General features: G+C 34.1%; 1 protein-coding gene and 2 long non-coding RNA genes across 6 annotated transcripts; 2 read left to right on the plus strand and 1 right to left on the minus strand.

The window, feature by feature from the left end:
• Window positions 1–15,562: 15,562 nt before the first annotated feature.
• Window positions 15,563–17,877, plus strand: LOC136209285 (probable LRR receptor-like serine/threonine-protein kinase At1g56130). Of its 3 annotated transcripts, none has more exons than XM_066000711.1 (6): window positions 15,563–15,910; window positions 16,639–16,767; window positions 16,873–17,068; window positions 17,158–17,319; window positions 17,422–17,534; window positions 17,624–17,877. In XM_066000711.1, exons 3-6 carry the CDS (start codon window positions 16,879–16,881, stop codon window positions 17,642–17,644), a joined length of 486 nt encoding a protein of 161 aa, XP_065856783.1. In that variant the 5' UTR covers window positions 15,563–15,910; window positions 16,639–16,767; window positions 16,873–16,878; the 3' UTR covers window positions 17,645–17,877. The 3 variants fall into 3 exon arrangements, with proteins under 3 accessions (XP_065856783.1, XP_065856782.1, XP_065856784.1); XM_066000710.1 differs by having other exon boundaries at window positions 15,563–15,871; XM_066000712.1 differs by having other exon boundaries at window positions 15,563–15,871; window positions 16,639–16,758.
• Window positions 17,878–29,322: 11,445 nt separating this feature from the next.
• LOC136209377 (uncharacterized) lies at window positions 29,323–36,981 on the minus strand. 2 transcript variants are annotated; one of them, XR_010677515.1, is made up of 4 exons: window positions 36,598–36,981; window positions 36,326–36,517; window positions 33,795–33,874; window positions 29,323–29,587 (listed from the first exon to the last, which is right to left on the minus strand). It is a non-coding gene; the product is annotated as an uncharacterized lncRNA (long non-coding RNA). The 2 variants fall into 2 exon arrangements; XR_010677516.1 differs by lacking the exons at window positions 29,323–29,587; window positions 33,795–33,874 and adding an exon at window positions 33,884–34,573.
• A 212-nt stretch (window positions 36,982–37,193) lies between these two features.
• Window positions 37,194–42,144, plus strand: LOC136208374 (uncharacterized). The gene is made up of 6 exons (XR_010677104.1): window positions 37,194–37,506; window positions 37,651–37,700; window positions 37,822–37,883; window positions 37,982–38,272; window positions 38,363–38,600; window positions 39,920–42,144. It is a non-coding gene; the product is annotated as an uncharacterized lncRNA (long non-coding RNA).
• Window positions 42,145–60,948: the final 18,804 nt, after the last annotated feature.

Here is a 60,948-nt window from a genome sequence, read left to right on the forward strand (position 1 = left end):
ACTTAGGTACAAAACCATTTGTACCCAAACCACCTTTTCCGCACAAAGTCCGAAATAAGGACTATGACAAACAACTCTTAACGTTTTTAGACAAACTTAAAAATTTGCACATTAATTTGACGTTCATGGATGCAATCACGCAAATTCCTAACTATGGTAAGTTTTTAAAGGATTTAATTTCAAAGAAAATCAGTTGGGAAGGAATTTCATCCATTTCGTTAATTGAAGACTGTAGTTCAGTTGTGTCAAGTAATTTGCCCACTAAACTCAAAGATCCTGGATGTTTTACTATTCCGTGTAAGTTGGGAGATATTGAATTCCCAAGTTGTCTTTGTGATTTAGGAGCAAGTATAAACTTACTGCCGTTGTTTATTTTTAACAAGTTAGGTTTAGAAGAAGATATCAAACGTACCAATATGGTTTTGCAATTAGCGGATCAAACCACTAAGAGACCATATGGTATAATTGAAGATGTTTTAGTCAAAGTCGACAAATTTATTCCTACCGATTTTGTTATATTAGATTTTGCATATGACGTTAATTGTCCACTAATTTTTGGTAGACCGTTTATGAACACATAATGTGCTCTAGTTGATGTGTCGGAAGGGAAAGTAGTTTTGAGGATAGGAGAAGATAAGATCGAGTTTGATATGAACAAAGCGATGAAATATCCTATGAAGGAATTCGCTTGTATGAAACTTGATTTAGTTGAAGAATGTGTCAATGACGTTATTCAAAAAGAAGAAATAATAGAACCTATAATGAGTTAGGAATTAGAAGATAAGGACCTAGAGCCTTTGATTCGAGAAGATGGACCCAGTCATTTGAGGTACGCTTTCTTAGACGAAGGCGATTCTCTACCTATAATTATCTCTAACAAATTAACAAATGATCAAGAAGAAAAATGAAAGAAGTTGTTAGAAATAGGATAAGAAGTATGGGATGGCAAATTTCAGACTTAAAAGGAATTAATCCTAGCATCGATGCACACAATTCACTTAGAAGAAGATAAGCCACCTAAAGCGGATAGGCAAAGACGTTTAAATCCGAACATGAAAGAAGTAGTAAAAAATGAGATTACTAAACTTTTAGACAATGGAATCATTTATCCGATCTCGGATAGTGAATGGGTTAGTCCAATCCATTGTGTACCTAAAAAGGGAGGCATAACTATTGTAAGGAATGACGAAGGTGAATTAATACCTACGCGAACCACCACCGGTTGGAGGGTTTGTATAGACTATAGGAACCTAATCAAAGCAACTAGGAAAGATCATTTTCCCCTACCTTTCATTGATCAAATGATCGAAAGGATAGCAGGTCATGCATTTTATTGTTTCCTAGACGGTTATTCCGGATTCTTTCAAATTTACATTTACCCGGATGACCAAGACAAAACAAACTTCACATGTCCTTATGGAACATTTGCATATAGGAGAATGCCCTTTGGTCTATGTAATGCACCAGCAACGTTTCAACGTTGTATGACAACAATATTTAACGATTTCATTGAAGATATCATGGAAGTTTTTATGGATGACTTTTCAGTTTATGGAGATTCTTTCGATGCATGTTTACAAAACTTAGATAAAGTATTGTCTAGATGTGAAGAAACGAATTTAGTATTAAATTGGGAAAAATGTCACTTCATGGTAGACGAATGAATTGTTTTAGGTCATAAGATATCTGAAAAAGGTTTAGAAGTGGATCGAGCAAACACTTCAGTTATAGAAAAATTACCCCCACCAACTACTGTTAAGGGAGTAAGGTCATTTTTAGGTCATGCAGGTTTTTCCAGAAGGATTATAAAGAACTTTTCCGTAATTTCCAAACCGCTTTCTAATTTGCTTATAAAAGATTCAACTTTTGATTTTAATGAAGATTGTTTACAAGCTTTCAATACATTGAAAACAGCTTTAGTCAGTACACCTATAATATCGAAACCCGATTGGAATTTACCTTTCGAAATTATGTGCGATGCAAGTGATTTTAGCTGTAGGATGTGTATTAGGTCAAAGGAAGGATAAGAAACTTCATGTTATATATTATGCGAGTCACACATTGTCCGGTGCATAGTTAAATTACACCACAACTGAAAAAGAAATGCTAGCGGTAGTTTTTGCATGTGATAAGTTTAGATCGTACCTGCTAGGATCTAAAGTCATCATTTATACCGATCATGCAACTTTAAGATATTTATTTACTAAGAAAGATGCAAAACCGCGTCTTATTAGATGGGTCTTATTATTGCAAGAATTTGACATAGAGATTAAAGATAAAAAGGGAGTTGAAAACCTTGTCACCGATCATCTATCAAGACTTGAAGATGAAAACGGTTCCATCGGTGAAACATTAGGTATTCGAGATGATTTCCCCGATGAATATCTTATGCAAGTACAAAGTGTCATAGCACCATGGTATGCGGATATTGCCAATTACTTAGCTGCACCTATTGTGCCAGATGGATTAAATTCTCAGCAAAAGAAGAAATTCTTTTCGGAAGTTAAGAAATATTTTTGGGAAGATCCATTTTTGTTCAAAACATGCGGAGATGGAATGCTTAGGAGATGTGTTAGTGAGTTTGAATATGACTCAATAATGTTGGAATGTCATGCAAGCGCTTATGGAGGTCACAACAGCGTAAGAAAAACAGTAGCTAGAATATTAGAATGCGGATTCTTTTGGCCTACCCTGTTTAAAGACGTCCGTTCATTTATTATCCGTAGCGATAAATGTCAAAGAACCGGGAATTTAGGAAGGAAAGATGAGATGCCTCTCACAAACATGTTGGAAGTTGAAATCTTCGACGTGTGGGGAATCGATTTCATGGGTCCTTTTCCTACTTCTTTTGGCAAAAATTATATATTAGTAGCCGTAGATTATGTTTCAAAGTGGGTTGAAGCAATTGCAACCCCGACAAATGATTCTAAGGTAGTTGTTAAGTTTTTAAATGAAATATTCTATCGATTTGGAGTCCCTAGAGTTATGGTAAGCGATGGAGGTACTCATTTCATAAATAGAAGCTTTGAGTCGCTTATGAGAAAATACGGAGCACACCACCGTGTATCTACGCCATACCATCCTCAAACGAATGGTCAAGCGGAAATATCAAATAGAGAACTCAAATGGATACTTGAGAAAACAGTTTCGTCTTCTAGAAGAGACTAGGCACATAAACTTAACGATGCGTTATGGGCATACTATACTGCATTTAAAACACCTATAGGAATGACACCTTATAGATTAGTCTATGGTAAAGCTTGTCATTTGCCAGTAGAGTTAGAACATAAAACATATTGGGCTATAAAAACCCTTAATTATGATTTGCAAAGCGCAGGAAAGAAGCGTTTGTTCGACTTAAACGAGTTGGATGAATTACGCTACTTATCCTACGAAAATGCAAGGGTTTATAAGGAAAAAGTTAAAAAGTGGCATGATGCCAGAATCAAAATTAAAAGCTTTAATGTTGGGGATAAAGTTTTGCTTTATAATTCCAGATTAAAGTTATTTCCAGGTAAACTCAAGTCTAGATGGAATGGACCATTTGAGGTTGTTAAAACATTTGATTATGGAGCTTTAGAGCTAGAACATTATAACAGCGATCGATTTAAGGTTAATGGTAATCGATGCAAAATTTATTACGAAGGAGCTCCAATTCAAGCAATTGAATTTCTGGACGAATTCTATGAAAATTAATTTGTTTAGTTTTCATGATTTTAATTTTTGGTTTTTCTTGTCTTTTGTCTTGTCTTTAATTTATTAGTTATATAATTAATCTTTATTTTTAGTTTTGTGTACAAATAAGTTTTGTAAAATAAAAATCAAATTTAGTCATGTTTTGAAATTTATTTCATAAAGAATAAAGTGTTTTTGAAAAATATGTATTTAGAAATCTCAGTTGAGATTCTCCATGTTCCAGGATTTGAGAATTCTCAGTTGAGATTCCAGAAATCTCGTTTGAGATTTTTTGTATTTTAACATTTTAAAATCTCAGTAGAGATTCCAGAAATCTCAGTTGAGATTTTCAGTCGGTTTTATCCAAAAGGTATCAGTTTGACGCCTTTTCATTTTCAACAGACACAACCTTTCACTTATGTCACCTATATATTCTTGTAGATTCAGAATTCCTTCATAACATTTCATCTCTTTTAGATTTCTGAATTTCTTTCTTTAATTCTAAATCCTACAGACACCATCTTATTTCACAAACATGAACAAATCTCTGAAAAATGCTAGGAAGAACACTTCTGCTCAAAAGAAGCGTGTTGATATTTCTTCACGCTATGGAGCATGGTTTCCAATCTACAATCATGATGAGGGGAAATGATATTTGCAATTTAGATATGCACAATTTTGTGGCATGCTGTATCTAGACGAGTTCTTGAACGAAGAACTCGGGATAAGCGATGACATGAATCGCTATCTGACAAATTTGGGATGGACCAAGTTTGCTTCCATGAAGTTTCCTATTATTTGAAACTGTGTACTAGAGTTTCTGTCTACCATTCGTTTCATCAATAAAAGGCGTGTTCGTCTCAGTTTTCGATGTGAGGGTAAGATACTCACTTTTGGATATCCTGAACTTCATTCTTGGTTTGGTTTTCCACCACGGGACACCACTCCACATCATCTTGGTAGAGATATGACTTCTACAGATATCTGGAGAATGTTGACGGGATTTTGGAGATTCAATCCATGTCTTGCCTACAACAAATCAATAAATTCTAACTCCATACTGTTTCTTCACAAATTTCTCTGTTATAGCTTATTTGGTCGAGTCAGAAGCAGTGTCGTCCAGGATACCGATTTGTATGTGCTAGGTGATATTTTCCAAGGTAACACAGTTGATTCCTCAAAGATTTTGATGGAGGGATTAGTTGTCGCTTCCCGTTTGAAGAATCGAACAATAGGGTTTGGGAATATTATATGTGGAATAATCCTAGGAACCAAGGGATCAGTTTCTGTTCCTTGGACTAATAAGGAACCATTTCCTATTCTTAATTACGAGTTTCTGGAAAATGAGGGACTTGTCAAGAGAGAGTTTCGTTCTGGTCCACAATTTCTTTCTCTAGAAGAAAGACAAATCTTCATTCAAGCGAAGATTAACAGGGCCAATGCACGCCGTATTCCAATTCATAGGGATGCTGCTTAAATATATTTTGTTTAATTGTATATGTTTGGTGTTTATGTACATAGATGTTTCGTTTTTTTATATAAGGTATTTATTGTAATTATTGTTCATAATGAATAAAATGTTCCATTCTCTTTTTATCATTACTGTCTTTTAATTCAAGAAAAACCTTTGTTTTTCCTTCAATTTAATGTTTCAGTTTTGTTTTTTTAAGTTTCAGGAACTTACCTTCACATTAATGATGCATAATTACAAGAGGAATTGAATTAATCATGTTAAAATTGTCGAAAACAGTCCAATTTTTACCCAGAAATTCCAGAATCTCAGTTGAGATTCTGAAATCTCGGTTGAGACAGCAAGAAATAAAATTTTCAGCCGAATTTCTCCCCCAGGAGTACTTGCTGTCGCGACTGAGATTTTCAAAATCTCAATCGCGACACGCGGATGCTAAGACGGGATTTGGACAGATTTTTGCCCTAACTCCTATTTCTATTCTAATTCCATACCTATTAATCTCCCTATTCAATACCTACTACTTACACCTATTTAAATCACCTCTATTTACACAAATCAATCATCTTTTACTCTTCCCAACACAAAGATTCACTCATCTTCCCCATAAATCTTTACCCTATTCATCTTCTTGTTCCCTAAATCACCACCATTATCTTTTACTCTTCCTTTCATTCTTTCAAATTTCTTAATCTCATCCACCAAAATCACACAAAAATGCCTAGACAAAAGACTGTTGCTAACAAACCCAAAGAAACCAAAGCCAATAGATTACGGGTTCAATATGATGCACCATTCGATATTGCTACGGAAGCGGAGAGCAGAAAATATCGCCGTTTTTCTAATAGCAAGATAGAATTCATCAACATGCCTTTCCTTGATACCGAAACGGTAAACATATTTTCTTTTACCGAACGTATTGATGAATTTTTAACAGTTCTTGGTAGGAAAAAATTTGCTAGTATGCGTTTTCCTCATGATGAATCGCATATAATAGAGTTTTTAGTCACTCTTGCTTATGACCCGCGTCATAGTCTTATTTCTTTTCGAAATAATGGTATTCGTTTTGAGGTCGGGCGGTAATGAACCGATGGTTTGGTTTTCCTACTCGGAATTTTTATTCCAAACCAAAGACTTTTAATGCACACACGGTTTGGCACTCTTTAACCGGCTTAGATTTTTTTCATCCGAAGAACACTTCTAGTAAGTTCCTTAAGGATAATTGTATCTTTTTCTTTCACAAATTTTTATCATTTTCTTTATTTGGTCGGGTTGAAAGCTCAAAGGTGCAAGTCCGTGATTTGTTTGTGTTGGATAGTATTTTTAATCATTTGACCGTTGATGGTATTGAGATGCTATTTACTAATTTAGTTCGAGCTTCCAAATCCCGCAATAAGAAAGTACCAATGGGTAATTTAATTACCGACATTGTTTTGGGTGCTCAGGGTGAATTACCGGATTATCAAAATATGCCTCATGTTGGTTTACCTTCCTTGGATATCACGGCACTTCAAAGAGCCAATTTATTGAAGAAATTGGGACCACCCGCATTTATATCCTATGAAGATTGTACAAGACGTGTTTTTGCTACTTTGGGTGGTGAAGCTTCAAGTTCTCAAGGTTTAGGTGCCCAAGACGATGATGAGGAATTTGATGACGAAGAGGAGGAGGAGAATGTTGATGCCAATGTCCAAGAGCAAGCAAATGAGGAACCAAATGTTGAAGATCAAGTTGGATGGCAACGTGTTTTGACACAAATGAACGAGCATAACCGTCACATGAATTTGCGGTTAGATGAAGTCGTTGCCAACAATACCGAAATGAGTTCGAGGTTAAACACGGTGGATGCCAATATCACTACGTTGAGACGTGAGCACAAATCTACTAATCGTCGGATGCTCTCATTTTTCCGACGCCAAGGAGTTGAGACTACGCCTTCCCCACCGAGTTCACCTTGATAGGTTTTATCCTTTCTATTTTTAACTCATTTTCGTTATTATGTTTTGTTAAGTTTGGTACAATGTTTCTCATTTTGTTTCGTACCATTATCTTTATTATTATGTTTGAATGATATCGTACTATATTTTTAATTCAAATTCGTATGGTTAATTTCGTACTATTTTTCGTGTTTTATCGCTTTTTGCACTATGAGGACATGGTCCAAATTAAGTGTGGGAGGAGATATTTCATATTCATTTTAATCTTAAGTACGAATGAATGCAACGAATGAGATTGAATGCTATTTATTTAAGTATAAATGCATGTTATTAATGTTTAAGTAAAGTATATAAAGTAAAGTATATAATGCAACATTTTTATATATAGTGCAACATTTTTCAAAAATAATAACAATTTTTAATATTTTTGTTAAGTATATATTTCATATGTTTCAACAATTCAATTCTCAAAATAATGTTTAACATATTTTAAGGTTATCATTATCGTTGGAAATGATATTTCTATATGGGCAATATTTTTTTACAAATATTTTTACAAATCTCCGATACGATTTTATCAAAACGTCTCGAGTAAATGTATATAAGTAAAATTTCTTTAGTTTCAAATCTCTATTTTATATCATGATTACATGATAAATATAAATCTTATTTTCAATTTTTAATTAGGTTTATAGGAATAAATCGAACTAACAACTTTAGCTTTTTAGCTCGGTATGATTTTTCGTCTTACATTAAAAACCAATTGAAGTTTTTAAGGAAACTTTAGCCATAATACATGTTGAATTTCAAGTCAATATAGGATGAATGTGCTACATTTCTTTTCCCAATTTACAATTTTCATTTTTATAATTCGTGTTAATTAAATCAATAGTCGTATTCTTAACTTTTGGCCACGATTGAGACCAACCTTATCACAATCGAGGTATGAAAGGGAAGAACATTAAGTACCATTTACTTTTGGCCACGATTGCGACCACCCTTATCACGGTCGAGGTATGAAAGGAACGTTAGAAATTAAAGCAAAATTAAACGTGTTTAAAGTTTTAAGTAACGATTGCGTCCACCCATGGCATGGTCGGTACCTCTTAAACGAACACAAAAGCAAATTAATTCATATAAAGTCACGGACGAGACCACCCTTATCACGGGCGTGACTAAATAAATATATTAAACCTAAGTCCTTAATAAATCTATATTTGTAATAGTTTAGATTTGGGAAAGAAAATTTTGTGCTTTAAATGCCTTGAGACGAAAGATTCAAAAACGTGCGTGCTTACACCGTCCCGAATACTTCAATATAAAAATTGAAATACAAGGCGAATGATATATCTCTTTTACACTAGCTAGTTTGATACTTTGCGTATAAATTTACCATGAAAAGTTTATCTTTCGGTTTAACTAATTCAAAAAGGGATATATGGATATATGTTCTATTTATAAAGAGATTGAGTAAAGAATAAATTCAGTGAAATTTTGCTCGGGACTAGCAAAAGCTTAAGTGTGGGAGTTTGTTAAGCCCAAAATATACCTAAAATATCATATATAAATACATTAAATTTACATTGAAATCGTGCTAATTATATTCATTTAGAGTAATTTTACGTCTTTATTTACTTCTTTGATGCAAAGTACTTAATTATTTGGTTAAATCCAAATAGGAGCAAAAACGAGGGAAAAACCTAAGTTATGTGCCGAAAATACATGTAAATCAGAAGACCGACGCAAGGAGACGAGAAGCAGCCGAAGGACAATGAGAAACGCCCTTGTCGCGATTGAGATTCTCAAAATCTCAATCGCGACAGACGAACCTCAGTCGCTAAAATTTGACGTTCGTCAGCTCGCCCCTTCACCCCCTGTCACGGTTGAGATTCTCGGAATCTCATATGAGACAGCGAAGAATTCTGCACATATTTCACATGTTTAAATCCAAAGAAACGCGTCTGTTCGTTTGGATAAAAGCGACCCTTCACCAGCGGACACGACCCTTCAATTACAACCCTTCACCAACTATAAATAAGTGATACATTTCAGAAATCAATGTTGGTTAAGTTGGAAAAAGTTAGAGAAATTAGATAGTTGTTATTATATTGAAGAAACTCTGATTCAGAAAGAGTCAGAAAGTTAGATTTCATTTCTGTATAAACAAACTTGATGTACACAAGTTGTTATTAGATTAGTTATAAACACAGTAGTATTAGTTTAGTTTCAAAGGTTGATCAGAGACAAGTTTTCATTCTGGTAGAGGACCGACCGGTCTCTATTCCGAAGATTCAGCGAGAAGAACTAACGGCTGAAGCGCAAAAGGGTCTGACAAACCTACGGAGTTTGAGGGAAAGATTGACAACCCGGATCTCAAAGTTTTCATCAAAATGCTATCCATGTTTCTTCATCTCTGTTAACTTGTGAAGATTAACAATTAACTAATAATATATTTATTTTATTCAATACATTCTTCCTGTTGTTATTTTGATATTGTTTTGACAAAATGATTTTCAAAATGATAAATTGGTGTTTTTATTAAAACGTTTTATACAATCATATTTACAAAGAAACTTTGTTGAACACTTGAAAGAATTAGTTTTTACGGATGATATGATCGTGACCACGGCTTATCGGATATAAAATACTAATTTGATTAAGGTAGGAATCTGCTCCGACCCAGGGAGATTTCTACGGTTGAAAGCCATTTAATTGCATAAATTCTTATGTTATTTCATGTTCATAATCTTACGAAAGTTATAGTTGCTTTCTTTGCTTAATCGAAAACACATTTTATACCTTTGATTTATTCCAAATACGAAAGCGTCTGTCTTGTAATCAAAATCTCAAGACAGAATTGTTCTCTAAGTTCAATATAATATTCTCATCTAATCCTAATTAATCCAAACCAATACAATCAATTAAACGATATTCTTAAGTTAAACCTAAAGACGTGAATAAAACTGGATTAGAACAAGTTTTAGTTAAAAAGTGTTCCCTGTGGGTTCGATATGTTTTATTACTACAAGTGTATACCGTGCACTTGCGGAAATCGCTCAACAATTGCTCGGCATCACACAGTCAGGAATACACCGCAATAGAATGGTGTAGCTGAATGAATGAACCAGACATTACTGAAGAGGGTGAGGTGCATGCTCTCTAACATTGGGTTCGATAGAAGATTCTGGGCTGAAGCGATGAACACAGCATGTTATCTGATTAACCGCAGACCACACACCGACATACAGCTCAAGACGCCTACAGAAATATGGTCAGGAAAGGTTGATGATTACTCAAATTTGAAAGCTTTTGGGTGCACAGTTTACTATCATGTTAATGAGGGTAAGCTAGATCCAAGAGCCAAGAAGGGAGTGTTCATATGCTATGGAGATGGAGTTAAAGGCTTCAGGATCTGGTCTCCATTAGAGAAAAGGGTCATTTTGAGCAGAAACGTAGACTTTGACGAAAAATCTATGCTTAGACCCATTGTGAAGTCTACAACTGCAATAGAAACTGATAGCATTGATAAACAAGTGGAGTTTCATGTCATACAGAGTGAGAGTGGCTTGAAGGAACAAGAGTTAGAAGCAGAAATAGAGCTACCAGAGTCTACACCATCAGTTTCTCAACCATCTGAAGCTACACATCGTAGCTTAGCTCAAGATCGACCAAGGAGGGTTGGAGTTAGGCCACCTAAGAGATATGAGGATATGGTGGGCTATGCACTACAGGTTGCTAAAGAGGTGGACACTCGTGAACCATCAACTTACCAAGAAGCTGTTTCAGGCACCGATTCTGAGAAATGGCTTGCTGCTATGGGAGATAAGATGGAATCCCTTTATAAGAATCACACATGGGATTTAGTCATAACACCTCTAGGGAGAAAGATTATTACTTACAAGTGGGTTCTCAAGATGAAGGAAGGGATATCACCTGCAGAGAGAGTCAAGTATAAGGCTAGGGTTGTTGCAAGAGGTTTCAATCAAAGAGAAGGAGTGGATTATAATGAGATATTCTCACCAGTAGTCAGACACACCTATATTAGAGTGTTTCTAGCTATAGTTACACATCAGGATTTGGAGCTTGAGCAACTAGATGTAAAGACAGCCTTTCTGCATGGAGATTTGGAGGACGAGATCTACATGACCCAACCAGATGGGTTCCAGATTCCTGGGAAGGAGAATTATTTTTGCAAGTTGAAAAAGTCCTTGTATGTACTTAAGCAGTCTCCCAGGTAGTGGTACAAGAGGTTTGACAGCTACATGATGCAGCTAGGCTACACCAGGAGCCCATATGATTGTTGTGTCTATTACAATAAACTGGAAGATAAGTCTTTTATCTATCTGGTGTTGTACGTAGATGACATGTTGATAGCTCCAAGGAAGAAGAATGACATTCAGAAGTTGAAGGGTCTTTTAAGCGCAGAGTTTGAGATGAAGGATTTGGCTGCAGCTCGAAAAATTCTGGGAATAGAGATGTACAGGGACAGAAGCAAAAGGAAACTTTTTCGGTCACAGAAGGGCTATATTCAGAAGATCTTGTCAAGATTTGGCATGTCTACCGCAAAGCCCATAAATACTGCTAGTGCTGCAAGTGCACATCTGTCTATTGCTTTTGCACCTAAGTCTGCTGAAGAAAAGGAGTACATGTCTCGAGTTCCCTATGCTAGTGTAGTAGGAAGCTTGATGTATGCAATGGTCTGCACTAGACCTGATCTTGCACAGTCTGTTAGTGTTGTTAGCAGGTTTATGGGTGAACCTGGCAAGGAGCATTGGCAAGCTGTGAAGAGGATATTTCGGTACCTAAAAGGTACATCTGGCGTTGGTCTCATTTATGGAGGTGATACAGATTGTTTGGTGATAGGTTTTTCAGACTCTGATTATGCTGGAGATGTTGACAGCAGAAGATCTATGACTGGTTATGTTTTCACTCTTGGCGGTTCGGTTGTCAGTTGGAAAGCTACTTTGCAACCTACAATGAATTTGTCTACTACGGAAGCAAAGTATATGACACTGACTGAAGCTGCTAAGGAGGGGATTTGGCTTAAAGGACTGGTTAGTGATCTTGGTCTACATCATGATCAGGCTACAGTGTATTGTGATAGCTTGAGTGCAATTTGTTTAGCCAAGGATCAGGTTCATCATGAGAGGACCAAGCATATAGATGTGAGGTATCATTTTCTGAGAAGTGAGAAGAGGGTCAAGGTGAAGAAGATAAGCACTACTAACAATCCGGCTGACATGTTTACCAAGCCTGTTCCACAAAGCAAGTTCCAACACTGTTCGGACTTGCTAAATGTCAGAGATTATTAGTTGTCCTGTGGGGGAGACTCTGAGGCAGAGGGAGAAGTCTGTTCATCTGGCACTGTCATGGGTGCATCTGTTATGTTTTCAAGAGGATTCAAGTCAAGGTGGAGATTTGTCGTAATGCCTTGAATAAGTATATCTTGTTTCCTATTCGGAGTAGTATTGGGTTTCGGATTCCTAGTTGGATTGGGATCATGGGTTCCTAGTTGGATTGGGATCATGGGTTCCTAGTGGGATTATGTTAGATTGGGTATTATAAATACCCCATTATGTAAACCTAATCATTGTAATCTGATTTTTCGCCCCCTAATAATACTATTCTCCTTCTGCCCGTGGACTTGCCAACACAACGTTGATGAACCACGTAAATCTGTGTTTTTCGATTGCTTGTTTATTTATCTTTCATTAATTCCGCACAACAAAACATATAAATCCAATCAATAAGCAATTATTATACCAAGTCAAATACAACACCCAAACATACAAGCACACATACTATATATTTAATTAACCACTTACATCTATTATCCCAATTGCAAGTCTAACCAATCAGCTAACTCGTTTAGCCTATCTTCTTATTGATCATCGAATCTTAAATAATTTGTATACTCAAGCATTACTTTATATATTCATAAAAGAAGATATACAAACTAAATACCCCTAAAAAACAATTTACATTGGTTAAAGATTAAAGAGAATGTGTAAATAATTGTCCAAATTCCAAAAGAATGAAAGTTGTTATATATAACGAAAACATTAAAAATTTAACACCATAATTAAAATATATAAAACTTTTCCTTAAAATTCATTGTAATGGTTCACAATTTATTTGAAATTGAAATAATTAATCTACTTTATATTATAGTTTAAAGAGGAAAAGCAAAACAAATTAAATAGTGCATATCTTAAACCAATGAAATTAGTTCCTGGATATTTTTTTGTTTTATCAACCAATTGAAAATCTATAATTAAATAAAATTACTCACATAAAGAAGAAAATATTGATAATGGTGAACCTTGAGAAAGAGCAAGTTAAAGCCATGACACCTTAATTGAGAAATTATATAAAAACTAGTACCTGGATTAGAGAGACTTGGCGGCTTCTTTGATGGTAAAAGAAAAATAGGGTTAAAATAGGGTGTTATACTCAATATATATAAAAATTTCGATGGAGTTAGGGATAAATGGTGAAATTACATTTTAGCATAATAATAATAATTTCAATCTTACAAGGAAAAAAGAAATGTTACAATTTCTCGATTGGTTTAAAACTTTTTGCCTACATTAGGATTCAAACTCAAAATCTAAGTTAACCGATTTGAGGCTCTTAACCACTCAAACGAGCACTAGTTAGTTAACTATAAATACATTTTTAATTTATATGAAGTTACATTTTTTTAAATAAATAAAAATATACTTATCTTTAACCCTTGGGATTAAACAATCATTTATTTTATTATTATTCTAATATCAAAATTAACATAACATTGATGCATCATGTAATTACTACATGAATAATTTTTCTTATGGATGTTACATACTGGGAATGGAAATGATATTACTCCATGTGAGAAAACACCACAACAGAAGAAACCGAAGAGGAGAAAGCACAGACTAAAGGTATAACAAAAAGCAAACCTAAGATTAGAAAACCAGCAACACCAAAGCTTTTGGGTACATAATTTACTATCATGTTAATAAGGGTAAGCTAGAGCCAAGAGCCAAGAAGGGAGTGTTCGTAGGCTGTGGAGATGGAGTTAAAGGCTTTAGGATCTGGTCTCCATCAGAGAAAAGGGCCATTTTGAGCAGAAATGTAGTCTTTGACGAAAAATCTGTGCTTAGACCCATTGTGAAGTCTACAACTGCAATAGAAACTGATAGCATTGATAAACAGGTGGAGTTTCATGTCTTACAGAGTGAGAGTGGCTTGAAGGAACAAGAGTTAGAAGCAGAAATAGAGCTACCAGAGTCTACACCATCAGTTTCTCAACCATCTGAAGCTACACATCGTAGCTTAGCTCAAGATCGACCAATGAGGGTTGGAGTTAGGCCACCTAAGAGATATGAGGACATGGTGGGCTATGCACTATACACTACAAGAAAGATACTTTTTGTGGGGAAAAAATTGTGGGGAAATATTTTTCACCACTAAAAATAATAAATTTGTGGGGATTCATGAGTTCGCCACAAAATAAGACATGTTTGCGGGGAGTTCGTAATTTCGCCACAAATTTTAATATATTTGTGGGGAGTTTAGAATTTCGCCACAAATTTTAACATATTTGTGGGGAGTTTAAAAATTCGCCACAAAATTTTAAATATTTATGGGGAATTAAATATTCGCCACTAAACATATAATACTTTAGTGGCGATAATCAAAATTCTCCACAAAATATAAAATATTAGTGGGGAGTTTAAAAAATCCCCACCGAAGATAATTATCTTAATTAATAATTTTTATTTAAAGTACGGGTGATTACTTCATTTTTTTTATATATTTTCTTATTATTATAAACTTAAATAATTAGTAAATTTGACTTAAGTGGTTAAGGATCTCAAGTCTCTTAAACTAGAGATCTCGAGTTCGAATCCTAGTGTACGGAGAAAACTTTAACTAGGAGATTATTCACCTAAAAGGTGTCTAACGAGCCTCGAACCGAGCAATCTAATAAATAAATAAAAAAATTAGTAAATATTATCATATTAAAGAATTCATACGCATATAAAAATATGTGAAGCGACACGTTAAGAATTTAACTAATTAATTTATATTTTTCTTATTGACGAATTAGACGGATTATGTATACGTGAATTTACAAAATAAAATTATACTAAACTTGATAAAATATGCATTTCGTGAAAAGGATTAGATTGATGAAATAAATGATAATTGGACTAAATTATAAACTGGAGGATCTAATTAAAACGAATTAAAATGCTTTAGAGTTAGATTAAAATTTTGAAAATGGGTTAATTAAAAGAAATAAAAACATATCGGGATAACAATAAGAAATTAAACAAATTGGAGGAGGCAATATGTAATTCGGAGGGATTCAGTTGAAACAAACTATAACTAATGGGTTTTAATTGAAATGGACAAAATAAAAGGGTCAATACGGAAATAGGGGTATAAATTTTGGATTTTAGGGTTTTTGCTCATTTGTTTCAGCCGACCTTCTCCCTCTTCCTCATTTTCTTTCTCTTCACCAAGCCAAAGCTCAACCGCCTTTCATGGCTGTCCCATTTCCGGTCGACTCTTTCTCTATTCCTTCTCCTCTATTTCCTTCCTCCTTTCTCTGAGATTAGAAACTCTTATCCGATTCCGAAGAAGGAAAAGCGATCGAACAGCAGCAGGGGAAGAAGATGGCGTTTGAACAACAGCAGGGGAAGAAGAGGGCGTTTGAACAACAGCAACTCGAAAAAGGAGAAGAAGGGGGTGGATGGTATTAAATCCGGTGAACGGAGTCAATCAAGGGCAAAATCAGGTCATCTCTGGATTACTCCTCTTTCTATTTCACTTTCAGGTCATGTCTGGATTACTCCCTCTTATTTGGTCCTTTCTATACCGAAGCATCTGAGGTTTTGACGATTATATATGATATATTAGTTGAATCTACACATATCATATTTGGTTTCAGAAATTTGGGTGCAAGTTCAAATTCAAATTTCATTTTTTGTACAAGGATGTTTCACATAGATGCAAGGTCTTTCTCTTACTTATTATTTAGTGCTTTGGTTAAGTGATCTCACATCGAATTTGAGTCTGTGTATATTTGTTAGTGGCTAGGTGTTGAAAAAAGGCCCCATTGTCCTACAGACAGTAACTAGATATTCAGAATAAGGTTCCTTGATTTGAATTGGGAGCCTATTAAATGAAGACCCAAACTCTTTTCTACAGCATTAGCTTGGTTTTGATCTCACCTTGTCTAGGACGTTCTTGATGATGCACTGAATTGAATATAGTTGTTCCTTTGCATTTATATTTCCACTTTAGAAATGGTGATCATTGTTCTATATATATGGTCATAGTAAAGCCAAGTGATTTTATCTATCTATATATCTGTTATTTTTCAGTTATTATGAAAGAAACTTTTCAATCATTTGAATATCATGTCAAATTAGCAATTCCATTTAACACAAGATTATTGTTCTTCTGGACTTCTTCTCTCTATGACCTTTATTCTTCTTGACTATTATAGCAGAACTTCAGTTTCCTATTGTATTGATGGACTGACAAACTTGTGTGATACAGGAACTTGGAATCACTGATCTTCATATCAAGCTCCATGCTATGGGTGGAAACAAAAAAAAAACTCCTGGTCTAGGAGTCAGTCTTCCCTCCGTGCCCTTGCTCGTTCCCGAATGAAAATTGGTCGTATCGGTAACTGTGTTTGAGTTTCAACTTAAAATTCGAATTGTCTAGTAACCTTTTTTTGTACAAGTGTTAAGTTTTAGCTATTAATGCAATGGCTTGCTTGTATCATAGGGAAAGATGCAGTTGAGAGACTTTGACATGGCAAGGGAGACGGGTGATGTTGAAAGAGCAGTAACAAAGACTTTTAATGCTACTGTTACTGAAAACCATCTTGAAATTCACTTATTATGGGCTGGTAAAGGTACCTATTGCACACCTGTACAAGGCTATTATGGACCAATTATCTCAGCTTTGAGTGTTGTTCCAGGTAATGAATATTGTTACTTGAGATGTTTAAAATGATAAAATCTTCTCCTCGTTAGTTATTTTTTAATGGTAGTTTAATTCTCCGAGCAGAGTTTAGACTATCTGTAAGCGGAATACCACCAGCTCTTCCACGCAAGAAGGACACACAAGGATTGATTGCCGGTATTACTGTGTCTGCTGGAGTTCTAAGCTTTATATTGATTGTTGCAATCTTTTATATAAGAAGAAAAGCTGCCCTTGATGATGAATTAGGTAAAACTAATAATGACAAAAAAGTTTATAATCATTGCAGTTTTTCTGATGCTTAAAGTTATTTATTGTAAGCAAATTGAATATCTTTCTCCGATTTTGCAGTTGAAATAGGCTCTAGACCAATAACTTTTAGTTACTCTGAGTTAAAAACAGCCACGAAAGACTTTAGCCCCTCGAATCAACTCGGAGAGGGAGGATATGGACCTGTATACAAGGTAATTTGTTACCTAGATTAGCATATTTTTCGAGTCTCGAGTTCAAGGGAACGATCAATTTATAACTGAGATTGCCACGATATCTGCAGTTCAACATCGGAACCTCGTGAAACTGTATGGCTGTTGATGAAGATCTTATTGTTTCAAGTATGAACCATAATGCTCTTCATATCAATGTTTTATCTCCAACTCTCTCTAGTTTATCCTTCAGTTTATTATCATCTCTTAATGAAATCTATGTTAAGGAGTTGTTGTGTACCAAATTAGATATGCATTGGTTTACAGATGCATGTTGTTGTACTTAGAGGATAATAATAACATTGATTGATACCCTTTTATATTCTTTGGCTTTATCATTTTCTATTTAAGTTTGTTTATTCTGAATTTGAATTTATGGGCAGAATTTCACACTTCCGTGTTTGAGGGTTGTTTGCTATTAGCTAGCTTTTGATAGCTCTAGGAAAGATTGTGAAATTTTGAGATGCAGTTCCCCTAAGATCTTTTATTGGATTCTTCGTGAATTTTTTTTTAAGTATTATGATATGTAATAATATGTATATAGTTTAATTTTATGCAATGGTCTCTCTCTATGTTTTTGTTTTTAAATGTGCAAGTAGGCTTACAGTTCTAAAATAGTATGTTTTTACTCATACCATTTTCATAATGGTCATTGCTCTTTTATTTAATATATATATATACATAAGAGTTCTCTTCAATCCAAAATTAATTAAAAAAGTATTACCTATTATTTGGGGATATAAACATTTTTCCCATACAAAAGTGTATATTTGTGGGGAAAATTTCCCCACAAAAAGCTACATATTATTTGTGGGGATATTAAAATCTCCCCACATTTTTTTGTGAATTTGTGGGGATATAGATATTTCCCCATAGAATAGTAGTAAGATTAGTGGGGATAAATAATCGCCACAGAAAAGAAAACATTTTGTTGCGAGTTTTGAGTTCGCCACAGAAAAGGATACATTTTATGGCGAATTGGGATTTCCCCACAGATGTGTATCTATTGTGGCGAACCAAAATTTCGCCAAACTTACCTTTAACGTCGCTCTAACAGTGGCGATCATGTGGTGAAATATTTTTCGCCACAAAAGGGTTTTAGTGGCGAAATTTTGATATTTTGTGGGGAAAATTTTCCCCACAATAAATCTGTATTCTTGTAGTGATAGGTTGCTGAAGAGGTGGACACTCGTGAACCATCAACTTACCAAGAAGCTGTTTCAGGCACCTATTCTGAGAAATGGCTTGCTGCTATAGGAGATAAGATGGAATCCCTTTATAAGAATCACACATGGGATTTAGTCATAATACCTCCACGGAGAAAGATTATTACTTATAAGTGGGTTCTCAAGATGAAGGAAGGGATATCACCTGCAGAGAGAGTCAAGTATAAGGCTAGGGTTGTTGCTAGAGGTTTCAATCAAAGAGAGGGAGTGGATTATAATGAGATATTCTCACCAGTAGTCAGACACACCTCTATTAGAGTGTTGCTAGATATAGTTACACATCAGGATTTGGAGCTTGAGCAACAAGATGTAAAGACAGCCTTTCTGCATGGAGATTTGGAGGACGAGATCTACATGATCCAACCAGATGGTTTCCAGATTCCTGGGAAGGATAATTATTTTTGCAAGTTGAAGAAGTCCTTGTATGGACTTAAGCAGTCTCCCATGTAGTGGTACAAGAGGTTTGACAGCTACCTGATGCAGCTAGGCTACACCAAGCGCCCATATGATTGTTGTGTCTATTACAATAAACTGGAAGGTGAGTCTTTTATCTATCTGGTGTTGTATGTAGATGACATGTTGATAGCTGCAAGGAAGAAGCAAGACATTTAGAAGTTGAAGGGTCTTTTAAGCGCAGAGTTTGAGATGAAGGATTTGGGTGCAGCTTGGAAAATTCTGGGAATAGAGATTTACAGGGACAAAAGCAAAAGGAAACTTTTTCTATCACAGAAGGGCTATATTCAGAAGATCTTGTCAAGATTTGGCATGTCTACCGCAAAGCCCATAAATACTCCTAGTGCTGCAAGTGCACATCTGTCTATTGCTATTGCACCTAAGTTTGCTGAAGAAAAGGAGTACATGTCTCGAGTTCCCTATGCTAGTGTAGTAGGAAGCTTGATGTATGCAATGGTCTGCACAAGACCTGATCTTGCACAGTCTGTTAATGTTGTTAGCAGGTTTATGGGTGAACCTGGCAAGGAGCATTGGCAAGCTGTGAAGAGGATTTTTCGGTACCTAAAAGGTACATCTGGCGTTGGTCTCATTTATAAAGGTGATACATAGTGTTTGGTGACAGGTTTTTCAGACTCTGATTATGCTGGAGATGTTGACAGCAGAAAATCTATGACTGGTTATGTTTTCAGTATTGGCGGTTCGGTTGTCAGTTGGAAAGCTACTTTGCAACCTACAATGACTTTGTCTACTACGGAAGTAGAGTATATGACACTATCTGAAGCTGCTAAGGAGGGGATTTGGCTTAAAGGACTGGTTAGTGATCTTGGTCAACATCATGATCAGGCTATAGTGTGAGGTATCATTTTCTGAGAAGTGAGAAGAGGGTCAAGGTGAAGAAGGTAGGCACTACTGACAATCCGGCTGACATGTTTACCAAGCCTGTTCCACAAAGCAAGTTCCAACACTGTTTGGACTTGCTAAATGTCAGAGATTATTAGTTGCCCTGTGGGGGCGACTCTGAGGCAGAAGGAGAAGTCTGTTCATTTGGCGTTATCATGGGTGCATCTGTTATGTTTTCAAGAGGATTCAAGTCAAGGTGGAGATTTATCGTAATGCCTTGAATAAGTATATCTTGTTTCCTATTCGGAGTAGTATTGGTTTTCAGATTCCTAGTTGGATTGGGATCATGGGTTCCTAGTTGGATTGAGATCATGGGTTCCTAGTTGGATTAGGTTAGATTGGGTATTATAAATACCCCATTATGTAAACCTAATCATTGTAATCTGATTTTTCGCCTCCTAATAATACTATTCTCCATCTGCCCGTGGACTTGCCAACACAACGTTGGTGAACCACGTAAATTTGTGTTTTTCGATTGCTTGTTTATTTATCTTTCATTAATTCCGCACAACAAAACATATAAATCAAATCAATAAGCAATTATTATACCAAGTCAAATACAACACCCAAACATACAAGCACACATACTATATATTTAATTAACCACTTACATCTATTATCCCAATTGCAAGTCTAACCAATCAGCTAACTCGTTTTAGCCTATCTTCTTATTGATCATCGAATCTTAAATAATTTGTATACTCAAGCATTACTTTATATACTCATACAAGAAGATATACAAACTAAATACCCCTAAAAAACAATTTACATTGGTTAAAGATTAAAGAGAATGTGAATAATTGTCCAAATACCAAAAGAATTAAAAATTTAACACCATAATTAAAATATATAAAAAATTTCCTTAAAATTCATTGTAATGGTTCACAATTTATTTAAAATTGAAATAATTAATCTACTTTATATTATAGTTTAAAGAGAAAAAGCAAAACAAATTGAATAGTGCATATCTTAAACCAATGAAATTAGTTCCTGGATATTTTTTTGTTTTATCAACCAATTGAAAATCTATAATTAAATAAAATTACTCACATAAAGAAGAAAATATTAATAATGGTGAACCTTGAATCGAAAGAGCAAGTTAAAGCCATGACACCTTAATTGAGAAATTATATAAAAACTAGTACCTAGATTAGAGAGACTTGGCGGCTTCTTTGATGGTAAAAGAAAAATAGGGTTAAAATAGGGTGTTATACTCAATATATATAAAAATTTCGATGGAGTTAGGGATAAATGGTGAAATTACATTTTAGCATAATAATAATAATAATAATAATAATAATTTCAATCTTACAAGGAAAAAAGAAATGTTACAATTTCTCGATTGGTTTAAAACTTTTTGCCTACATTAGGATTCAAACTCAAAATCTAAGTTAACCGATTTGAGGCTCTTAACCACTCAAACTAGCACTAGTTAATTAACTATAAATACATTTTTAATTTATATGAAGTTACATTTTTTTTAAATAAATAAAAATATACTTATCTTTAACCACTACAAGAAAGTTGCCTTTTTGTGGGGAAAAAATAGTGGGAAAATATATTTCCCCACTAAAAATAATAAATTTATGGGGATTTATAAATTCGCCACGAAATAATACATATTTGTGGAGGGTAAAATATTTCGCCACAAAATTTTATATATTTGTGGGGACTAACATATTTCGCCACAAAATTTTATATATTTGTGGGGAGTTCCTAATTTCGCCACAAATTTTAAAATATTTATGGGGAAACTCAACTTTCGCCACTGAAAATATAATACATTAGTGGGGAGAATTGACATTCCCCAAAAAAATATAAAATATTAGTGGGGAGTTTATAAATTTCCCATTAAAATACTTATTTTAATTATCTGTTATTATTATAAGTTTAAGATAATTAGTAAATGTTATTATTATATTAAAAATATTATGTAGATAAAAAATAAATATTTCATTATAATTTTTTCTAAAACTTATAATAATTAATTTTATTATATATATATATCATATTAAATTACAAAATTATTTACAATTTTAATATTGTTAATAAATTCAAATTTGAAGAAATATTTAATTTAATTTACTTTCTTTATTAATTAACAATATAAATATAATTTTAATAACATAATCTATTTATTTATTTTGTGTGAATATCCGCTTATTATTGTAATTTCGAAAAATATACATATATATTTTCTTCCCATAATAAATATTTTTTATGGCTACAATTTGAATGTAAATAAGTTTATTTGACTATAATGTAGAGAATTTTTTTTTATTTGACTTGATAATTAACTAAAAAAATTATAACATGCAATGCAATTAATAAAAAAAATAGAAAAAAATATACTTAATTTATACTAAAAAACAATATTAATGAAAAAATAGTTAAACCAACCATATTTAACAATTACACAATAAAATGTAATTTAATATTTAGTACATAGGTAAATTCTATGGTTACTATGTTGAAAAAAAAAGTAATTATACTTTGTTTTAGTAACCAATAGTAATTGGACATGTGTTAATAGAAATAATGTTAATTAAAATTAATAAAAAAGGTAACCTGCTATAGCAGGTAATATTGAATTATGGAAATTTTAAAGATTAATTACAAGGTAAATAATATATCAATTCCTATATTTTAATCTAATCACTATTTAGTCATTATATGTTAATAATATGCTATTCAGTCCTTAATTTTAGCTCAATTCAACAGTTTAGTCCATTTTAGAGGGTTAATCTGTTCAATAATTTAAAAATTTAACTGACAAAACTGTTGATCAATTATAAAAAATAAGAAGTAAACAATATATTATTAAAATACGAGAACTAAACAATATGTTAGATATTTAACATAGGGACTGATAAAATAAAAAATTTATGTAAAACTCTGTTTTCACAAAGTTCGTGAATTTGTTTCTCCTAAAATAAAAAGGTTACCTAAATTTAGTAAAATTATACGTAAATTATATCTAAAAATAAAATATTTACGTAAAGTTCAAAGGTTTTACGTAAAACTCTAATTTTCCCAAGGTTTGTGGATTTTTTCTCCTAAAATAACAAGGTTAAGTAAATTTAGTCAAACATTATGTAAATTATGTCTAAAAATAAAAGATTTATGTAAAATTCATAGGTTTTACGTAAAACTCTATTTTCACAAGGTTTGTAAATTTTTTTATCCTAAAATAAAAAGGTTACGTAAATTTGGTCAAAATATACGTAAATTATATCTAAAAAGAAAATCTTTACGTAAAGTTCAAAGGTTTTACGTAAAACTCTAATTTTCATAATGTTTGTGGATTTTTTCTCCTTAAATAACAAGGTTACGTAAATTTAGTCAAAATATACGTAAATTATGTCTAAAACTAAAATATTTACGTAAAATTCATAGGTTTTACGTAAAACTCTATTTTCACATGGTTTGTGAATTTTTTTATCCTAAAATAAAAAGGTTACGTAAATTTGGTCAAACTATACGTAAATTATATCTAAAAATAAAAGATTTACGTAAAATATATAGGTTTTACGTAAAACTCTACTTTCACAAGGGTTGTGGTTTTTTTTATCCTAAAATAAAAAGGTTACGTAAATTTAGCAAACTATACGTAAATTATATCTAAAAATAAAATATTTACGTAAAGTTCAAAGGTTTTACGTAAAAGTCTAATTTTCACAATGTTTGTGGATTTTTTCTCCTAAAATAACAAGGTTACGTAAATTTAGTCAAACATTACGAAAATTATATGTAAAAATAAGAGATTTATGTAAAATTCATAGGTTTTACGTAAAACTCTATTTTCACAAGGTTTGTGAATTTTTTTTTCTCCTAAAATAAAAAGATTATGTAAATTTAGTCAATCTATACGTAAACTATATCTAAAAATAAAATATTTACGTAAATTTCAAAGGTTTTACGTAAACGTCTAATTTTCACAATGTTTGTGGATTTTTCTCCTAAAGTAAAAGGGTTACGTAAATTTAGTCAAACATTACATAAATTATGTGTAAAAATAAAAGATTTACATAGGTTTTACGTAAAACTCTATTTTCACAAGGTTTGTGAATTTTTTTCTGCTAAAATTAAAAGGTTACGTAAATTTCGTCAAGCTATACGTAAATTATATCTAAAAATAAAATATTTACGTAAAGTTCAAAGGTTTTACGTAAAACTCTAATTTTCACAATGTTTGTCGATTTTTTTCCTAAAGTAAAAGGGTTACGTAAATTTAGTCAAATCTTACGTAAATTATGTCTAAAAATAAGAGATTTACGTAAAATTCATAGGTTTTACGTAAAACTCTATTTTCACAAGCTTTGTGAATTTTTTCATCTAAAATAAAAAGGTTACGTAAATTTAGTCAAACTAGATGTAAATTATATCTAAAAATAAAAGATTTACGTAAATTTCAAAGGTTTTACGTAAAACCCTAATTTTCACAATGTTTGCGGATTTTTTCTCCTAACATGACAATGTTACGTAAATTTAGTCAAACCTTACGTAAATTATGTCTAATAATAAAACATTTACGTAAAATATATAGGTTTTACGTAAAACTCTACTCTCACAAGGTTTGTGAATTTTTTTCTCCTAAAGTAAAAAAGTTACGTAAATTTAGTCAAACTATATGTAAATTATATCTGAAAATAAAATATTTACGTAAAGTTCAAAAGTTTTACGTAAAAGTCTATAACAAGATTTCGTAAATTTAGTCAAATATTACGAAAATTATGTGTAAAAATAAAAGATTTACGTAAAATTCATAGGTTTTACGTAATACTCTATTTTCACAAGGTTTATGGATTTTTCTCATAAAGTAAAAGAGTTACGTAAATTTAGTCAAACATTACGTAAATTAAGTGTCAAAATAAAATATTTACATAAATTTCAAAGGTTTTACGTAAAACTTTAATTTTGACAATGTTTGTGGATTTTTCTCCTAAAGTAAAAGAGTTACGTAAATTTAGTCAAATCTTACGTAAATTATGTCTAAAAATAAAAGATTTACGTAAAATTCATAGGTTTTACGTAAAAATCTATTTTCACTAGGTTTGTGAATTTTTTTCTCCTAGACTAAAAAGGATACGTAAGTTTAGTCAAACTATACGTAAATTGTATCTAAAAATAAACTATTTACGTAAAGTTCAAAGGTTTTACGTAAAACTCTATTTTCATAAGGTTTGTGGATTTTTTCTTCTAAAGTAAAAGGGTTACGTAAATTTAGTCAAATCTTACCTAAATTATATGTAAAAATAAAAGATTTTGGTAAAATTCATAGGTTTTACGTAAAACTCTATTTTCACAAGGTATGTGAGTTTTCTTCTCCTAAAATAAAAAGGTTACGTAAATTTAGTCAAAATATATGTAAATTATATCTAAAAAATAAAATATTTACGTAAATTAATAGGTTTTACGTAAAATTATATTTTCACAAGGTTTGTGAATTTTTTTATCCTAAAATAAAAAGGTTATGCAAATTTGGTCAAACTATACGTAAATTATATCTAAAAATAAAAGATTTACGTAAAATATATAGGTTTTATGTAAAACTCTACTTTCACAAGGTTTGTGATTTTTTTCTCCTAAAATAAAAAGGTTACGTAAATTTAGTGAAACTATATGTAAATTATACCTAAAAATAAAATATTTACGTAAAGTTCAAAGGTTTTACGTAAAAGTCTAATTTTCACTATGTTTGTGGATTTTTTCTCCTAGAATAACAAGGTTACGTAAATTTAGTCAAACATTACGAAACTTATGTGTAAAAATAAGAGATTTACGTAAAATTCATAGGTTTTACGTAAAACTCTATTTTCATAAGGTTTGTGAATTTTTTTTCTTCTAAAATAAAAAGGTTGCCTAAATTTAGTTAACCTATACGTAAATTATATCTAAAAATAAAATATTCACGTAAATTTCAAAGGTTTTATGTAAAAGTCTAATTTTCACAATGTTTGTGGATTTTTATCATAAAGTAAAAGGGTTACATAAATTTAGTCAAACATTACGTAAATTAAGTGTAAAAATAAAAGATTTACGTAAAATTCATAGGTTTTACGTAAAACTCTATTTTCACAAGATTTGTGAATTTTTTTCTCCTACAATAAAAAGGTTACGTAAATTTACTCAAACTATACGTAAATTATATCTAAAAATAAAATATTTACGTAAAGTTCAAAGGTTTTACGTAAAACTCTAATTTTCACAATGTTTGTGGATTTTTCTCCTAAAGTAAAAGGGTTACGTACATTTAGTCAAACCTTACATAAATTATGTTTCAAAACAAGAGATTTACGTAAAATTCATAGGTTTTACGTAAAACTCTATATTTTCACAAAATTTGTGAATTTTTTTCTCCTAAAATAAAAAGGTTGCCTAAATTTAGTCAAACTATACATAAATTATGTCTAAAAAGCAAATATTTACGTAAAGTTCAAAGGTTTTACATAAAACTCTAATTTTCACAAGGTTTGTGGATTTTTTCTCCTAAAATAACAAGGATACGTAAATTTAGTCAAACCTTACGTAAATTATGTCTAAAAATAAAATATTTGCGTAAAATTCATAGGTTTTATGTAAAACTCCATTTTCACAAGGTTTGTGAATTTTATTTCTCCTAAAATAAAAATGTTACGTAAATTTAGTCAAACTATACGTAAATTATATTTAAAAATAAAATATTTACGTAAAGTTCAAAGGTTTTACGTAAAACTCTAATTTTCACAATGTTTGTGGATTTTCTCCTCAAGTATAAGGGTTACGTAAATTTAGTCAAATCTTACGTAAATTATGTCCAAAAATAAGAGATTTACGTAAAATTCATAGGTTTTACGTAAAACTCTATTTTCAAAGCTTTGTGAATTTTTTTCTCCTAAAATAAGAAGGTTACCTAAATTTAGTCAAACTATACGTAAATTATGTCTAAAAATAAAATATTAACGTAAAGTTCAAAGGTTTTACGTAAAACTCTAATTTTCACAAGGTTTGTGGATTTTTTCTCCTAAAATAACAAGGTTACGTAAATTTAGTCAAACCTTAGGAAAATTATATCTAAAAATAAAAGAATTACGTAAAATTCATAGGTTTTACGTAAAACTCTATTTTCACAAGGATTGTGAATTTTTTTTCTCCTAAAATAAAAAAGTTACGTAAGTTTAGTCAAACTATACGTAAATTATATCTAAAAATAAAATATTTACATAAAGTTCAAAGGTTTTACGTAAAAGTCTAATTTTCACAATGTTTGTGGATTTTTTCTCCTAAAATAACAAGGTTACGTAAATTTAGTCAAACATTACGTAAATTATGTCAAACATTACTCTATTTTCACAAGGTTTGTGAATTTTTTTTTCTCCTAAAATAAAAAGATTATGTAAATTTAGTCAATCTATACGTAAACTATATCTAAAAATAAAATATTTACGTAAATTTCAAAGGTTTTACGTAAACGTCTAATTTTCACAATGTTTGTGGATTTTTCTCCTAAAGTAAAAGGGTTACGTAAATTTAGTCAAACATTACATAAATTATGTGTAAAAATAAAAGATTTACGTAAAATTCTTAGGTTTTACGTAAAACTCTATTTTTAACAAGGTTTCTAAATTTTTTCTTAGAAATAACAAGATTACGCAAATTTAGTCCAACTTTACGTAAATTATGTCTAAAAATAAAAGATTTATGTAAAATTCAAAACTGTTGCGTAAAACTCCATTTTTCACAAGGTTTATGATTTTTTTGTCCAAAAATAACAAGTTTACGTGAATTTAGTCCAACTCTACGTAAATTATATTTAAAAATAAAAGATTTACGTAAAGTTCAAAGGTTTTACATAAAACTCTATTTTCAACAAGGTTTATGGATTTTGTCTCCTAAAATAACAAGGTTGTAAATTTAGTCCAACTGTACGTAAATTATGTCTAAAAATAAAAGATTTACGTAAAGTTCAAAGATTTTACGTAAAACTCCATTTTTCACAAGGTTTATAAATTTTTTTCTCCAAAAATAACAAAGTTACGTAAATTTAATCCAACTTTACGTAAGTTAAGTCTAAAAATAAAAGATTTACGTAAAGTTTAAAGGTTTTACTAAAACTCTATTTTTCACAAGGTTCGTGAATTTTTTTCTCCAAAAATAACAACGTTGCGTAAATTTAATCCAACTTTACGTAAATTATGTCTAAAAATAAAAGATTTACGTAAATTTCAAATGTTTTACATAAAACTCTATTTTTCACAATGTTTGTGGACTTTTTTATAATAAAATAACAAGGTTGCGTAAATTTAGTCTAATTTTACGTAAGTTATATCTAAAAATAAAAGTTTTACATAAAATTCAAAGGTTTTACGTTGATCTCTAATTTTCACAAAATTTGTGAATTTTTGTTATAAAATAACAAGGTTACGTAAATTTAATCAAACTTTACGTAAATTATGTCTAAAAATAAAGGATTTACGTAAAATTCACTTGAAAAATTATATCTAAAATTTTCAATTCACTTGAAAAATTTATCTAACATGTCGTGCATGTGTCTATTTTAATGATTGTTATTACCTTAATTCACTTACATACAAACAATTAACATTCCATACCAAAGCCTTCCATTAATTCTGACTCTTAATTTGACATTTTTGTTAGACGGAAGGACAAAACAATAAATCAAATAGGCAATTCACTACAAAAAAAAAGATTTTTACCGACGATTTTATTTCAATTTAGGACGTTTAACTGTCTCTATATTTTTACCTGGTTTTCATAACCGTCGAAAAAGTGTTGTAATTACCACTGTTGCTATATTACCGTTGGTTTTTCTCAGACATCGGGATAAGGTTTTTCTAGAGACATTTTCCTAAATGCAGTTTAAACCGCCTCTACAATGATTTTCAAACGCTTCAAGAAAAGATTTACAAACACAAATGTCGTCCGTAATCCGTTTGTAATTCGTGTAACCATCGGTAATCAACTTTATACTTTTCGGACGAAAATTTTCTGTCGCTAACGTTTTTTAAGGTCATGTCATCTGTTACGACGAAACTGGATTGCTGGTCAATAATGATAAAAATTGTTTTTTTTTAGATTATAAGATGTTGTCATTGGTAGCAAATAAGCTTATGTCATTCAAAAACTCTCAGTACAATCAACAATTTATTTAAAAACTACAAAGACCTTTTTGTCTTGAAAGATACACTCGACCTTTTCTCTTCGTAAAAGGAACACAACCTACCTATCATCATCTATTTGTACTGTACTGTACTAGTTTCATTTCTTTGATCAACTACGTTTTACATGTGCACCACATCTCTCCATCTCGGTCTGGGTTAGAATTCCTTCAATTTTTACCATAGAAGAATTTAAAATATCTGGAAGAATAAAGTGGTTGATCCATCACCAAATGATCTCAGATCTGCAGGTTTCACCAACGCCCTGCACAACTGGCACATTCTCTCTCTTTCAAACCTGAAATCAGAATGTCACTAAGCAAAATCATACTGTTTGGCTCTTTTGTGGGAAATTGCGGGCGTGCCAAAGAATTATAGTATTCTCGTACTATGGAGTGAAATTGGGTGCGCTTTTCTAACTTCTAAATATCAAACAATTGTAAGAATTAAAGAGACCGAAAATTCCTAAAGGGTTCAATTATCAAAACGATACCGACCTTACAGAAAATGATTGAAACAACAAATAAAATAAAATTGAAAGGAAATGATGTGTTGAACTTTAGATCTGGAAATTGAAACTAAGAGAACAAACTGAGAAATAAAAAGATGCTGAAGTCTAAGGTGAATTTGCTAGAGTTTTGGGTACTTGTTGTTGAGTTGATTGATCGGGCTTATTTCATCGTGATTCCTTCCATTTATAAATGTTGGAGGTAACTTCCTGCTTGCTTCCACTAATCCACGTTCTCCACCACATTGAGTAACCTCCACTTTAACTTCCATGATGGATTGATACGTACACTTTCTGATTGTTCCTGCTTTTTAATTGGCTCATGAAAATACGTTAAAATATTAGCTGGCACTTGGTTCCCCTATGTTTACTTTAAGTTCCCCTGATGTCCACTATAGGAAGTTGATTTCCCATGAGGTACACTATGATTTCCCATGAGGTACACTACATGATTTCCCATATGTTTACTTTAAGTCCCCCTGATGTCCGCTATAGGAAGTTGGTTTCCCACGAGGTACACTATGATTTCCCATGAGGTACACTACATGGTTTCCCCTAAGGTACACCGTCTAGGAAGTTGGTACAGTATTTTAGATGTTTCTTTTGAGGAAAACTGAGGTTCACTCTAGGAAATCCTAAGTGAACGATGTACTAGGAAAATATGAAAAGTTTCCTAAACAGGCCTTTTAAGAAAAAGTTTCCTAAAATGTTCTTTTAAGAAAAAGTTTCCTAAAAAGAAAAGTTTATCCCATGAAAAAGAGTAAACCAGAGTATGCAATAAAAAAAACTTTATTTTTGGTGCAAACAATTGCCCCCCTCAATCATAAATTTGAGGAACGTAAATTTCATGCTTGATTCTTCAAAAGCCGTGGTGTCAGCTTTTAAAAGTGTTGCATGATAACTCTTTAGGTGACACAAAATATATAGGCCGTGGAGTCAGCCTTTGTATCACCTTCATACTAATATCTCATTTCCTCAATCAGAGGAATTCTCACCAGCCTCAACTTCAACTCGCCGACTTGACATCTCATTGCTGCTTCATTTTTTTCTTGGCTTATGAAACTCAAAGTGGCCAACTTGACGGGGTGCATAAGCATATAGTTTCAATACAACTTCTCGGATGACCTCCATAGTACCTGAGGGAATCTGTTGAGGGATGTCAATCTTCTGGTGAGCATAAGGCATATGAGGAAATCCAGTCCTTCTTCCATTTCCTCTATAGTTGCCCCCCATCTCTCCAATGATATGGTGGCCTCCTGCCTCCTCGTGATATGAAGCTGTATAGGAGGTAGGATTAGTGTTCTCAAAACATTGAGGAGCATGTGACTTACTAGAATTTTCTTGGCCTGCAAAAGTAGCGGCCTTCTTTGAGACAACATCCTCCCTCAAAGGTGGAATCTGATACTTCTCAACGATGGACACACCACATCCTTCATTGGACTCCAAGGAGCCTTGAGGAATATGGTTTCCTCCACTCTTGATTCCCCCTGGTTGCGATAGCTTCAGGAGTATCTTATCCATCTTCTGATTCATATCGCTCCTTAGAGCTTCCAGATTCTTTTCAATGGAATTGAATTTTTATCTTCAATTCGTTTCATCATATGTGGATCATTGCATGTTGCCATAATCTCTTATTCTTCAGAGTTGGCTGCTACAGGATCTTTGTTGCTCTTATCACTTTTCTTCTGCGGCATTGTGATTGGGTCCCACCGAGCGTGCCAATTTTTGTTTGGCTCTTTTGTGGGAAATTGCGGGCGTGCCAAAGAATTATAGTATTCTCGTACTATGGAGTGAAATTGGTTGCGCTTTTCTAACTTCTAAATATCAAACAATTGTAAGAATTAAAGAGACCGAAAATTCCTAAAGGGTTCAATTATCAAAACGACACCGACCTTACAGAAAATGATTGAAACAACAAATAAAATAAAATTGAAAGGAAATGATGTGTTGAACTTTAGATCTGGAAATTGAAACTAAGAGAACAAACTGAGAAATAAAAAGATGCTGAAGTCTAAGGTGAATTTGCTAGAGTTTTGGATACTTGTTGTTGAGTTGATTGATCAGGCTTATTTCATCGTGATTCCTTCCATTTATAAATGTTGGAGGTAACTTCCTGCTTGCTTCCACTAATCCACATTCTCCACCACATTGAGTAACCTCCACTTTAACTTCCATGATGGATTGATACGTACACTTTCTGATTGTTCCTGCTTTTTAATTGGCTCACGAAAATACGTTAAAATATTAGCTGGCACTTGGTTCCCCTATCTTTACTTTAAGTTCCCCTGATGTCCACTATAGGAAGTTGATTTCCCATGAGGTACACTATGATTTCCCATGAGGTACACTATGATTTCCCATGAGGTACACTACATGATTTCCCCTATGTTTACTTTAAGTCCCCCCTGATGTCCACTATAGGAAGTTGATTTCCCATGAGGTACACTATGATTTCCCATGAGGTACACTACATGATTTCCCATATGTTTACTTTAAGTCCCCCTGATGTCCGCTATAGGAAGTTGGTTTCCCACGAGGTACACTATGATTTCCCATGAGGTACACTACATGGTTTCCCCTAAGGTACACCGTCTAGGAAGTTGGTACAGTATTTTAGATGTTTCTTTTGAGGAAAACTGAGGTTCACTCTAGGAAATCCTAAGTGAACGATGTACTAGGAAAATATGAAAAGTTTCCTAAACAGGCCTTTTAAGAAAAAGTTTCCTAAAATGTTCTTTTAAGAAAAAGTTTCCTAAAAAGAAAAGTTTATCCCATGAAAAAGAGTAAACCAGAGTATGCAATAAAAAAAACTTTATTTTTGGTGCAAACAGATACTAACAATGAAACATAAAAGAATATTATTAACTAACCATTCCGATACACAATCTTCACAAAATATGTGTTTACAGCAAAGTAGAATAGGAGCATGCATCTTTTCTTGGAATATATGAAACAACATGGTACTCAAGCTTTTCAGAGACTCATTAACAAGGTGCGCGTTAGACATCTTTTTAATCCGATTAATTAGTTCGAGGTTGTTCAAGCAGTTTTTAAATGGTTTCTCTTCAATTTAAGTTTGTTGTCTTTACTAACTTTAGATATCTAGCTTATACGGCTTGGAACTTTATCACTCAAATGAACCTTTAATTTGTAAACATGTGTTTTTCTATATTAATAATTCAATGATTCTTAAGGAATTAAATAACCATAAAAAAAGTACTGTTTCTTTTAACATAACTTAGCTTAACACATTGATATGAAGCTGTAAAACAAAGACATATGTCAAAGAACTTTGCTTATTTAAAAAAGGGTTAAGGTGCAAAAATACTCCTAACGTTTTGGGCCAGGAGCAATTTTACCCTTAACGTCTAAAATGGTGCAATTTTGCCCCTAACGTTTGTAGCCAAGAGCAATTTTACCCCTAACGTGAGTAATTTGGGTCAATTTAAGACACTATTATAAAACACAGATATTTTCATTCATTATTTTGCACCAATTGCATATCAATTCATTCTAAAAAAAGGATTTCATGTTTTTTATAATTTAATAATAGAATTGGAGATTAATATTTATAAATTCGGTTAATTGTTTGAATTTTTTTTTTGTCTAATTCATACAAAGACAGTATATTTTTTTATTTTTTTTATTTTTTTTCATATCCCAGCATATGTTTATGATTTGTTACTGATAAAATGACGTACATGTGAAGTGTAAATGATAAGATTCATGTCCGAGAAGATAGTTTGATGAATTATTTCTGAACTTGATCCAATTTATCAACATTAGGGGTAAAATTGCTCTTGCCTACAAACGTTAGGGGTAAAATTGCTCCTGACTCAAAACGTTAGGGGTATTTTTGCACCTTAACCCTTTAAAAAATAAAGAACATTAAATGATTTGTAAAGGGACAAAGTATCACAGCAACAACAATACAAGCTAAATTTCCAACAGACTTGTGAATTATAGAAACAAGAGGAAAATTTGGGAGTTAATTTACCTCCTTGATAATTCTGAGTCCCCTTTCGTTAGCAGTATTTTCAATTATTGGGACCACAAGCTCATCATAATAACCATGACCTAGAATTGATAATCTCCATGTTATTAATATGGAAAATAAAAGAGAACCCATAAGAGAAAAAAGTGTACATTATCATGTTTATGCTTGCATATGTGCTTAGCCATGTTATAGCAGTATGCATGAGAGAATAAAAGAAATTAAAAAGAGGACATGATAAATCTAAATTCCTCTGTTAACATAATTTTCAGATTCATATGCTGCATCTGAATTTCAACAGATAGTGGAAATATTTTTTCACATTTGCATGTCGGCAATATTTCACATATCAAACTATTGTAGTGTTGAATGCAGTAATATCTACTCATAAAAAAAGAACAAATTCATGACAGAGAGATCTACAAGGACTCTTAGGAAGTCTTTCAGCTTAAAATATATAGTTAGATATTCTTGCATTAAAAGGGCGATACTTTAGTCTAGTGTTAATGTAAGCAGAGCATAGCACCATTAAGCATATTCTTCATGCACAATGAACATTTTCGAATCATTAATTCATTTCAACATCAAAATTAATTCACTTCAACATCAGAAACTACCCATTTCATCACATTATGCACCAAGGAAACACCATAAATTGTAATCTGAGGGTCTTTTCACAGGAAAAAGCCTTGCACATATATGTATATAGTATGAAATTATTTTAAAATTGAAGCTACTTAGCTGCACATTTGATCAGGCATGAAAAAATCAACCATTACAACCTGCAGAGACAGTATATATGCTGTTTAGTTAAGCTTGTGAAACTAGGTAATTCCTTATCAAAATCGGATTTCCTTATCATCAATATGATCGGAAGAAAAAATAGGTATTTGCTTGTGCGACTTTACAAAATATAATATTAATGTAGAACCTTATCTAACTTCAACTACATTAGACCGTTGTTGCTACTATTTACCTTTTGTTGAATCAGCTAGAAGTGCTTTTGATCCTGTTTCAGTAAGAAATGTCTAAGCCAAACCCATCAGAAAACTTCGACCACGACAGGCAAACAGAGAACGGTGAAAGGGAAATGGAGAAAAGCGAAAGGTAAGTTTAACGAACGGTGATCGGAAGTCTAACGAACGGGATCAGGAGTTTGGCGAGCTAACAATTTAAGACTGGGATACAGGAGATATGAAGTTAAGAATGTGTTATGGATTAGGGATTACAACGCCTATATAACATGTGGATTTATATTAGTCAGGGCCAATTAATATTCTGGGCTTTTTTAGTTGATCCCATAAGACAGTTTATAAAACCGTTGTTACAAAAGTGTTGTTAAAAGCCTGTTTTTTTGTCGTGATTCATTATTCCAGTAGCAGAAAATTATTATAATCATGCATGCCCATGCGCTATTCCTCGTATATTATCATCATCATGCTTAAATAATTCTCAAACACTGATATTAAAGTAATTTATTTTTGGGTATAAACTACCATCATGTTAATCCTATGCTTCATGCCCTTTATAATTATAGTAAAGCATTGTAAAAAGTAGAAAAAAAAACAACTAAGAAACTACCTTAATTAGTTACTATTCATATTTAGTCTATAACTACAACTAAGCTAACCACATGAATATAACTAGAACTAAGCAAACCACAAACATAGTTTCATCAGGCCCTATGGAGAACCTTATAATACCCTCAGAGTTTCAGAAATTTGCTTAAGTTCTAGCATTTGGTCTTCTAAAGCTAGGGGTGAATATCTGGCCTACTGCTTCAAGTGCCGACACGTTCCAGTTCTCCACATGTCTAACAACCTGTCAAATTGAACGCTTGCTACACATTATTAATTTGCAAAAATAACTTGTAATTTGTTTATTTTTTTTGTCAAATTAGCATAGCTATGTTTTTTCTATGAACCATTACATATGATTCTGTCAATAGTTTGAATTTTCTTGTTTGTTAGGGGTATTATTTATTTTGCTAGGAGTTAATAACAACTCAGTCAAAGAGAGTTCTAACCTCATAACACAGAAATTAAGAGGTCCAGCTTCTTCTTTTAGTTTATAATTGCCCCCTTCAAATAGAAGTAAGGTTACAAGTGAAAGCTTTGTGCTCAAGATGAAGTTCAATCTGAGGCACACCAGTATGAATTTGATAACAAAAGTACATAAATGTGGTGTGAATTTGGTACGTTCAACTGACAGTATAAATGAGAAGCACCATCATACAACAAAAAATTAGGATGTGTGCTGGCAACAACTAATGCATTTATAATTAAGCTTAAACATATTGCAAACTGATTTAGCATAGGTAGTCAAGTAGGATTCAAAGACAGTTTCATAACAATTGAGTTTTAAAAATTAACAGAGGACTTTTGATTCCACAATCCTATTTTTCACAACACAATATTAGATCAATACATAAAAATCATTCAACTGCTCATTACTACAGCAAACTCAAAATTGCAGTAAAATAACCAAGGCTTATTGTTTTGTATCTTAATTAGATGAAGGGGTTAAAAGCTTACCAGAATTATGAAAGGGCCAAACAATTCCATCGATACAATCTGGCTTCACAGAGGCGAGTTCAAGTAAGAAATCATAGATACTTGTTTGATGAAGCCCATGAACAGGCATCCTTCAATCTCTAAATACCTCTCCAATTCAAAGATTTCGAGCATCAATTTCAATTGGCAAAAGATTCTTTAGGAAAGCTAATCCTAACGAGGTTCAAACAAAAGAAGAAGAATTTCAATCATAAGTTATCGAATTCAGATTTAAAATTGGAAATGAAACTTACCAGAATTATGGAAGCCCAAAAGATGCGATTGAATTACGAGTTGGAGGATCAATTTCAAAATAGAAGCTAAACCCAACAAGATTCATATAAAATAAAAGAATTTCAAGATGGATGAGTTTGGCGGTAGAGTTAAATTTAGAAGATGGAGGTCAGTTGGGTTGAGGAGAGAGTTGAGAAGAGCAATTGATGAAGATCGAAGAATTAGGGAAGGAGTTGAGGAGGAGTACAGAACGATGTCTACTTTTGTGTGAATAAAGTTGGAGAAAAGAAGGTAACCGGAACAGTAAGTCAACAAGTTAAATTCCTCTAAAACGTTTACAAAATATTGAATGGTTCAGATCTATTCCAGTTACAATGAAGGGTAAATCCAACAAAGTACTCCTTACTTTGTTTATTAAGAAAGTAAGGATAGCCTGCACCTAGTACATAATATAAAAAAAAAAATTCATAAAAATATATAAAAAATAACATAACATTTGCATCCCAATTGTTGAAATAGGCCCCAAATGTTGAAATTGAATACCTATTTCCCTTTTTTCCCCCGCATTCTTTATCCCGCTTGTTTTCTAATTTTGCCATTTTCATTTCCCGCATCACTTTCTACCTTCCCCCTTTCTACTCGCCCTCTTCTCTGTGTTTCAATTAGTGCAACAAAATCCCAAATTCACCATTCACATTCTCTTCTCAGATGACCTACCTGCCTCGACTGCACCACCGTTACCACCACTTCGGTTCATCGGCTCCCTCCTCTTTGTTGGCTAGCCCCCGGTCCCTTTCCTTTTTTTTTTTTGAGGTTTCCGGCAACGCAATCACAACTGCAGTCCCTCGTCGACCTTTATGGAAGCCATTAGCCATTTGAAGCTCGATCCCTCCTCTCTCTGTTAAGATAGCCGAGTCAATTTCATTCATGTAAGTACACGAACCCTAATTTTATGGAATTGAAACTTCAAATGGGATTTTGAGATGAAATATGGAATGATGGGTGATTCGAGTAAACATGTGCCTAAGAAATAATTGATGTTACCTTGATTTGTGTCTTCATCTACTCTACAGTCGGTCTCCAACCATAGAATTGATGGAATGGCTTCTCTGTGTTTCTTGAGGTAAGCTTAAATTCACAATTAGATAGATATAATTTGTGCAAGTCCTTTGAAAAAACATAGAATTTTCCTTCTTAATATAGTTAATTCAGCTACTTGGTTGCTTATGATTGTATTTTTTTAGCTTTATTTCAAGTCCTTTTCATTAATCTTCCAGCTCTACGTAAATTGGATAATACGCATCTGGTAAGATTTACAATTTGATTGTTTATCTATGGACATTTTTGGAATCGAGTGATCATTCATTCTGACAGGGTTGCGCTTGTTTGATTTTCAATTGACAGGATGTGTTGGAGAGTTTCACAGATACAAAATTTTGGTATGTTGATCAAGGGATTGCAGGCCCAGAAGCAGATGGTTCAACCTCATTCCGCAAAGCACTCCAGAGGCAAGAGGAAGAATTTTGGCTGCCTGTGCCCTGTATTCCTTCCGATGGCCTTACTGAGAATTCAAGAAAGTAGTTGAACCATACTGATGAATGCACGAATCAAATACTGAAAGCTGCAATGGCAATCAACAGCATTGCCTTATCCAAAATGGATGTTCCTGACTCATACTTGGAGTCACTTCCAAAGGTCTGCTTCTTCGAATGTTCGAATGTTCGAACACAATTACATATTCATGTTTCTATTATATGATATTGAGTTCTATTTCTTTGTTTTTAGAATGGGAGAGCTTGCCTAGGGGAGCTCATATACCGCTATATCACTTCTGATCAGTTCTCAGGAGAATGCCTGCTTGATTGCCTAGACTTATCTACTGAACATGTTGCTTTACAGATTGTACATAGATACGACAGATGTTTGTGTTCTTGAGCTGCTTAAAAACAAAGAGATGGTGAAATTTTCAATATTTCGTACATCTGAAGATGGCAGGCACGAGAATTGAATCTAAAGTTAAAAGGTACTCTACATTACCCCCATTTGATTGGTTAGTTCTGTTTATTAGGTAGAAAACTCATTTAGTGCTGTTTGGTTTGCTGCTATAGTTAACGGATGTCCAACCTGGATCCATTTGGTGAGAACTTTATGCTGTGTTTTGTAGTATGTCAAACCGGATCTTCAGATCCATTTGGTGAGAAATTTTCACCATGGTTATCAATAACATTTCAGTATCATTTTTGGTGAGTAGATTTGCAAGAAATAGTGAAATGGAGTTTTTAGATTTAAGATTTTCATTTGGAATAGGGATCTTTAAAAATGGTTATAGATTTGTCTATGTGTTTGAGAAACTTTACTTTATGCAAAATAAATTGATAGGTTGGTCTCTTGAACTTACTTAATTGACCGATTCACTCCTAAGTTTTAGGATGTCTTATTAGCTCGCTACTTACTGAAAGTGATCGAATGACCCCTTTAACTTGTTTAAAATGACTTATTGACCCTTGAACTTATAGGCGCTTCAATATGTCCAAATCTCCCCTTCTTTAATATATACCTGAGGAAGAAAGGCAGCTCAATTCCGACACCGACTATTCTATACTTAATGGCTCTCTCGAGCTATTACTTACTATTTTATTAGTAAAGCCTCAGCCCGCTGGTTCAAATACCATTCTTTTTCACTTTATCCTACCCGGCTCACTGTTTTAAAAATGCCTTTTTCACCCGGTGCACTCTGTTTTTGAACAAGTTGAACTTTTTATTCCTAAAATAGTAAACGAAAGATAATCAAATCTTGACGAAAGAGCTTACAAAGGGTTTAGTTAAGATATGGCAAATTCCACCAAGTATACAAATGGAACCGAACCAAACATGCCTTTGGATGATTGTAAGCAAGTTTATTGGGAAGAGATACTTTGTTGTCTGAGCTTTTATATTGATGTTATGGTTCATTTAAATGAGTTCTTAGCTGAGGAACAACTCGTCAGAATGATAAGAAAAAATTGCTTACTTTAGGTTTAATTTGAAACTTGTGTGTATAATTCATTATGTGAATATTGGATCAAACGTCAATTTACAATGTACAAAAAGGTTTGGATCCGAGCAATATAATATTCTGCACTAATTAATGCCCTTAATTTGATAATGTAATTGTAATTTCTTGTAAACTTTTCAAGTTCTTATTTTTCAGCCATCAGAGAATATAAATTCATAACGAGATTTTCTTTGAAACTACTATTTTGTATAACCTGTTTGGTGGGTAAAGTTAAAATTCTTATTTACTTTCTTGGTGCACTACCTTCTTTTTCTAATATTGACAACATTACATGTAACCATGAACAGGAAATACATGATTATTTGAAGAGTCTTTGTCTCGATTTTCCATATTACTCATGGTGAATATAAAGAAGATTCATGTTACCCAGAGACTAAAACGCTCACTATTGGCCAATTTAAACTTTGGAATCTTCCATGGTCATCAGGTTTGGTTTAATTTCTCTTTGTCCCTGTCTTTGCTTTCAAATGTCAACTGTCAACAACAACAACAAAGCCTTAGTCCCGAAATGATTCGGGGTCGGCTAACATGAACCATCATATAAAACCATGAAAATCAAGTCGTGTCAGTGACACAGATTCGCTCCCTCCACTCCGTCCTATCCACTACCATATTTTCCTCAATTCCCAGTAAACTCATATCACTCTCGATCACCCTCCTCCAAGTTTGCTTAGGTCTTCCCCTACCTCTCACCACTACATCCCTTTGCCACTCTTCGGTTCTCCTAACCGGCGCATCAAGCGCTCTACGTCTCACATGGCCAAACCACCTTAGTCGGTTTTCTCTCATTTTATTCTCAATAGATGTGACCCCTACTTTTGTCCTAATTATTTCATTACGCACCCGGTCCTTTCTCGTATGACCACACATCCATCTCAACATACGCATCTCCGCCACCGACATCTTATGGATGTGGCAGTGTTTCACTGCCTAACACTCCGTACCATATAACAATGCTGGTCTAATTGCCATCCGGTAGAATTTTCCCTTCAATCTATTAGGCATGCCGGGATCATAAAAAAAACCCGCAGCACTCTTCCACTTCGACCAACCAGCTTTAATCCTATGAACAACATCTCCATCTACTTCTCCATCCGTTTGGATAATAGATCCTAAATACCGGAAGCAATCCGAGGCCTGAACAACTCTCCCATCTAGGGTGATTGTCCCTGCCTCCCTACCCCTACGGCCGCTAAACTTACACTCCAAATATTCTGTCTTACTTCGACTCAACTTAAAGCCTCTAGATTCTAGAGTTTGTCTCCATAGTTCCAACTTCCTCTCCACTCCTTCTTTCGTCTCATCAACCAACACAATATCATCTGCAAACAGTAGGGGTGCACATGGTCGGTTAACCAGTCCATTAAGGTTAATTCGGTCGGTTAACCATTTTTTCGGTTTTTGAAATATACTAACCATACACTAGTCCATTAAATTCGGTTAACTACTAATCGGTTAACCAATTATTCGGTCGGTTAACCTTTTATTTCGGTTTTTAACTATTAATAAATAAACAATTATTGGAACTCATGCATAAATAATCAATGGGCAAAGTCAACAATTATTGGAATTCATACTATGTAAACAATAAAAGAATTTCATTACATTATATCTACTTTATTGTACAATAGAAAGTTGAAATCTTACAGTAGTAAATGAATTAATATAATTATTATATATCAGCTCTCTTTGTTTTTTATCTGATTTTTCAAGTACAAAATAGCTGTTCAAGTATATTAATTTTTGACAAATTGGTATTATGAGTTGATTCTTAGTAATCGAAAATAATTTACAACATTAAATTACTGTGTTTGTTTTTTAAACTAAAATTATTATTCTCCGTGCTTTACCAACGAAGCCCTTTTCAGGTATATTAATTTCACTAATTATCTAATTTTTGATAAATTGGTACTGTGAGTTGAGTCTTAGTCACCGAAAATAATTAGTGTTTTTTATTAAATGTTTGTTATTGACCATGTATTTATTCTAAGTGGGATAATATTATATATATGAATATAAATAAATTTTTATATTTTTTATATTTAATTAATATTCGGTCGGTTTCGGTTAACCGCGGTTTTTTAAATACAAAAACCGTAACCGTAACCATTAACCACTATTTTTAAAATTAAAAATCGTACAATAGTCCATTGGTTTCGGTTAACCTCATTTTCGGTTCGGTTTCGGTTTGGTTTTTCGGTTTTGCGGATTGTTGTGTGCACCCCTTAGCAAACAGCATGCACCATGGTATACCATCTTGAAGTGAACTTGTTAGTTCATCCATAACGATGGCAAAAAGAAATGGGCTTAGTGCGGAACCTTGATGCACTCCAATCGTAATAGGAAACTCTTCAGTCTTCCCAACACTAGTACGTACTGTTGGTCCCTTGTTGGGTTGCAAGTATAGTTCCAAGGGGGGGTTAGGAACTATTTAAACTTTTTATGCAATTAGGGCAAACTTCTTTTTCTAAGGAAAAAAGTTTTAACAGCGGCGCTGAGTAAACAGCAAGATACTGGCTTAGTCAACTGGTGACTAGGTCAGTTTCTTAGCTTGAGTCAGGAGATAGCACTTAGAGTCTATTCCTGAGCTCAGACGTTCAACGCGCACAACTCAACTTGACCTCTTTACTTGGTCAGTTTTGATTATTTAAAGCAAGCAATATAAATAAGGAGTTAAGGTAAGAAATACTTCACTCAGCAGATTTATCCAGGTTCGGCTTCTTCTAAGCCTACGTCCTGTCCCCGGAACACGTTCCGAGATTTCAAATACTCTACTGAGCTCTTTAAAGGTAGAGCCTCAAACCTTTTACAATATCAGCAATTGAGTATGACAAGAGTACCTTCCTCTATACTTCTACTCAATCCTAATCTCTCGCTGAGTACTTAAAACCGAGTACTCAGCCTCTCCTTTCTATCTCTAGAAATGATAAGTGTTTTGTCCTAATACAAAGATGTGCTAAGACACTTTAGACGATTTAACAATCACTCTAGACTTTTACACAGATATGAGAATTGTAGTGTAAGAATTTGCTTTGCTTCTTGTTTGCAGAACTTGTGTGGAGATTTGGTTAGCGTAACTGCTTGATCAAGTTCTGTGTCTTGTGAAGCTTGTGATGGCACTATTTATAGACTTCTGGGCATCGGTCATTTCGAATTTCGAAATAACTGTTAGAGGGAAACGGCTATGTATCGTTGTCATCCTGACTTGCTCAGAGCTCCCGGCCAATCACAATCGTGTATCTTCTGTCCTCGGTCAGCTCAGCAGATGGTCTCTCCTTTTATGGTAAGGTCAACTGGATAGCATTCTGTGTCGTCTGAACTTTACCAAAAGAGGAAACACTTTTTTTGGAAGTTTTCCTTTGCCAGCTGCTGTCTTGTACGCTTTGTCGAGACTACTCAGCAGCTTCATCTTGAAGTTGTTCCTGAAGGTCTTCTAGATCCTTCCGGTTGCTGAGTTGCGTTTTGTTCAAAACGGCAACGTCTTGACATACGCGGGCCGAGTGTACTGAGTTGTTTGACTTGGGCCTTGGCTTCCGTATTGGGCTTGGGCCTTCCAATCCTTATGTCTTATAACAGTTTTAACTCAACATTGAACAAACACATTAGTAGAATAAATCAAAGCATTTAAACTTAGCGTGTTTAGAATATGTATTTTAATTATACTTAAACAATTTTGTCAAATCAAAATTATGTGGAAAGGTGTTTTAACACGTACACTCGTGCATACTCCCTCATACATGTCCTTTATGATGTCAATATATTTCCGCGAAATGTCTTTCCTTATCAAGCCCCACCAAAGTACTTTCCATTGGTACCTTATCATATGCTTTCTCCAAGTCAATGAAAACCATATGCAAGTCTTTCTTCTTATTTCGATAGTGCTCCATTAATTGTCTCATTAGATGGATGGCTTCCATAGTTGATCTTCCCGGCATAAAGCCAAACTGGTTTTCCGAGATCTTCACTGTCCTCCTTAGCCTTTGTTCAATCACTCGCTCCCAAAGTTTCATAGTGTGACTCATTAATTTGATTCCCCGATAGTTGGCACAATCTTGGACATCGCCTTTGTTCTTATACAAAGGGATTAAGGTACTTTTCCTCCATTCTGATGGCATCTTATTGTTTCTCCAAATTTTGTTGAAGAACGTCGTCAACCATTCGATTCCTCTTTCTCCCAAACATCTCCAAATCTCAATAGGGATGCCATCAGGTCCTACTTCTTTCTTCAACTTCATCTTACTTAATGCCATTTTGACTTCACCCTTTTGAATTCTCCGCAGGCATTCATGATTTATCATATCGTGATGGATACTTATATCTCCAACATCTTGTTGGCGATCTCCATTAAATAAGTCATCAAAATAGGACCTCCATCGTTCCTTGATATCCTTATCTCCAACTAGGACTTTTTGGTCCACGTCCTTCACACATTTAACTTTTCCGAGATCTCGCGTCTTCCTATCTCTCATCCGAGCAATTCTATATATGTCTTTTTCCCCTTCTTTCGTATCCAACCTTGTATACAGATCCCGATTCACCTTTGCTCTAGCATCTCGTATGACCTTCTTTACTTCCCTTTTAGCCTCTTTGTATTTTTCGTAGTTCTCATCACTCCTACATTTCCCCAATAGTTTATAGGATTCTCTCTTACTCTTTACTGCTTGTCGTACTTCTTCTGTCCACCAAGATGTGTCCTTACCCGGTGGCATGCTACCTTTAGATTCCCCTAGAACTTCCTTCGATACATCCCGTATGCTCCATCTTATTCCATATCGAATCTAGATCTGAATCCATATTGCAAGTCCAAATATCTTTTTTGGTCATCTCATTCACAAATTTTTGTTGATTCTCCCCTTGCAATTTCCACCACTTAATCTTAGTCTCTACTTGTGGTGTTTGTTTTCTTATACATTTCCTACTTCGAAAATCTAGCACTACTACTCTATGTTGGGTTGTCGTACTCTCACCAGGGATCACCTTACAATCAATATAACTCTTTCTCCAAGCACTCCTTACTAAGAAGAAATCAATTTGGCTTGCATTACCGCCACTCCGATAAGTCACTAAGTGGGATGTTCTCTTCATAAACCATGTGTTCATGATACTCAAGTCATAAGTTGATGCGAATTCCAAAATATCATTTCCTGCTTCATTCTTATCTCCAAAACCATACCCTCCATGAACACTCTCAAACCCATCTCGCCTAGAACCCACATGTCCATTGAGATCACCCCCCAGTACCATTTTTTCATCCCTAGGAACCTGTTGCACCACTTCCTCTAAGTCATCCCAAAAAGCTTGTCTTATAGACATATCTAATCCTATTTGTGGCGCATATGCACTAATGACATTCACAACCTCATCCCCTATCACTAGCTTAACACTCATAATTCTATCGCTCTTCCTAGACACCGCTACTACATCATCAATATACTCCCTATCAATAAGAATACCTACTCCATTTCTACCCTTATCCTTTCTTGAGTACCAAAGCTTATAACCCCAAGGAGCTATCTCTCTAGCCTTGGCTCCAACCCACTTGGTTTCTTGTAGGCACAATATATTTATTCTCCTCCTCTTCATAACATCTACAATTTCAGCTAATCTTCATGTCAAAGAACCTATGTTCCATGTCCCAAAGAGTAACCTACTACCCTTACCCCTACCCCTACCATTACCGTGGACTAGCTTATTTACCCGCAACCCTTGCATATTTGACACCACCCCCGGGTCCTGGGGTGGCGCGCCGCTTCGGGGCGACGACCTAGCAACCCTTGCACATCTATCACTACACCCGGGTCTAGGAAGTGCAGCGCGTCGCTGAGTAGGGAACGCCCCAACGATATTTATAGTATGGTTCATGTCATAAGATGTGGCTAAGTTTTACGCTGGCCGCCACAAACCTACCGCAACCCTCCACCTTTGTCCGGGTTTGGGACCGGCTGTAAAGGCCACCAAGTGACCCTCACAGGCGGAGTTAAATGTCAACTGTAATGTAAAAAATGTGCCTCTATTGATCCTATTGTGCTAATTTTGTCTTAATATTTTATTATTTTTCTACTTATGGTGTGAGACGAATGGCAATTTCCTTGGAAAAATTGAGCTTTCTATTTTCTATTGTTTGCCTGCGGTGGTCTTGTTGGAAACTTTGGTGTGGGTGAGGTAGAAAATACTTTGCTATTCCATATGGCATATGGCACACTAGGTCTCTGCTATGGCAATGTGTAAGTATGCAGGTTTTTGAGGCATGGATGAATCACTTTGCTTAAGATATTAATTGCTCCCAGTATGAATTTTTGCTACATGTGGCAATATTCCTTCAATATATAATGAAGTGTTGAAATCTAGTGATAGAAATTTTTGGAGATTTCTCTTTGAGAACTTCTTTCATGGCCTTGAAATATATTACGAAGAAGTTGAATGCCTAGAAAGATGAAAATTAATTCTAATTGTACTATCTTTGGTATTTATAAGAAATATGGCTTCCTTTCAACCATAAACAACTTTGACATTTGAATTTTAACTATTAGAAGTTAGTTTGTTCATGCCAAAAAAACACAGCTTTTGAAAACGAAGAATATCTTGAAGTGTAACTTACAGGTATGTCTATTTGAGTTCTTTTATATAGTCAATACTGTGATATTAAACTAAAATTGTTGTTATTTTGTTTTTGACAGGTTTCAAGTTCAAAGTTAATACTTACGGGCACATTGGTATTTTGTAATTTTCGTGACATTAATATTAAGTTGAACTTGTTGTAATTTTTATAAACAGTACTATAGTTATAGCTAGCTAGTGCATTTTGTAAAGTTAAATCAATTTTGTCATTATTAGAACAATTTCAAACTTTATGTTAATTAATGATGTATTTTGTTTTATTATTATTGTTTAGTTTATAAACTTTTATTATTATTAATTTTATTATCATATTTTATTAGAAGAAATGTCTAATTAAATTAATTAAAAATGGATTGATGAATTTGAGATTCAATTGTGGTGAATTTTTTGTCACACAATTTAATTCATGAGTGGCGAAATATATATTTCTCATAACATATATATCAATTGTGATGAATATTTCGTCACACAATGTCACTCATCAGTGGCGAATTTTTCGTCACACATTGTCACTTATTAGTGGCGAGATAATGTGTTCCTCACAAACAATGGTTTTTTGTGGCGAATTTATTTCCCACAAAACTAAATATTAAACCAAATGAAATATTTATTTATGATGAAATAAATGAAATGAGTGGGGATATATATTTTGCCACAATAGAATATCGAATTGTGGCGAAACTGAAATTCGCCATAAAGACTTACTGTGGCGCCTATAGGATGGCGAACTGAGGAAGAGCTCCGATTTCACCACTCAGGATTTTTGTGGCGAAATAATAGCATTTAGTGGCGAATTATTTCCCCACAAAATGCACCATTTCTTGTAGTGAACCCTTGGGATTAACCAATCATTTATTTTATTATTATACTAATATCAAAATTAACATAACATTGATGCATCATGTAATTACTACATGAATAATTTTTCTTATGGATGTTACATACTGGGAATGGAAATGATATTACTCCATGTGAGAAAACACCACAACAGAAGAAACCGAAGAGGAGAAAGCACAGACTAAAGGTATAACAAAAAGCAAACCTAGGACTAGAAAACCAGCAACACCAAAGCTTTTGGGTACACAGTTTACTATCATGTTAATAAGGGTAAGCTAGAGCCAAGAGCCAAGAAGGGAGTGTTCATAGGCTATGAAGATGGAGTTAAAGGCTTTAGGATCTGGTCTCCATCAGAGAAAAGGGCCATTTTGAGCAGAAATGTAGTCTTTGACGAAAAATCTGTGCTTAGACCCATTGTGAAGTCTACAACTGCAATAGAAACTGACAGCATTGATAAATAGGTGGAGTTTCATGTCATACAGAGTGAGAGTGGCTTGAAGGAACAAGAGTTAGAAGCAGAAATAGAGCTACCAGAGTCTACACCATCAGCTTCTCAACCATCTGAAGCTACACATCATAGCTTAGCTCAAGATCGACCAAGGAGGGTTGGAGTTAGGCCACCTAAGAGATATGAGGACATGGTGGGCTATGCACTACAGGTTGCTGAAGAGGTGGACACTCGTGAACCATCAACTTACCAAGAAGCTGTTTCAGGCACCTATTTTGAGAAATGGCTTGCTGCTATAGGAGATAAGATGGAATCCCTTTATAAGAATCACACATGGGATTTAGTCATAATACCTCCAGGGAGAAAGATTATTACTTATAAGTGGGTTCTCAAGATGAAGGAAGGGATATCACCTGCAGAGAGAGTCAAGTATAAGGCTAGGGTTGTTGCTAGAGGTTTCAATCAAAGAGAGGGAGTGGATTATAATGAGATATTCTCACCAGTAGTCAGACACACCTCTATTAGAGTGTTGCTAGATATAGTAACACATCAGGATTTGGAGCTTGAGCAACTAGATGTAAAGACAACCTTTCTGCATGGAGATTTGGAGGACGAGATCTACATGATCCAACCAGATGGTTTCCAGATTGCTGGGAAGGAGAATTATTTTTTCAAGTAGAAGAAGTCCTTGTATGGACTTAAGCAGTCTCCCAGGTAGTGGTACAAGAGGTTTGACAGCTACATGATGCAGCTAGGCTACACCAATAGCCCATATGATTGTTGTGTCTATTACAATAAACTGGAAGATGAGTCTTTTATCTATCTGGTGTTGTATGTAGATGACATGTTGATAGCTGCAAGGAAGAAGCAAGACATTCAGAAGTTGAAGGGTCTTTTAAGCGCAGAGTTTGAGATGAAGGATTTGGGTGCAGCTCGGAAAATTTTGGGAATAGAGATTTACAGGGACAAAAGCAAAAGGAAACTTGTTCTATCACAGAAGGGCTATATTCAGAAGATCTTGTCAAGATTTGGCATGTCTACCGCAAAGCCCATAAATACTCCTAGTGCTGCAAGTGCACATCTATCTATTGCTTTTGCACCTAAGTCTGCTGAAGAAAAGGAGTACATGTCTCGAGTTCCCTATGCTAGTGTAGTAGGAAGCTTGATGTATGCAATGGTCTGCACTAGACCTGATCTTGCACAGTCTGTTAATGTTGTTAGCAGGTTTATGGGTGAACCTGGCCAGGACCATTGGCAAGCTGTGAAGTGGATCTTTCGGTACCTAAAAGGTACATCTGGCGTTGGTCTCATTTATGGAGGTGATACAGAGTGTTTGGTGATAGGGTTTTCAGACTCTGATTATGCTGGAGTTGTTGACAGCAGAAAATCTATGACTGGTTATGTTTTCACTATTGGCGGTTCGGTTGTTAGTTGGAAAGCTACTTTGCAACCTACAATGACTTTGTCTACTACGGAAGTAGAGTATATGACATTGACTGAAGCTGCTAAGGAGGGGATTTGGCTTAAAGGACTGGTTAGTGATCTTGGTCAACATCATGATCAGGCTATAGTGTGAGGTATCATTTTCTGAGAAGTGAGAAGAGGGTCAAGGTGAAGAAAGTAGGCACTACTGACAATCCGACTGACATGTTTACCAAGCCTGTTCCACAAAGCAAGTTCCAACACTGTTTGGACTTGCTAAATGTCAGAGATTATTAGTTGCCCTGTGGGGGCGACTCTGAGGCAGTGGGAGAAGTCTGTTCATCTGGCACTGTCATGGGTGCATCTGTTATGTTTTCAAGAGGATTCAAGTAAAGGTGGAGATTTATCGTAATGCCTTGAATAAGTATATCTTGTTTCCTATTCGGAGTAGTATTGGTTTTCGGATTCCTAGTTGGATTGGGATCATGGGTTCTTAGTTGGATTGAGATTATGGGTTCCTAGTTGGATTAGGTTAAATTGGGTATTATAAATACCCCATTATGTAAACCTAATCATTGTAATCTGATATTTCGCCTCCTAATAATACTATTCTCCTTATGCCCGTGGTCTTGCCAACACAACGTTGGTGAACCACGTAAATCTGTGTTTTTCGATTGCTTGTTTATTTATCTTTCATTAATTCCGCACAACAAAACATATAAATCAAATCAATAAGCAATTATTATACCAAGTCAAATACAACACCCAAACATACAAGCACACATACTATATATTTAATTAACCACTTACATCTATTATCCCAATTGCAAGTCTAACCAATCAGCTAACTCGTTTAGCCTATCTTCTTATTGATCATCGAATCTTAAATAATTTGTATACTCAAGCATTACTTTATATATTCATAAAAGAAGATATACAAACTAAATACCCCTAAAAAACAATTTACATTGGTTAAAGATTAAAGAGAATGGGAATAATTGTCCAAATACCAAAAGAATGAAAGTTGTTATATATAACGAAAACATTAAAAATTTAACACCGTAATTAAAATATATAAAAATTTTCCTTAAAATTCATTGTAATGGTTCACAATTTATTTGAAATTGAAATAATTAATCTACTTTATATTATAGTTTAAAGAGGAAAAGCAAAACAAATTGAATAGTGCATATCTTAAACCAATGAAATTAGTTCCTGGATATTTTTTTGTTTTATCAACCAATTGAAAATCTATAATTAAATAAAATTACTCACATAAAGAAGAAAATATTGATAATGGTGAACCTTGAATCGAAAGAGCAAGTTAAAGCCATGACACCTTAATTGAGAAATTATATAAAAACTAGTACCTGGATTAGAGAGACTTAGCGGCTTCTTTGATGGTAAAAGAAAAATAGGGTTAAAATAGGGTGTTATACTCAATATATATAAAAATTTCGATGGAGTTAGGGATAAATAGTGAAATTACATTTTAGCATAATAAAAATAATAATAATAATAATAATAATAATAATAATAATTTTAATCTTACAAGGAAAAAAGAAATGTTACAATTTCTCGATTGGTTTAAAACTTTTTGCCTACATTAGGATTCAAACTCAAAATCTAAGTTAACCGATTTGAGGCTCTTAACCACTCAAACTAGCACTAGTTAGTTAACTATAAATACATTTTTAATTTATATGAAGTTACATTTTTTTAAATAAATAAAAATATACTTATCTTTAACCCTTGGGATTAAACAATCATTTATTTTATTATTATTCTAATATCAAAATTAACATAACATTGATGCATCATGTAATTACTACGAGAATAATTTTTCTTATGGATGTTACATTCTGGGAATGGAAATGATATTACTCCATGTGATAAAACACCACAACAGAAGAAACCGAAAAGGAGAAAGCACAGACTAAAGGTATAACAAAAAGCAAACCTAGGATTAGAAAACCAGCAACACCAAAGCTTTTGGGTACACAGTTTACTATCATGTTAATGAGGGTAAGCTAGAGCCAAGAGCCAAGAAGGGAGTGTTCGTAGGCTATGGAGATGGAGTTAAAGGCTTTAGGATCTGGCCTCCATCAGAGAAAAGGGTCATTTTGAGCAGAAATGTAGTCTTTGACGAAAAATCTGTGCTTAGACCCATTGTGAAGTCTACAACTGCAATAGAAACTGATAGCATTGATAAACAGGTGGAGTTTCATGTCATACAAAGTGAGAGTGGCTTGAAGGAACAAGAGTTAGAAGCAGAAATAGAAATAGAGCTACCAGAGTCTACACCATCAGTTTCTCAACCATCTGAAGCTACACATCGTAGCTTAGCTCAAGATCGACCAAGGAGGGTTGGAGTTAGGCCACCTAAGAGATATGAGGACATGGTGGGCTATGCACTATAAGTTGCTGAAGAGGTGGACACTCGTGAACCATCAACTTACCAAGAAGTTGTTTCAGGCACCTATTTTGAGAAATGGCTTGCTGCTATAGGAGATAAGATGGAATCCCTTTATAAGAATCACACATGGGATTTAGTCATAATACCTCCAGGGAGAAAGATTATTACTTATAAGTGGGTTCTCAAGATGAAGGAAGGGATATCACCTGCAGAGAGAGTCAAGTATAAGGCTAGGGTTGTTGCTAGAGGTTTCAATCAAAGAGAGGGAGTGGATTATAATGAGATATTCTCACCAGTAGTCAGACACACCTCTATTAGAGTGTTGCTAGATATAGTTACACATCAGGATTTGGAGCTGGAGCAACTAGATGTAAAGACAACCTTTCTGCATGGAGATTTGGAGGACGAGATCTACATGATCCAACCAGATGGTTTCCAAATTGCTGGGAAGGAAAATTATTTTTGCAAGTTGAAGAAGTCCTTGTATGGACTTAAGCAGTCTCCCAGGTAGTGGTACAAGAGGTTTGACAGCTACATGATGCATCTGGCTACACCAAGAGCCCATATGATTGTTGTGTCTATTACAATAAACTGGAAGATGAGTCTTTTATCTATCTGGTGTTGTATGTAGATGGCATGTTGATAGCTGCAAGGAAGAAGCAAGACATTCAGAAGTTGAAGGGTCTTTTAAGCGCAGAGTTTGAGATGAAGGATTTGGGTGCAGCTTGGAAAATTCTGGGAATAGAGATTTACAGGGACAAAAGCAAAAGGAAACTTGTTCTATCACAGAAGGGCTATATTCAGAAGATCTTGTCAAGATTTGGCATGTCTACCGCAAAGCCCATAAATACTCCTAGTGCTGCAAGTGCACATCTGTCTATTGCTTTTGCACCTAAGTTTGCTGAAGAAAAGGAGTACATGTCTCGAGTTCCCTATGCTAGTGTAGTAGGAAGCTTGATGTATGCAATGGTCTGCACTAGACCTGATCTTGCACAGTTTGTTAATGTTGTTAGCAGGTTTATGGGTGAACCTGGCCAGGAGCATTGGCAAGCTGTGAAGAGGATCTTTCGGTACCTAAAAGGTACATCTGGTGTTGGTCTCATTTATGGAGGTGATACAGAGTGTTTGGTGACAAGTTTTTCAGACTCTGATTATGCTGGAGTTGTTGACAACAGAAAATCTATGACTGGTTATGTTTTCACTATTGGCGGTTCGGTTGTCAGTTGGAAAGCTACTTTGCAAGCTACAATGACTTTGTCTACTATGGAAGTAGAGTATATGACACTGACTGAAGCTGCTAAGGAGGGGATTTGGCTTAAAGGACTGGTTAGTGATCTTGGTCAACATCATGATCAGGCTATAGTGTGAGGTATCATTTTCTGAGAAGTGAGAAGAGGGTCAAGGTGAAGAAAGTAGGCACTACTGACAATCCGACTGACATGTTTACCAAGCCTGTTCCACAAAGCAAGTTCCAACACTGTTTGGACTTGCTAAATGTCAGAGATTATTAGTTGCCCTGTGGGGGCGACTCTGAGGCAGAGGGAGAAGACTGTTCATCTGGCACTGTCATGGGTGCATCTGTTATGTTTTCAAGAGGATTCAAGTAAAGGTGGAGATTTATCGTAATGCCTTGAATAAGTATATCTTGTTTCCTATTTGGAGTAGTATTGGTTTTCGGATTCCTAGTTGGATTGGGATCATGGGTTCCTAGTTGGATTGAGATCTTGGGTTCCTAGTTGGATTAGGTTAAATTGGGTATTATAAATACCCCATTATGTAAACCTAATCATTGTAATCTGATTTTTCGCCTCCTAATAATACTATTCTCCTTCTGTCCGTGGTCTTGCCAACACAACGTTGGTGAACCACGTAAATCTGTGTTTTTCGATTGCTTGTTTATTTATCTTTCATTAATTCCGCACAACAAAACATATAAATCAAATCAATAAGCAATTATTATACCAAGTCAAATACAACACCCAAACATACAAGCACACATACTATATATTTAATTAACCACTTACATCTATTATCCCAATTGCAAGTCTAACCAATCAGCTAACTCGTTTAGCCTATCTTCTTAATGATCATCGAATCTTAAATAATTTGTATACTCAAGCATTACTTTATATATTCATAAAAGAAGATATACAAACTAAATACCCCTAAAAAACAATTTACATTGGTTAAAGATTAAAGAGAATGGGAATAATTGTCCAAATACCAAAAGAATGAAAGTTGTTATATATAACGAAAACATTAAAAATTTAACACCGTAATTAAAATATATAAAAATTTTCCTTAAAATTCATTGTAATGGTTCACAATTTATTTGAAATTGAAATAATTAATCTACTTTATATTATAGTTTAAAGAGGAAAAGCAAAACAAATTGAATAGTGCATATCTTAAACCAATGAAATTAGTTCCTGGATATTTTTTTGTTTTATCAACCAATTGAAAATCTATAATTAAATAAAATTACTCACATAAAGAAGAAAATATTGATAATGGTGAACCTTGAATCGAAAGAGCAAGTTAAAGCCATGACACCTTAATTGAGAAATTATATAAAAACTAGTACCTGGATTAGAGAGACTTGGCGGCTTCTTTGATGGTAAAAGAAAAATAGGGTTAAAATAGGGTGTTATACTCAATATATATAAAAATTTCGATGGAGTTAGGGATAAATGGTGAAATTACATTTTAGCATAATAACAATAATAATAATAATAATAATAATAATAATAATAATAATTTCAATCTTACAAGGAAAAAAGAAATGTTACAATTTCTCGATTGGTTTAAAACTTTTTGCCTACGTTAGGATTCAAACTCGAAATCTAAGTTAACCGATTTGAGGCTCTTAACCACTCAAACTAGCACTAGTTAGTTAACTATAAATACATTTTTAATTTATATGAAGTTACATTTTTTTAAATAAATAAAAATATACTTATCTTTAACCCTTGGGATTAAACAATCATTTATTTTATTATTATTCTAATATCAAAATTAACATAACATTGATGCATCATGTAATTACTACATGAATAATTTTTCTTATGGATGTTACATACTGGGAATGGAAATGATATTACTCCATGTGAGAAAACACCATAACAGAAGAAACCGAAGAGGAGAAAGCACAGACTAAAGGTATAACAAAAAGCATACCTAGGATTAGAAAACCAGCAACACCAAAGCTTTTGGGTACACAGTTTACTATCATGTTAATGAGGGTAAGCTAGAGCCAAGAGCCAAGAAGGGAGTGTTCGTAGGCTATGGAGATGGAGTTAAAGGCTTTAGGATCTGGCCTCCATCAGAGAAAAGGGTCATTTTGAGCAGAAATGTAGTCTTTGACGAAGAATCTGTGCTTAGACCCATTGTGAAGTCTACAACTGCAATAGAAACTGATAGCATTGATAAACATGTGGAGTTTCATGTCATACAAAGTGAGAGTGGCTTGAAGGAACAAGAGTTAGAAGCAGAAATAGAGCTACCAGAGTCTACACCATCAGTTTCTCAACCATCTGAAGCTACACATCGTAGCTTAGCTCAAGATCGACCAAGGAGGGTTGGAGTTAGGCCACCTAAGAGATATGAGGACATGGTGGGCTATGCACTACAGGTTGCTGAAGAGGTGGACACTCGTGAACCATCAACTTACCAAGAAGCTGTTTCAGGCACCTATTTTGAGAAATGGCTTGCTGCTATAGGAGATAAGATGGAATCCCTTTATAAGAATCACACATGGGATTTAGTCATAATACCTCTAGGGAGAAATATTATTACTTATAAGTGGGTTCTCAAGATGAAGGAAGGGATACCACCTGTAGAGAGAGTCAAGTATAAGGCTAGGGTTGTTGCTAGAGGTTTCAATCAAAGAGGGGGAGTGGATTATAATGAGATATTCTCACCAGTAGTCAGACACACCTCTATTAGAGTGTTGCTAGATATAGTTACACATCAAGATTTGGAGCTTGAGCAACTAGATGTAAAGACATCCTTTTTGCATGGAGATTTGGAGGACGAGATCTACATGATCCAACCAGATGGTTTCCAGATTCCTGGGAATGAGAATTATTTTTGCAAGTTGAAGAAGTCCTTGTATGGACTTAAGCAGTCTCCCAGGTAGTGGTACAAGAGGTTTGACAGCTACATCATGCAGCTAGGCTACACCAAGAGCCCATATGATTGTTGTGTCTATTACAATAAACTGGAAGATGAGTCTTTTATCTATCTGGTGTTGTATGTAGATGACATGTTGATAGCTGCAAGGAAGAAGCAAGACATTCAGAAGTTGAAGGGTCTTTTAAGCGCAGAGTTTGAGATGAAGGATTTGGGTGCAGCTTGGAAAATTCTGGGAATAGAGATTTACAGGGACAAAAGCAAAAGGAAACTTGTTCTATCACAGAAGGGCTATATTCAGAAGATCTTGTCAAGATTTGGCATGTCTACCGCAAAGCCCATAAATACTCCTAGTGCTGCAAGTGCACATCTGTCTATTGCTTTTGCACCTAAGTCTGCTGAAGAAAAGGAGTACATGTCTCGAGTTCCCTATGCTAGTGTAGTAGGAAGCTTGATGTATGCAATGGTCTGCACTAGACCTGATCTTGCACAGTATGTTAATGTTGTTAGCAGGTTTATGGGTGAACCTGGCAAGGAGCATTGGCAAGCTGTGAAGAGGATCTTTCGGTACCTAAAATGTACATCTAGCGTTGGTCTCATTTATGGAGGTGATACAGAGTGTTTGGTGACAGGTTTTTCAGACTCTGATTATGCTGGAGTTGTTGACAGCAGAAAATTTATGACTGGTTATGTTTTCACTATTGGCGGTTCGGTTGTCAGTTGGAAAGCTACTTTGCAACCTACAATGACTTTGTCTACTACGGAAGTAGAGTATATGATACTGACTGGAGCTGCTAAGGAGGGGATTTGGCTTAAAGGACTGGTTAGTGATCTTGGTCAACATCATGATCAGGCTATAGTGTGAGGTATCATTTTCTGAGAAGTGAGAAGAGGGTCAAGGTGAAGAAGGTATGCACTACTGTCAATCCGGCTGACATGTTTACCAAGCCTGTTCCACAAAGCAAGTTCCAACACTGTTTGGACTTGCTAAATGTCAGAGATTATTAGTTGCCCTGTGGGGGCGACTCTGAGGCAGAGGGAGAAGACTGTTCATCTGGCACTGTCATGGGTGCATCTGTTATGTTTTCAAGAGGATTCAAGTAAAGGTGGAGATTTATCGTAATGCCTTGAATAAGTATATCTTGTTTCCTATTCGTAGTAGTATTGGTTTTCGGATTCCTAGTTGGATTGGGATCATGGGTTCCTAGTTGGATTGAGATTATGGGTTCCTAGTTGGATTAGGTTAGATTGGGTATTATAAATACCCTATTATGTAAACCTAATCATTGTAATCTGATTTTTCGCCTCCTAATAATACTATTCTCCTTCTGCCCGTGGTCTTGCCAACACAACGTTGGTGAACCACGTAAATCTATGTTTTTCGATTGCTTGTTTATTTATCTTTCATTAATTCCGCACAACAAAACATATAAATCAAATCAATAAGCAATTATTATACCAAGTCAAATACAACACCCAAACATACAAGCACACATACTATATATTTAATCAACCACTTACATCTATTATCCCAATTGCAAGTCTAACGAATCAGCTAACTCGTTTAGCCTATCTTCTTATTGATCATCGAATCTTAAATAATTTGTATAATCAGGCATTACTTTATATATTCATAAAAGAAGATATACAAACTAAATACCCCTAAAAAACAATTTACATTGGTTAAAGATTAAAGAGGATGTGTAAATAATTGTCCAAATACCAAAAGAATGAAAGTTGTTATATATAACGAAAACATTAAAAATTTAACACCATAATTAAAATATATAAAAATTTTCCTTAAAATTCATTGTAATGGTTCACAATTTATTTGAAATTGAAATAATTAATCTACTTTATATTATAGTTGAAAGAGGAAAAGCAAAACAAATTGAATAGTGCATATCTTAAAGCAATGAAATTAGTTCCTGGATATTTTTTTTGTATTATCAACCAATTGAAAATCTATAATTAAATAAAATTACTCACATAAAGAAGAAAATATTGATAATGGTGAACCTTGAATTGAAAGAGCAAGTTAAAGCCATGACACCTTAATTGAGAAATTATATAAAAACTAGTACCTGGATTAGAGAGACTTGGCGGCTTCTTTGATGGTAAAAGAAAAATAGGGTTAAAATAGGGTGTTATACTCAATATATATAAAAATTTCGATGGAGTTAGGGATAAATAGTGAAATTACATTTTAGCATAATAATAATAATAATAATAATAATAATAATCATAATAATAATAATTTCAATCTTACAAGGAAAAAAGAAATGTTACAATTTCTCGATTGGTTTAAAACTTTTTGCCTACATTAGGATTCAAACTCAAAATCTAAGTTAACCGATTTGAGGCTTTTAACCACTCAAACTAGCACTAGTTAGTTAACTATAAATACATTTTTAATTTATATGAAGTTACATTTTTTTAAATAAATAAAAATATACTTATCTTTAACCCTTGGGATTAAACAATCATTTATTTTATTATTATTCTAATATCAAAATTAACATAACATTGATGCATCATGTAATTACTACATGAATAATTTTTCTTATGGATGTTACATACTGGGAATGGAAATGATATTACTCCATGTGAGAAAACACCACAACAGAAGAAACCGAAGAGGAGAAAGCACAGACTAAAGGTATAACAAAAAGCAAACCTAGGATTAGAAAACCAGCAACACCAAAGCTTTTGGGTACACAGTTTACTATCATGTTAATGAGGGTAAGCTAGAGCCAAGAGCCAAGAAGGGAGTGTTCGTAGGCTATGGAGATGGAGTTAAAGGCTTTAGGATCTGGTCTCCATTAGAGAAAAGGGTCATTTTGAGCAGAAATGTAGTCTTTGACGAAAAATCTGTGCTTAGACCCATTGTGAAGTCTACAAATGCAATAGAAACTGATAGCATTGATAAACAGGTGGAGTTTCATGTCATACAGAGTGAGAGTGGCTTGAAGGAACAAGAGTTAGAAGCAGAAATAGAGCTACCAGAGTCTACACCATCAGTTTCTCAACCATCTGAAGCTACACATCGTAGCTTAGCTCAAGATCGACCAAGGAGGGTTGGAGTTAGGCCACCTAAGAGATATGAGGACATGGTGGGCTATGCACTATAGGTTGCTGAAGAGGTGGACACTCGTGAACCATCAACTTACCAAGAAGCTGTTTCAGGCACCTATTTTGAGAAATGGCTTGCTGCTATAGGAGATAAGATGGAATCCCTTTATAAGAATCACACATGGGATTTAGTCATAATACCTCCAGGGAGAAAGATTATTACTTATAAGTGGGTTCTCAAGATGAAGGAAGGGATATCACCTGCAGAGAGAGTCAAGTATAAGGCTAGGGTTATTGCTAGAGGTTTCAATCAAAGAGAGGGAGTGGATTATAATGAGATATTCTCACCAGTAGTCAGACACACCTCTATTAGAGTGTTGCTAGATATAGTTACACATCAGGATTTGGAGCTTGAGCAACTAGATGTAAAGACAGCCTTTCTGCATGGAGATTTGGAGGACGAGCTCTACATGATCCAACTAGATGGTTTCCAGATTCCTGGGAAGGAGAATTATTTTTGCAAGTTGAAGAAGTCCTTGTATGGACTTAAGCAGTCTCCCAGGTAGTGGTACAAGAGGTTTGACAGCTACATGATGCAGCTAGGCTACACCAAGAGCCCATATGATTGTTGTGTCTATTAAAATAAACTGGAAGATGAGTCTTTTATCTATTTGGTGTTGTATGTAAATGGCATGGTGATAGCTGCAAGGAAGAAGCAAGACATTCAGAAGTTGATGGGTCTTTTAAGCGCAGAGTTTGAGATGAAGGATTTAGGTGCATGCAGCTCGGAAAATTCTGGGAATAGAGATTTACAGGGACAAAAGCAAAAGGAAACTTTGTCTATCACAGAAGGGCTATATTCAGAAGATCTTGTCAAGATTTGGCATGTCTACTGCAAAGCCCATAAATACTCCTAGTGCTGCAAGTGCACATCTGTCTATTGCTTTTGCACCTAAGTGTGCTGAAGAAAAGGAGTACATGTCTCGAGTTCCCTATGCTAGTGTAGTAGGAAGCTTGATGTATGCAATGGTCTGCACTAGACCTGATCTTGCACAGTCTGTTAATGTTGTTAGCAGGTTTATGGGTGAACCTGGCAAGGAGCATTGGCAAGCTGTGAAGAGGATCTTTCGGTACCTAAAAGGTACATTTGGCGTTGGTCTCATTTATGGAGGTGATACAGCGTGTTTGGTGACAGGTTTTTCAGACTCTGATTATGCTGGAGATGTTGATAGTTGAAAATCTATGACTGGTTATGTTTTCACTATTGGCGGTTCGGTTGTCAGTTGGAAAGCTACTTTGCAACCTACAATGACTTTGTCTACTACGGAAGTAGAGTATATGACACTGACTGAAGCTACTAAGGAGGGGATTTGGCTTAAAGGACTGGTTAGTGATCTTGGTCAACATCATGATCAGACTATAGTGTGAGGTATCCTTTTTTGAGAAGTGAGAAGAGGGTCAAGGTGAAGAAGGTAGGCACTACTGACAATCCGGCTGACATGTTTACCAAGCCTGTTCCACAAAGCAAGTTCCAACACTGTTTGGACTTGCTAAATGTCAGAGATTATTAGTTGCCATGTGGAGGCGACTCTGAGGCAGAGGGAGAAGTCTGTTCATCTGGCACTGTCATGGGTGCATCTGTTATGGTTTCAAGAGGATTCAAGTCAAGGTGGAGATTTATCGTAATGCCTTGAATAAGTATATCTTGTTTCCTATTCGGAGTAGTATTGGTTTTCGGATTCCTAGTTGGATTGGGATCATGGGTTCCTAGTTGGATTGAGATCATGGGTTCCTAGTTGGATTAGGTTAGATTGGGTATTATAAATACCCCATTATGTAAACTTAATCATTGTAATCTGATTTTTCGCCTCCTAATGATACTATTCTCCTTCTGCCCATGGACTTGCCAACACAACGTTGGTGAACCACGTAAATCTGTGTTTTTTGATTACTTGTTTATTTATCTTTCATTAATTCCGCACAACAAAACATAAAAATCAAATCAATAAGCAATTATTATACTAAGTCAAATACAACACCCAAACATACAAGCACACATACTATATATTTAATTAACCACTTACATCTATTATCCCAATTGCAAGTCTAACCAATCAGCTAACTCGTTTAGCCTATCTTCTTATTGATCATCGAATCTTAAATAATTTGTATACTCAAGCATTACTTTATATATTCATAAAAGAAGATATACAAACTAAATACCCCTAAAAAACAATTTACATTGGTTAAAGATTAAAGAGAATGTGTAAATAATTATCCAAATACCAAAAGAATGAAAGTTGTTATATATAACGAAAACATTAAAAATTTAACTACATAATTAAAATATATAAAAAATTTCCTTAAAATTC

Source organism: Euphorbia lathyris, chromosome 10 (genome assembly GCF_963576675.1).
Source record: "Euphorbia lathyris chromosome 10, ddEupLath1.1, whole genome shotgun sequence".
Classification (NCBI taxonomy): domain Eukaryota; kingdom Viridiplantae; phylum Streptophyta; class Magnoliopsida; order Malpighiales; family Euphorbiaceae; genus Euphorbia; species Euphorbia lathyris.

Coding starts and splice junctions, on each gene's coding strand:
- LOC136209285 (XM_066000711.1), top strand. CDS start 16,879: ATGCAGTTGAGAGACTTTGACATGGCAAGGGAGACGGGTGATGTTGAA. Junction 17,069..17,157: donor AGCTTTGAGTGTTGTTCCAG/GTAATGAATATT, acceptor TTCTCCGAGCAG/AGTTTAGACTATCTGTAAGC. Junction 17,535..17,623: donor GATATGGACCTGTATACAAG/GTAATTTGTTAC, acceptor CGATATCTGCAG/TTCAACATCGGAACCTCGTG.